Genomic DNA, 72089 nt, shown 5'->3' on the forward strand with positions numbered 1-72089 from the left:
TACTCTAAACCCTCCAATTACTCCTCAGATATAAACTAGGGAATTAGTGTTGGGATGCTTTTTAAAGCCATGACAAAAAGATGAGATCACCAAGGGAATGAGAGTACCTAAAAATAGAGAGAAAGTCCAAGGATGGGGCCCAGGTGACTCCAACATGATCTCTTTCCAGTCCTTCCTTCGGGAAACTGAAAATATCCCCAGAAACAGGGCCCAGGCCATCTCGGGTTCATAATACTCTTGGGGGTCTGAGGAAACCGAGGGGCCACCTCCAGGATTTGTGTCCATATTGCTGGTATTCTGCAAGGCTGTGGGAGATGTCTACTGTCATAGCTGGGGGTTGGGTACTGGAGGAAGTACAATGAAAGGCTTTTAAATTAAGGGATGTAATAATGATGGAATAAACTAAAGATCTCAACCAAAGAGCGTTAAAGCTTCCTGCTAGAGAGCTAGAATTTTGCTCTGAAACTGGAATAAACTACAACGAGTTGCAGAGATGTTGAATTAGGTACTGCCCAGTGAAAAGGAAATTTAAAGATCTGTTTGACCATTAAATTCCTGCCCCATGTTCATGAGAGCATAATGTGACAGCTTTGACCAATGGGAAAGGAAATAAGCCAGTAACCAAAATGAATTGAGTTGCCTAGGACATAAAATAAGCAAATGCAGCTTGGCTGTGTGTAAAATATTTACCTTGCAAATTTGAATATTTTATCCAAAAATCGTCCAAAGCAGCAATTCTCTAGAGTCACTGTGCAAGGATTCTTATCCCAAGATGATGGTGTGATGTGGGGAATAGGATCCAGGCTTTTGAGAAGCTGAAGCTTATACAGTTTGGGGTGGTGAAGCAGGGGACAATTTTAAGAAAAAGAATGCAAAACTAGGTATTGGGTCTTAGAATAGACCTACCCAAGTTGAAGGCCCTAGTTTCATTAGCTTTACAGAAAGTCCACTTCTGACTTTCAAACCAGATGACAGAAATCCTGGGAGCAGTAACTGATCACTTAATCCACTGTGATCGAGTTTTTCATGGAAATGCCAAGAAACATTCAGAATTCACTGGACATCATGGGGAAGATTCTTCTTGATGTCTATTTCCCACTCAAAGTCACCCAAATACAAGGAAACATATATTAAAGTCACATAGATGAAAGAAGGGATAGTAAGTATTCTTGTTACTTGGGACACAGTGGAGGAGGCCCACCTCAACAACCATAACACATCCAACAGTCTGAGCAATCTAGCTGCACACACTGAGGCTGGCACACTGTGCTGTGGTCTGAACCAAAGAACTGGTAATAGTATCAGAAATGATGCCACTGGCTATCCTACATGTAGAGTTGCCAGATACAATGCATGATGCCCATTTATGCATGAATTACAAATAAACAATAAATAATTTTCTACATAAATATGACCCCAACATACTTATACCAGAAAAGCACTTATTTATCTAAAATTCAAATTAACTGGCCATTCTATATTTTCATTTGCCAAATCTCGCAAAACTATCTGCACTGATCTCTGGGATTTTGAACAAGATGGGAATTTGGAGAGCCCTACTAAGCAGCAAATCCAAGGAACGCACTACCAATATTGTATTGGTAAGTCAAACCGTTACTCCCACACTTGTCCCAAGAAGTATCATTACTCATATAATGCTCAGTTGTGTTTTCAGAATTTGTAGGAAGAGAACTGAGGACTTTGCAGAATTTGTGCACATTTGTCGGGTGAACTGAAGGACTAGTAAAGGCTACTCCCATTGAACTGATGGAAAGGATGAAAACATTGCTGTGTAATAGACAGCATTATTGCAAACAAAATATTCCACTGTATCCCCAACCTCCCAGAGGGATAAGACATTTTGTAATTGCTGGAGTATAATAACAAGTCAAAATGCATAAACCAAGTCTAATTGTGAAGAGTAAATCATGAGTACTTGTCCAACTGAATAAAACTCACTCATTTTCTCTTAAGACAGAAATTAGAATTAAATATAAGACCTAAGTCTCAGCTCATGGAGATGCTTATCAATACTATGTCCAAATACTTGGTATGCCTTACAATCATTTTAGTTATAGGTCTCTGAATAACTAATATTTTAGTACTTTAGAGTCTTAAAGTATATATAAACTTGTGTATGTTCTCGTATTCCATCATCATAAAATCTAAAAGAAAATATCATCACCTCATTTAAAAATTACTTATTCATTTGACAAATATTTATTCATTATATGCTCAGAATAGTGAACAAGACAAAGTCCATCCTTATGGAACTTACCTTCTAGTAAGGAAGAAGTAATATTTTTAAAAATAATAACATTTCAGTCTTGCCATGAAGAAAATAAAACAGGGCAAGAGGATTGAGAGATACCAAGCTATTTTAGACAGGGTGGGAAAAACCTTTTCAAGATGGTAGCACTTGAGCTAGCCATAGAGTTTATGTAGTAAGATGGCAGGCCTGTGGAAATGGAGTAAGAAGATCCCCTGAGAAAGAAATGAGTCTAACAAGCTTCTAGTCATGGATGACTGCAGTGGAGTGAGTAAAGTTTGGAAGGAAAGGAGGATCAGATGTGACCAGAGATGGGGGCAGACAGGGGCAAGTTTTCAGGGAGCTATGAAGGTCATGGAGAAGAGGTTGTGTGGTATTCCAATGCAATGGGCAGGAACCGGAGGGTCAGAGTAGGGAAGTAGTATAATCCAATGCACACTTAAAGGATCAATCTGGTATTCATCCAAGAAGAGGGCAAGACAAAAGTAGTAGTTCAGAGGCTAATGGTTTAAGCAAGAGATGTTGGTGCTTTGGATTTAGTAGTAACTGTGAAAGGGAGAGAAGTGTTCACATCTATTTGAAAGTACAGCCAACAAAGGTATCTGGGTGGTTCAGTCAATTAAGTGTCTGACTCTTGATTTTGGCTCAGGTCATGATCTCATGGTGGTGAGATCGAGCTCCACATCAGGCTCCCTGCTCAGTGTGGTGTCTACTTGAGGCTCTCTCTCCCTCTCCCTCTGCCCCTCCCAGCTCGTGTTCTCTCTCTCTCTCTGAAATAAATAAATAAATCTACCAATAGAAAGAAAGAAAGAAAAGAAAGGAAGAAAGGAAGAAAGTAGAGCCAACAGGACTTACTGCTAAATAGGAGGTAAGGTATCAGGAACATGACAGGGATGTCCACTCACACCACTGCTATTTGACATAGTACTAGAAGTCCTAGCCTCAGCAATCAGGCAAAAAAAAAAAAAAAAAAAAAGAAAAAGAAAAAGAAAAAGAAATAAAAGGTATTCAAATTGGCAAAGAAGAAGTCAAACTCTCCCTCTTCACAGGTGACATGATACTGTACATAGAAAACCCAAAAGACTCCCCCCCAAGATTGCTAGAACTCATATACCAATTCGGCAGTGTGACAGGATACAAAATCAATGCCCACAAATCAGTGGCATTTCTATACACTAACAATGAGACAGAAGAAAGAGAAATTAAGAAGTCAATCCCATTTACAACTGCACCCAAAAGCATAAGATACCTGGGAATAAATCTAACCAAAGAGGTAAAGGATCTATACCCTAAAAACTATAGAACGCTTCTGAAAGAAATTGAAGAAGACACAAAGAGATAGAAAAATATTCCATGTTCATGGATTGGCAGAATTAATATTGTGAAAATGTCAATGCTACCCAGGGCAATTTACACATTTAATGCAATCCCTATCAAAATACCATGGATTTTCTTCAGAGAGTTGGAACAAATTATCTTAATTTGTGTGGAATCAGGGATCCCTGGGTGGCTCAGTGGTTTGGCGCCTGCCTTTGGCCCAGGGCGCGATCCTGGAGTCCCAGGATCGAGTCCTGCATCAGGCTCCTGGCATGGAGCCTGCTTCTCCCTCCTCTGTGTCTCTGCCTCTCTCTCTCTCTCTCTCTGTCTATCATAAATAAATAAATAAATCTTTAAAAAAAAGATTTGTGTGGAATCAGAAAAGACCCCAAATAGCCAAGGGAATATTAAAAAAGAAAACCATAGCTGGGGGCATCACAATGCCATATTTCAGGTTGTACTACAAAGCTGTGGTCATCAAGACAGTGTGGTACTGGCACAAAAACAGACACATAGATCAGTGGAACAGAATAGAGAATCCAGAAGTGGACCTCAACTCTATGATCAACTAACATTCGACAAAGCAGAAAAACACTATCCACTGGAAGAAGGACAGTCTCTTCAATAAATGATGCTGGAAAAATTGGACATCCACATGCAGAAGAATGAAACTAGACTATTCTCTTACACCAGACACAAAGATAAATTCAAAATGGATGAAAGATCTAAATGTGAGACAAGAATCCATCAGAATCCTAGAGGAGAACACAGGCAACACCCTTTTTGAACTTGGCCACAGCAACTTCTTGCAAGATACATCAATGAAAGCAAAGGAAACAAAAGCAAAAATGAATTATTGGGACTTCATCAAGATAAAAAGCTTCTACACAGCAAAAGAAACAGTCAACAAGCCTAAAAGACAACCTACAGATGGGAGAAGGTATTTGCAAATGACGTATCAGATAAAGGGCTAGTTTCCAAGATCTATAAAGGACTTCTTAAACTCAACACCAAAGAAACAAACAATCCAATCATGAAATGGTCAAAAGACATGAACAGAAATCTCACAGAGGAAGACATAGACATGGCCAACAAGCACATGAGAAAATGCTCTGCATCACTTGCCATCAGGGAAATACAAATCAAAACCACAATGAGACACCACCTCACACCAGTGAGAATGGGGAAAATTAACAAGGCAGGAAACCACAAATGTTGGAGAGGATGCGGAGATAGGGGAACCCTCTTGCACTGTTGGTGAGAATGTGAACTGGTGCAGCCACTCTGGAAAACTGTGTGGAGGTTCCTCAAAGAGTTAAAAATAGACCTGCCCTACGACCCAGCAATTGCACTGCTGGGGATTTACCCCAAAGATACAGATGCAGTGAAACGCCGGGACACCTGCACCCCGATGTTTATAGCAGCAATGTCCACAATAGCCAAACTGTGGAAGGAGCCTTGGTGTCCATCGGAAGATGAGTGGATAAAGAAGATGTGGTCTATGTATACAATGGAATATTCCTCAGCCTTTAGAAACAACAAATACCCACCATTTGCTTCGACGTGGATGGAACTGGAGGGTATTATGCTGAGTGAAGTAAGTCAATCGGAGAAGGACAAACATTATATGGTCTCATTCATTTGGGGAATATAAAAAATAGTGAAAGGGGATAAAGGGGAAAGGAGAGAAAATGAGTGAAAATATCAGTGAGAGAGACAGACCATGAGAGACTCCTAACTCTGGGAAATGAACAAGGGGTAGTGGAAAGGGAGGTGGGCAGGGGGTTGGGGTGACTGGGTGATGGGCACGGAGGGGGACACTAGACAGGATGAGCACTGGGTGTTATGCTATATATTGGCAAATTGAACTCCAATGAAAATAATAAATAAATAAATAAATAAATAAGAGATAAAGGGTGAGGGAAAATGAGACAGGATAGATAATCCCTAGGATTTCTACCTAAAAGGTTTAATGCTATTACCTGAGATAGAACTGAAGCCCATTAAAATGAAAATATATATAATCCTAAAATCACATTTTATGTAACAGAGCGAAGATTCAAATTTAGATTTTTCTAGTGCTCCAATACTTTTGGACTGGCAAATTAAGTCTACTAATTTGTCTACTTATTTAAAAGCCTACCCTCTTACACTATGAGCTCCTTTGTGACCCAGATCTGGAAATATTTGATACCTAACCATAGCAGTCAAAGGCACATTAGTGATTTTTTGATGGTGAGAACATTTGTAAGAAGATATGACATGTCTATTAGCTCCCATGTCTCCCATCATCCTTGACTAATTCATCAATCTGTTTCTTTTAGAAGGCTTTATGTGCTTCCTATCTCATTGGCTTCAGATTCCGCTATGACAGTACTAATATTATTAGTAGTACAGTACAGAGGCCAGGAAACTTTCTCCTCCTAAAAAAGTTGTATGGGTGCAATTGCAAACATATGTTCATGGAGATAAAAACACATGTTATTGTCCTACAGGCAAAATTGTCTTGATGGAATCACCAAGAGCCTTTATTTATTTGAGAAAATCAAAAATAAGATCTCATCAGCTATCTTATAGCATTCTGTATTTGATTACTAGCTGTAAACTCTAAACTCTGTATTAGTTTCCTGTAAATTTTTTAGAAACCTTCAGTTTCCAATACCAATACAATTCTCAGTAAATCTTGACATGATTTTGATCTTTTTGTAAATCATTAGGAGGCACAAAGTTCCACTTATTTACAAATAATGCTTCTAGACAATATTTAAGCTTGACCTATCAAAGCTTTGATTAACCCAAACACTATTACGTTATTCAACTTGTTTTTCAGTCTCGAGTCTTCAACATCTTTTTCAGAAAAATCAAAGGAAATTTTCCATCACACTTCATGTAATCATCTTAGTTTGTGTGTAATATTAAGACTTGAGGCCCTGGGGCACCTGGGTGGCTCAGGGCATGATCCCAAGGTCCTGGGATCGAGTCCCACATCAGGCTCCCCATAGGGAGCCTGTTTTTCCCTCTGCCTATGTCTCTGCCTCTCTTTCTGTGTCTCTCATGAATAGATAAATAAAATCTTTAAAAAAAAAAAAAAAAAAAAGACTTCAGGCCCTCCTCAAAGTTATCCTGAACTAATTTACAAAAAAAAAAAAAAAAAAATCACTAGTTATCAACTTGCCTATTTCAATGACAAGATATAATTCAAACTGAATTATTCAATCAATTACAGTTTTTCTAAGTACCTTTCAGAGAAAATTCAAAAGTCTAGAAGTAAGGGAGTTAGAACAGGAAACACATTCCCTCTGGCATTTATTCTTGAAACATTGAACTGCGCCCGGAGTATCTACTTAAATCTGAGATATTTGGCATTCCTGATAAATAGAGGGAAATTTTTCTGATAAGGACCATAAAAACAGAGATCTTTCTCACTCCAAATACTGATCAACTTAAAACACCTTCACTCAAATCCCTTTCTGATAAATACCAAGACCTTGCCATGTGACTAAGAAGCTTACTGATAAAGTACTAAAAAAAAAAAAAAAAAAAAAATGCCCACTGAGACATCCCTAAGTGTGCAACTTTTTGGAAAGTTACCTGGGGGTCTGTTGGGCAACATCAAATATGGCAATGTTCCTCATTCTTACGATTTTATGCCCCCCAAATGAGAGGAGAACAATTTTTGCCCTACACACTAAATTTGAAAACTGAATTCCTGCCCTAACCACCAAAGCCATGGCCTCAGAAAAATACCTCCTACTAATTTAGGGGAGGAGAGGTGATAATAGTGAGCAGAGGAGGACTGATGTTTGTATACCACATTAAAATATTCCAAGTGATTGTCGATGTATTTGAGAATAAATGAATTGGAGCTCCCCAGAATTACTAAGAGAAATTGAAGAAGGAAACATTGATCATTCTGAATAGAAATATTTTTGGAGCATATTTAGGGAACTACCACTTCTGAATATGATCGAATAACTGATATCAAATTTGTCCTCCTGCTATAAGCGATTAGGAAACTGAATATGTGAAGCAAGTGTTTTGGGACCTTGAAAAAAAAAGACAGAGAACAGCATTGTGAGTTGTGACAACAGGGAGAGAAATGAAGTACATCCTAGGATCAACATGGCTTTCTGGCTAGAGGCAGCTACTCCCCAGACGGCAACAAAAGGAAGTGGAACCCGAGCAGAGCACAGCCATTTCTCTGAATTTAGGAGACAGAGATCAGAGTTCAAGGAGGCCAAGAAAGCTGAAACATAAGGGATGGAGTACCGGAGAAAAAGAGCTCCAGAAATACGTCTAAGAGTTACCTTGAGTACTTTGTCGAATATCTACTGTTCATGGAGAAGGTGAAACTCTGAGAGGCCAGATTTCTGGGCTCTGTGAAGCAGCAGTTGAGTTGTGAGCAGCTGGAATGGAGAGACTTTGCTGAAGCCCCTGAATATTTACCAGAGCCTCCTGAGGGGACATGCTTTCAGAGGTGAATTAAATTAGCCATAGAGGAAAGCATACTTCAGACTCACCCTAAGAAAGCTTCAAAACAAGCCTCATCAGGACCAGGTTGAACTGCAAATCACTTAACTCTCTGCCAAAACAAGATTCAACTTTCAAAAGGAAGACTAGTAAATCCAGACATTCAACGGGATCCTGTGTACAAGACCCGGCATCCTAATAAAAATTCTTTAAAATGAAAAGAAGCAGGAAGATACGACCCATAACCAGAAGAAAAATAAGTCTGTACAAACAGGTACACGACAACAGAGATCATGGAATTAGCAGACAAGAACTTTAAAACAGCTTTTACAGAAATGCTCAGTTTTAAAGGAAAATGTGAACATAAGATGGAAATGGAACAAACATGTACACGTTCACACACACACACACACAAAGGAAAAGGTGGCTCATTGAAAAAAAATCAATAAAACTGACAAATCTTCAGCAAGACTGCAAAAGAGAGAGAGAGAGAGAGAGAAGATATAAGTTACCAATATCAGGAAGGGAACAAGAGGGTATTACTACAGACACTGAAGACATCAAAAGGATAATGAGGCGAATGAACAATTAAAATGTAATATAGCCATAGGATGAAAGGTTGCCCAGCAACAAAAATTACAACACAATAACACATTACAAGATAGGAGACCATGGATGAATCTCAAAAACATTTGTAGAGTCAAAGAAGCAACACATGCACGAATCCATCCTAGATAATTCTAGTGATAGAACATTCTAGATTAGACATAACTAAGCTATAGTGAGAGAAGATCAGTACCTGCTTAAAGTTAAGGTGGGAACAGGTGGCGACTGACCACAAAGAGACCCAAGGGAAGTTCGGGGTGACAGAAATGTACCGTTATAGGGATTATGGTGGGATTGGTTACATAGAACACAGGTGTCAAAACTCCAACTGGAACATGTTTTCTATGTAAGTTTTGCATCAGTAAGTTTCATGAAAAATAAAATCTGAAACAGTCAGCAAATATATATATATATATATATACCTACTAACATACTGTTGTTGCAAGACCAAGTACATTTTGTAATATTCATATGTCAGAGCACCTAAGGATTAATTTTAAGAGTACGATGTGCCTGATTCTTCACTATGCCATCCTACTTCGTAGAAAATAAAACATAAATTCAGAATCGTTTAAATGAGACCTCGTTGTTTATAAACTTCATATGGCAGAAAGGAAGGGGGAAGGTGCTCACCAGCCAGAGGCTGGGGATTACCAATTCTTTAATTCATGAAAATTACAGGTTTGCTCTCATCCAAGACTTCAAATTAAGACCCTTCCAAGAATTTTTGTACGTGTGGTCAAGAGGGGAGGAGGTTCCTCCCCGAGTCAGGTAGCAAGGGGAGATCTCATGATTCTCCGCAGGGGTGAGAGGAGAGACCAGACTGGTAGTCCCAAGGGAGGAAGTTTGGGAAGAGGCCATTTTAAAAGGGAGATTGATAACGCACACTGCAGGGAGCTCAGAGCATTTGACCATAAAACACCAAGATCTATAAAAAAGAGGCACCCCATTTGACAAGGGATGCAAGACATTGACAACCTCTTTGAGGTTGAGACTTTACCTTTCTTGGTAACTACAGGCATGCAGCACAATCTTATTATGGACGGGCCAATTACCTCCTTTCTTGGTGGGTCTGAGGCCATCAACCCACACATTATGGTCAAAAACATTTTCAGTAACCAATCTTTGTTTTCTTGCAGAGAAAAGGCAGAAAAGAAACATTACAAAAGAAACATGACAAAAAGAAAACATTACAAAATGTTAAACCTGGTCGCCTTTCAATGCCAAAAATATGGATATATTTTCATGGACTTTCTGTATTTCCAGATATTGTTTTCTAAGTATTACTTTTGCAATGGAAAAAAATAGTAAACATGTCATTATGGTCTGCATTTATTGGTAATGAAAAAAAAAAACTTTCAGGGACAACAAATTGTTCTGCTGAAGTCTTCTAGCTTCTATAAATTTCTGTTACTTTTGCAAGAAAATTACTGCATATTCTGGTCTTTTCTATTAATACACAAAATGTGCCTTCCTATACCACAAACAATTTTACCCCTGTTGGTTCTTTTTTCCACTGCATGTGTCCAATACGTCAACATTCCCTCCTACACACCGCAAGCCACAGACCACGCATGGCCACCTGGGGAAAGCAGGAGTCTCCTCTGATTTTGTCCACTTCGGGAAGGAGGTCATTCCATTTCATCTCAGACTAGTTCGGTAGCTAACAGGCTCAAAGCATTAACAAATGAGGTGTTTTTACTCAGGAAGAAAAATCAATTATCCCAAATAAATTCAGGAAACATAATTAAAGAATTGCATACCATTATCAAAATGCCCCCCCTTCCCAGATTAGGATTATTTTTGAAACTGGTGACAATTTAAAATGGTTCTCGATTATCACACAAAGGTGCTGAACGATGAAGGCAAAATTTGCAGCCCTTTGCTGGAAAACAAGGTTTTTCTAGATCTCTTTACATCTACTTAAAGATTAATGAGCTTCGGCCAATGCCAATACGCTGCTGGGCCAGAATTCAAACAACTGTGTTCAGCCCTGGAAGTTAGGTTTGGGGTTTGAAAATATTTTTGTCCTTCCTCTCTCAATAGATCATCATGGAAAACTTGTCAAAGGTATAGCTGGTTTATGGATTTAGGCCATCGTGTGAGTGGTCGTGAGCCGACTCCATGATTTCTATAACCATCTAATTTCTTTAAAAATACTCTCAAGAACATCTTTTAAACTCTGTTGGCAAGCCCGCCACTGATTTCTTTGCTCAATGAAGATAAAGCAGTTGCTTAGGAACCTGGAACTAGGCACGCCCTCTGATCTGGGTAATTTTTCTCATATTAGTGTTGCTGGAGCCATATTACTGAGAGCCAGAATTCAAACACTACTAGATTCTTCTCTCAAGTGCATTCAAAGAAGACCCTATGCAGGGTTTGTGTGTGGGTGTCTTTTTAATGTGTATTTTATGTTATCTCTGACTCTGTGCCAAATAACAAGTTGAGTAAATTAATAGTAGATCCTAAAATCAAATGGAAAGCTGGGCAAACAGGCGAACAGAAAGGAGAAGGAAACTGATATTTATTGAATGTCTACTTGTGAACAAAACATTTGACAAGCATTGTGCTCTTGCAGTTCGTGGTAACCCCTCAAACCAGCAGCATCAGCAGCACCTGGGAGCTTCTTGGAGATTTGGAATCTCAGGCACCATCCAGGCTTGCATTTTAACAGATCTTCAACATCCCTTTATCTTATTCCTTCTAAAATTGTGGGTAAATATGGTATTACCTCTATTTTATATCAGGAGAGTAAAGATCAGAAAGGTTAAGAAATTGACATAAAGTCAGAACATAGTAATAAAAAAAAGCTGGATTGGGGCCCATTTTAAAACTTCTCATATTTCCACTCTACTAGGCAAAGTCCTAAACCGGCCTTAAACTGTAAGACTTGGGTTTCAATCCAGACTCCACCATTAATATCTTTTTGGGCTCATATACGCCAGTTAATCTATCTGGGTGTCACTTTTTTTATTGGTCCTGCTTATTTCATGGAATTGCTACAAAACAAATGAAATTAATATATGTGAAAACACTCCGCAAAGTAAATTGCACTAGCCAACATTAACCTGCTAATGGAATCTTACAAACGACTCTTTCTCACTTCATTTTTGCCAAGGAAGAAAGACCAAGAGAAAAACAGCAGATGCCAAGTATCTCCACATCACATGGTGAGGAATCTGACTGCCTAGGTGGTTTTGAAGCTGGCTAGGTCAGCCCTCATCCATTACCCAACCTCAAGGGTGTAAAAAGTTTGAAAGGAAGAAAAGAGAGGCTTTCTCTGAAAAGCATTTTTATTGGAGAACGGGGCAAGGGTAAGATCATTTTTCCCACATCTCAATCCTACAGAAAGGGGCTCTAAGCAGCCCACACAGAGAGCTTGCTATTTGTCCCCTAAAAAAAAAGACAACTTGATCTGGAAGGAGAGATGTGCCATAAACCTTTCTTTCCCCTACAGGCTTTCCAGACTAAAGCAATACTATGTTTTAGTATTGCCATGATGACTTGAACTGGATAACAAATTTTAATTAAGTGTCTTTGGGCTAAAAGTGACTAGTGGATTTTTTATTATTTAGAAGTATCTGAAATGTTTTCAGGAGAGATTTCAACCAAAAAAAAAAAAAAAAACCAATCCACAGGTTTAATTTAAAGAAGCAATGTGAGGGGCACCTAAGTAGCTTATTGGTTAAGTGTTGGACTCTTGATTTCAGCTCAGGTTGTGATCTCAGAGTCATGAGATCAAGCCCCACATTGGGCTCCACGCTCAGCATGGAGCCTGCTTAAGGTTCTCTCTCTCCCTCTCCTTCTGCCCCTCCCCTTGCTCTCTCTCTCCCCCTCTGTCTCTCTTTTCTCTCTGTAAAATAAATAAAATAAATCCTAAACAAAAATAAGAGAACAATATGAAAAAAGTAATATGATTTGCTGCTTATATCCTATGAGAACTGCTTTTCCAACACCCTAGTTCCTATTATTAGCACCTTAAAAACCACATAAGATCAATAGGAGTAGTGTTTCCAAAGCAGAAATCTATTTTTACAGATAAAGGTAATGGGAGAGAGATGAAACAAGCAAGTAGGCTTTCCCCAAATTATCTTTTATCCTAAATCCAAAACTAAAGGACATTCCTAGTCCTAGCCTACACTCTTACAGCTGCTCATCACACAGAGGTAGGTGAAGCTTTCTACCATGTGGGAGACCTAACTCCATTTTCCTGTAGGAAACCACAGAAGCTTAGAAAAGTAAAAAATGATTCTACTAGCTCTGCATGTGAGATAGGATGGGAAGAGAGCAGTTGCCTGGTCACTCCCTCGCAGGCATGGCTATTGAGAATTGAGGTCCCAATCAGACTCGTGAAGGTAGGGAAAGCTAGGTGCAGAAGTTTAGGCCAACCCAGAAAGCTGAGCAGGAGCTGGACCTGAATATGAGAGCTAGGCCACACACAGTTGATTTGAGACAAAATCACACATGGAAAGCTGAGACACCAAGAGAGCAACATATGTGTTGGGAAAACGAAACTGAAAAGATCCAAAATGACCAACATGTGCAATTTCCGTGTCTGTCAAGATGACTTCAAATTCACACCTCCATCCCAAATGTTTATAAACATTATATATAAAAACATAGTCTTGGGATCCCTGGTTGGTGCAGCGGTTTGGCGCCTGCCTTTGGCCCAGGGCGCGATCCTGGAGACCCCGGATCGAATCCCACGTCGGGCTCCCGGTGCATGGAGCCTGCTTCTCCCTCTGCCTGTGTCTCTGCCTCTCTGTCTCTCTCTGTGTGACTATCATGAATAAATAAATAAAATCTTAAAAAAAAAAAAACCATAGTCTTTCTCTTTCTATCCTCTAACTCCATCTGCCCCAACCCCTACCTCTCTCCTGACCTTCCAAATGTCAAAGAGAGGACATTTAAAAATTGTCATTTTGTTGTCCCCCAGAAAGATCTTTTGCTGCTTCCCATAACCTTTAGATAAAGTCAAGGGTCCTTAGCTGGCACCTGAGTTATCTCGTGACCTGGATCCTGCTTACTTTCCAACACACCTCTCACCAGCTCCCATCCAGCAACCCACAATCCAACCAGATGGAACTTCTTAGTTTCCAAACACATATCTCACACTGCAGAGTTTTCCAAACTTGCTGATGATAAGAATCACCTGCAAGCTTGTTAAAATGCAAATTTCCAGGTCCTACTCCAGACCTACTGATTCGGACATGCCAAGGACAGGATCTGGAAATCTGTGTTTTTAAAAACCTTCCAGGTAAAACTTATCATCTAGAAACTCTAGTGAAAGCTCTGTGAGGGCAAGGACTCTGCCCTTTTTCATAGTGTCATATCCAAAATTCAGAGTAAGTGCTATTCCCTTTGCCTACAATACCTGCCCTCCACTCTACTTTTGACTTGGATAATTCCTGTTTTGTTCACACAACACCAGTACCATTCATGTAACATGATAAGCAGTTGATACATACTGAATAAGCAAAGAAATTAATAAGAAAATGAGTGAGTGCATCAATTGAGTAGAGCAGGAAATCTGGGGGGTAGATGGAAGGTTACAAATGGTGGGCAAAAACAAATGTCCCTGTGCTGGGACCGCATGTAGAAGGCCTGAGCATAGGGATCCTGGATTCAGAAAAAATAAATCCAGGTGCTGGTACCGAGGCTACCAGATAAGTATCTGGTCACTAAAAGGACCAATGTCACAATGCAGAAATCTTATCAATAGCAATGAGGAAGAGCAAAGAAATTTGTCCACTGGAGAGGTAACTAGAAACAGAGACTCAGCCATACTGGGCCTTCGAAACAAGATGGGAACCCAGTAACTGGGTAGATGATTGCTAAAATTTGAGTGAGAGCAGCCACAAGACATTCTTACTAATGAATTACTAAGGGCCCCTTAGAAGACACAATGGGGCTGGTCTGGAACATTGCGGCATATACAAGAGGGTGTTGCAAGCCAGTTCAGAAGCTTAGGAAGAGGTACAGGGTCCGAGAGCCTGTAGCTACTCCCGTCTGCTGCCCTCCTCCCTCCCCAGGGCAAAAGAGATCATTAAATTTACTGAGGTTTTTCTTCCTCCTTATCAACCAAGACAGTACTTTTCTAGGGTTGTAAGTTATAAAAGGAAATAGCAGAGTTGATTTAATTATATGTGGGAGTATGTGAGGACAGAGAGATTTTAAAAATGTCCAGAAAAATCTGGAAGCTGGACAAATAGGGAAATGAAAAAGAAATGGAGAAAACCTCAGACTGTGCTCTTTTGACATCAGACCCACCTGGTGAAGCTGGGCATGTTTATTAGTTTTCCACAGCCACATTTATTTATGTAATAAAAACTCATCCATAAAGTCTTCAATGGTGGCAAGAAGAAAGCCAGGTGTAGTTGAGGTTTTGTGAAGCTCTCAATCTCTCCCTTGTCCTTTGCAGAGGGAAGGGAAGAGGCTCGAAGACTCAGAAAGAGAGAAAGCCATGAAATTTACAAGATGTAACCACTTTTCCATCCGTGTTTAAACCATGTATACTTGAGCAGAAATGTAACCCATGTGATCCTGATTCATTTACACTATAATCATCAAAATATTGTTTTCCAGGAGCAATTTAGTCTCCACAAAGATTTTTTGAATCTTTTCAGAAATATTTTTAATCCATTTTCCCCATAAAAACAGGAAGTTGCATTTGCCAACTGTCAACTGACTCAATCATGAGGAAAATGTTCAGATTCCCTTCAGATTTTCAAGGCTATGAATTTTAGCAGATTTTCATTGGGTCCCACCGGATTTCCAAAGCCCACCAGGAAAGGACAGCGCTTGCCCAGGTGGGTGGATTGATTTCCTACAGGTGTCCTCATCAGAAGTCGACTTCCCCCAGCAGGTAGGGTTCCTGCCCAACCTATATGGCATCTGTGTTCTTTGCTTTTCTATGGTGATCTTGCTCCTTCTTCCTCCTGGCCTTTATTCTTTCCCTTTTCATTTTTATTTCCACAATGAACTATAATTAATATTTAGTTTATGTCAGGTTCTATTCTACTCAATACTGTTATCAATGACTCAGATGAGGACAGCTCAACTGCTTAGAAAGTATGTGATAATATCAAGATAAAAGGACAAACTAATCAACTAGATGATAGAGATGCCTGATTGTAATAAAATCATGAGTTACAAGGAAAAATGAAAGTACTATCTTTAGATATAAAATATCTGCACACAGATAAATAAACTCACAGCAGAGGGTGCATTTAAGGAGTCGGAGTTTAAGAGGAACCTCTCAGCAAACCAAAGTGGTTTTCAGTGGAAAGAAATCTAGATGGGAAAGAATCCAAATAATTCGATGGTATAGGAATTGAACCATTTAGCCTAAAGATAAAAAGACTCTGGGAGTATAAGACCACTCTTGAAACAAATTAGAAGACAGATAAACAACCACCAATACATTTTAATCAGATCCACACAGAAATCAATGAACTAGATGATTCTTAAAATGCTCCTAGATCTGAGATTCTGTGTTTTCCCCCATCAAGGCTCATGCATCTCTTCACCTTCAGGATGTCTCTGCTAGTTTAGAAATGTACAAATACCAATGACTCTTTCAGAAAGTTCCAATATAAAGTTTTCGACTTCAAAAATGTCCCTGGCTTTTTTACTTGCTTTTTGTTTTCTCAGGCTCTCCTGTAAAGAGATGCCCTAGCATAGAGGAGTTACCCTCCCTAAGATTAAAAAACATCACAAAATCCATGCCTGAACTCGAACTATCTCATCAATTCGTAATCAGCTCCCTTTTGCATAGGCACAAAGACTCTCCAAGTCTTTCTGAAAATATCTAAGATCCAATCCATGCTCTCTTTTCAGGATTTTCAATTATTGAACTGAGCACCCAGAAGTAGCAAATATATTTGATAATGGAAGAAAAATAATAGTCATGATTTCTTATTACATTTAAGAAAACAGGAAAAGAGGATAAACTTTTTCTATGTAACTATTCCAGATATTGGGTATTTGGTCACATTTTTTTTCCCCATATAACCATTAATAGTTGTGATGGAAAGAGTTCCAGAACCCAAGACAGGCATTTGAATGATAAGCTAAAGGAGTCTGGTATGAGCATTCTCTATGTGCTCCATCCAACATATTTCATTCAGGAAAACTAAGACAAGCAAATCAATTAATTTTACAAGAAAAAAAGGGGGAAAAAAAGTCGTCCATTTCTCTCTACGTTTACGCTGTGAGAATTGAAGAGACTCCACTTCCAAGAAAACTATTAATTTTTACAGTGTCAGCAGCATGCCTTTTTTGCAAACTGCATTTTTATGATACCATTCTCAGTGTTGGAAATCTTTTATACTCGAGAGGAAAGTCGAAGCTTTCACAAAGTGGAGGAACAGTATCATATTTAAACCGTTTGATCTATTTTTAAAAACGCTATATTTAAGCCTACAGAACAACATCTTTTAAAGTCTTCTAAATAGTCTTTTGTAAGACATCTCATAAGCATTGTAATCTTGCTCTGTCTCTTGTCTTACCCCCTGCCATACTCTGCATGTCCTGGGAATATATGTTGTCCATGAAGCCAGATTGCTGGGTGTCACATGCACAGCCCACATATCAATAGAGATTCCTCATGCCCCAGCATGAATTAATCTGCTGCCTCCTCTTTTGGCAAGAGACAAACAGTCAATGTGATTAAAGGGATAAGAAAGAGTTGCTGCATGAAAAGGTTAAAGGAACCAGAAGGGTTTAGAAGAGAGAGACTTGAGTACAGCAATTCATTGAGATTTCTTTTATAAGCATGATAAATAATTAAATAAATGATTATGCTCATGTCCACAGAGAACCAACAAAAGGAAACATGTTTAAGTTATAGCCAGAGAGCTTGCCATTGGATAAAAGAAGGGCTCTTCAAGGTTTGAGTGATAAAGCACTGAGAAGAGCTCCTTTGGGATGTCATGGAGCCTCTTTCCCTATGGAGATTTCATATGAAAAGCGCAGTCCCTTTGTCTTGGATGGTTCAAACAAAGAACATCTGTGGTTAAATTGCAGAAATGGAGCCTTGTGGCCCAATAACACCAGAAAGAAAGATGAATCCATCCTGTTATAAAGGCCTTTGGGAAAGTATTTCCAGAACTTGCCTTGGTAACCAAGTCTAGTACTAAACAACCTTCCCTGTCAGCGAGTTCCTCTTCATAGGTTCAAAATCCATAAGCTGGGCAGCCTTGGTGGCTCAGCCTTTTGGCACCACCTTCGGCCCGGGACATGATCCTGAGATCCGGGATTGAGTCCCATATCGGGCTCCCCACATGAAGCCTGCTTCTCCCTCTGCCTGTATCTCTCCCTCCCTCTCTATCTGTGTCTCTCATAAATAAATAAAATTTTTAAAAAATCCATAAGCTAAATTCAGATATTTCTCCATGGGATTGAGAACATACAACACAGCCTTGAGCAGTCCTTGATTTCCTTGCTGATAAAGGGCCGGCTTGCACCCTGTTATCATGGAATTCTATCTGGGCTCTTCCCTAATGTGCCCATCATAGAGCCATGAACAGAAGAGCTCTTCAAAGAGCACCCACATAATTCTTCCGACAGTGGACAAAAGAGGCACATGTTCCCCTTGGTGGTCTCAGAAGACATCTGCAGCAAATTCAGTTGAACTCAATAAGTCCATGTTCAATGGTTCTCTTTGCCCAGCTCTAAGCTAAGTGCTAGGTAGGAACACAATAAAAGTATGTCATGATATCTGCCTTGAGTCACTAGAATATTTTAGGTAAAAAGTGAAGCATATTCCTATGAAAGAAATAGAGTGGGATAGCTTTTGTTAAATGATAAGGTGGTAAAGAAACCAGAAATGACAGGGGTATCTGTGGGCTAGAGAAGCTAGGAAAGCCTTCGTGTTGGAGATGCAATAAAGGTTGGAAATCTGAATAGATCTCTTAGCTAATTTTTCCATCAAAGTACTTCCCAGATTGATTTACAGCATTTTCTCCCTGTGAAGCATACTGATACCCACTAAGAGCTGATCACTCTTGCTTTATACAAGACATGTCTTATTTCTAAATGTGAACCTTATATATCAGACAAATTTGTTTTTACTTAGTATTTTTAGTGTTTCAGTTTTAGTGTTTTTACATGGAAATCCAACTGGAAAGTGTGGCTTATATAAAGAAGGCAATATGACCTCTAATCTCTAGGCTCATACTCAGAAAAAATAAATTAGCATGGCCATACTTCGTTTTAAGTTATTCAAATATGTTCACTTGTATATTTTTAAGATAAAAGAAAATGTTAATGCTAAAATATATGTACTATCATTTTTACTGATTCTCTGCTTTAAATGATTTAATTAATCAGTCAACTATTTATCCCACAGCATTGGACAGTAGGGCTTTTCCTGCCAAAACTGGTATAAGAATCACTGGAACAAAAGGAAAAAGAAATGAATTCTAGCTTTTACTCTCCTTTGGAACTTGGTCAAGACCATTCCTTCCCTGGCCCCAGTTTTTAATTCCATAAAAGAACTGAGGTAAAGTAGGTCTCTCATTGGCCCCTTCCAGCCTTAGCATTCCGTGAATCAATGATCCCAGCTTTCATGAGCTCTCTGTGCATTGTAGGCCCATAATAAATATTTGTTAGCCAATAATCATTTGTACTTTTTACTGTCCCAACATAACATATCTCTAAATGTTCCAGAGCTCCAGTACCTCAAAGCTGATCCTCTTTCTGCATGTGACTCCTTTTTCTTAGTAGGAAATGTGGTATCTTAATCTGATCTGCATTGGGTTTGAAACAGAATAGAAAGCAAGGTGTAAAAAAAATAAAAAATAAAAAATAAAAAAAAAGTAAGGTGTGTGAGAAAAAGACACTTCCTACAAATGGAAAAATATGGGAAAGATATATTTGGGAGCATTAACTTTGGGGCAAAAACAAACCCTTGATGATTTTGGCATATCCTCAAAAAAAGACATGAGAAATACAGTAAATTCTCACCACACAAAGATAGGATGTGCCCTTCCCAACAAAGAAGCATTATGACACCCTCATTTGGGAAAAAAAAGAAAAGGACCTGAAAAGGCAAATAAACTGAGAAAGATACTAAATGCGATTTGATATCCTGGATTGGAGCCTGAAAACAAATAGGATATTAGTGGAAAAAGTGGTGAAATCTAAATAAATGCTATAATCTAATTAATAGTAGTATACTCAGGTTAATTTCTTAGTTTTGATAAGTGTATGATGGTGACATAAGGGAAGCTGAGTGTAAGACATGCGATCTCTCTACTATCTTTGCAATTTTCCTATAAATCTAAAATTATTCCAAAATAAGAAAGTTTCTACAAAAAAAGATAAAGAAATGAGAGGCACAAAAAACAACAGAGACCTATAGAGAAAGTTTCGTGGAAAGAGACAAAGAGGTAAAGGGACAGAAAGGGAGACAGAAAGAGAGAAAGAAGAGAAACTGGTAAGCGACAAGTTGATTACAAAGAGGTGCAGCTCAATCTTAGTTTTTATTTATCTCCTTTGTGGTCTCATCATTCTGTGCCTCTAGTGTCCTGCAGCATTAGTCTACAGGGAGTAGCATATGAGTGTTGAATAATTTTCTGCTAAAATCCTCCCTTGCCCACTTACTGCTGACTCAAGTACTACCAGGATGGGAAGAGAATTCTACAATTCATACTCTGTTTGCACAAAAACAGGGTTTAGTAATCAAGGGTAACCCATGGTGTGGGTTGCCCAAACTCTCAACAAGGAAAATTATTTTTCCAGCACAACTGGAAATCTCCCTGGGTCACTCTCACTCCCCAGCTCTAATACTGAGTTTCTCTGAAAGATACCATTTTTGGCTTATAAGCCTGTTACCCTTACGTTTGGAGACTACCACCCTGCAGCCCAGGGGAAAGAATGTTCAGCCCATTCTCCTACTGACAAGGACCGGAACCCTATAACTGCTGTAACTTTTTGCTATCCTTTTACTGGAATGACTCCCTTCCAGGATTACAGTTAGGCCCAAAAGACATTCCTGGGAGTCATCAAAGCCAAATTTTGGGCACAAAATATTTGCCAAAGCTTGCAGAGTGGCATGGCCATCAGCCCAGGAAGGCAGTGACCAAGTAACTCACACGTATGAAAATTATAGGATACATATTTTCCACTGAAGAGGAAAGAGATATTCACAGATGAATTTTTTTAAGGGCTCTTTAGTTACCTTCTCCCTTTATGTCCTGGTGTCTCCTTCCATCAAGGACCAGTAGAGCCAACGTGATAGGAGTATGAAAGAGAGGAAAAGCCTGTCTTGGAAAATACACTCTTAAGTGTTTCCAGAGGAAGTATGGCTTCTTTAGGAATTATTACTCATAAAAAAAAAAGGAATTATTACTCATCTTTATGTTCCGGAATTTTGAACATAATCACATCATATATTCTGTGATATTGGTTTAATTGAATCAAACAGAATCAGATAAATACAGAATTTTAGTGCTAGAGTTTATCCTCTCATCCAATACTTTCATCAGTTGACCACTTAACCATAAAAATACAATGAGAAGGATGAGTACGTTCCAGTCACTGTGGTCAGCAGGGGCATAACACTCTTCTCATGGCCATTACCATCTACAAATGAATAGTGACCATGGACTACAGAGCCTGGGAAAGTGAGCAGAGAACTGGACAGACGGACTGGTCCATGGTGAGAGTGCCAAGCAGCTGTGTCAGTGATTATCGGAGGTAAGGCAGCCATGGGCCAGAAAGATAGGCAATACCACCCTCTTGGAAAACCTCGAGTGAGCCACAGCCAGCAGTACCATTTTATATTCTAAAATATTGATTTAATGTCACTTAGCTCTCAGAACGTTCACTTCAAAGGGACAGCGAAAGCCTACACGGTTCAAATTCTAAATTGAAATATGAATAAAGACTTTTACAACTCTTCTGGTGGCACGTGAGCTGCAAAACAAATGGTCTATTGCTGCCCTCTCTGTGTCTTTGATATAATAGTTTCTTCATTGGAAATGAAAAAGTGATTAATGGAATGGAATGATCATATGTTACCAGGCCCCAGAGAGTCATGAGAAGGGAAGAGGAATGAGAGAGAGAGAAAAAGCAAAACCTCCCTTTTCCCAACACTCTCAGAACTATGCTCTTCCCCAGGGGAAGCTCTGACTGTAAAGGGGGCTTCTGTGGCAGCAGGCATCCAGAGGTGTGCACACCTGCTTCAAGAAGCTCACCAGGGACAGCTTAATGAGTTACTGACCTCCTAAAAGCATCTGGAGTTGAGGGGGCAATCCGCAGGGTTAATCTCATCCCTAAGGGCAAAATAAAAATAAGAGGCGATCACTCAACTACAGAGAGTAGAGACAAGTCCTCTGTTGCCAGTGTGGGTAGAATCCAAGCATTATAGGCTGGAAGCAGATCTGGAAATACAATATAGTCTATTCTTTGTTCTCCTTGAAGACCTTTGAAGGAAAAAATAATGTGTGTTCCTCAAGTTTCACACCTCTCAGAAAATAGCCCTCTGTGTTAGGAACATCGTTGTTCAAAAAGCACCCTTGAGATCCATGCCCAAGAAGCAACACTACCTTATAATGAGGTATTGCTGGCCTTTTGGGTTCTGACCTTTCTTGAATTGTGTCCAAGATCAGTCTGTCTCTAATTGGATCCCATTCAATATTCAGAGCTTATGGTGAGGTTGTGACATGTGTTTAAAAGTCAAAGGAAAAGCAGCCAGCCTAGTAACATTTTATCATTTTCATCATGTATAACTAGGAAGCAACTTCTTTTCAGGATGTGCAGCTATTTAAATCAATATATTCAACTAGAAAAGCTGAAATCATTATTGGACCTAGCTTAGAATCTAAAGAGAAAAATTCCTTCTCGTATCAAATAGCAGAAAGTTTGGTACAATTCAGGGACCAGGAATCTATGATGCAGGATCTTGTCCACTACCTATTTTTGAAACCAAGTTTTATTGGGAAACATGAAAGCCCATTCATTGACTCCATTCATAATACAATGGCAAAATTGAGTAGTAATCACAGAAAATATATAGTCCACAAAACCAAAACTACACAGTATCTGGTCCTTTGTGGAGAAAATTTGCAGAACCTTGGGTGAGCCATAGCTTGCTCTTCGAAATAGCATTACCTTGATTCTGGAACAGAGAAAGATATCCCTTAACAGACAAAACAATCTCTGAATGGTCATGGATGGAAATATATTTCCAGAGGTATGTGCATTATTCTGCCTAATAGAATCAATTCTCAGTATTCTCAGTATTTGCTTTCCCTCTGGTAGAAGCCTATTATGTTGCCATATCAGAGCCAGGGCAAAGTCATGAAGGCACTCAGTGTTGCATACTGTAAATAAAATTTAGCTCTACAATGGCTTTTGTTCAAAGAATATTTAAAAGCACTGTGGCTTGCTTTCATGGGTTTGTGTTTTTCTTCAAAACTAAGTAAAAATCTCATGAAATGATTTTCATTTACTTAGGAATTATCTGAAGATTGTGGAAAGGCCATCATGGTTTTCAATGATTTTTTTTTTTTTTTAATTTCAAGCAGTCCCTCCTGACTTCCTTTTTATTTTCAAAAGGGAACGTAAAAAGAATTAGACTCTAGCCCTCTCAACATAATTCCCTGAAGATTTAAATGATCAAGTTGACTCTCTTTTTGACTCAAGAACATTTTATGTGTCTCTCTATATTATCTGTTCATCTAAAAGAGACTGATGAAAAAAATGAATAAAATTCATGCTATTCCAGTTCAATAGTTTCTTTTCAGTTGTTTTTATTTTGCCTAACCAAGTCACTTGGCCTCAGTTACCCCGGTCATGGGAGCTTTGCTCGTACTGGATACCCTTCACTCTAATCCCCAAAGCCTCATATCCTGTTTTTCACTTTCTCTTGATTTTAGCAGATGTTGCCTATTAATGTGTCTGAGAGCTTGGGATGTTCCAATTATTGACTGAAGAAACAGGCTATTTTCACTCTGTGTGCTTCCCCACAGTTACTATCCATGTGTCACTTGCAAGAGTGTGACCATCAGGGTAAATCAATCACAAGTTAGAATATGTGGAATGACCAGGCCATGAAGATTCAGATTCTGGGGATCAGAAAGCAGAAATGCTAAAGTTGTCCCACCCATTTGTCTATCACAACTTATAAACCCCCCACTTGTCTAAATTGATCCAGGCAAAGCTTCCTTGTTTTTTCAAAATCTGCCACTCCATCTGACCCTCCTTGTTTGGGTGTCAAAACAGTATAAATCAAGAGCTGAGCTCTGAGCTCTGAATGTGTACTGAGTGTAGTCTGGTTGGGTGAATGTAAGTTCACTGGGAAAGCTGGTGGAAGCTGAAGCTAAAAAAGATGGAGTGAACCCTGTTCATCTTGTTAAAGCATTTGGTGCTCATTCTCAAGTCCACAGAGAGCCAGTAAAAATGTTTAACTAGTAAGAACAATCGGGTTCTGGAGCTCCATTCATTGCTCACTGGCCGATTGACTGGAGACATTTTTTTTATTGTTTTTTTTTTTATTGGAGTTCAATTTGCCAACATTTAACATAACACCCAGTGCTCATCCTGCCAAGTGCCCCCCTCAGTGCCCATCACCCAGTCACCCCAACCCCCCGCCCACCTCCCCTTCCACTACCCCTTGTTCATTTCCCAGAGTTAGGTGTCTCTCATGTTTTGTCACCCTCACTGATATTTTCACTCATTTTCTCTCCTTTCTCTTTATTCCCTTTCAATAATTTTTATATTCCCCAAATGAACGAGACCATATAATGTTTGTCCTTCTCCGATTGACTTACTTCACTCAGCATTATACCCTCCAGTTCCATCCACGTCGAAGCAAATGGTGGGTATTTGTCGTTTCTAATGGCTGAGGAATATTCCATTGTATACATAGACCACATCTTCTTTATCCATTCATCTTTTGATGGACACCGAGGCTGATTGGAGACATTTGGTCAGTTTGTTTTCAAGTTTTACCAGCAGCTGAAGAAGGAAAGTAAAAACTACTTTGTGTAGCTCATAACATGGATCAGAGGAGTAAATGAGGTATGCTCGCAAAATGTATATAATGATAAGGTTTTACAATTATCGTATTCATCATAATGGCCCAAGTTATCTAATGAATTCAACTCACTGAAACTAGTTTAGCAGAGTAGACCCAGAATGCCTGGGCTTGAATCCTGGCGCTATTTACTATGTGGCTTACCTAAGCCTCAACTTTCTCTTTCAAAGAAACAAACATTATAATAAGAGGACCTACTTCACAACCTACTAAACAACAAAATATTTAGGGTGAGAATTAAATGTGATAATTCATGTAAAACGTTTATGACAAGGCTTGACACATGATAAGAGATAAGGGTTTTCTTTACCGACATCTTCATTAATAGCTCACAGTAGAAATATTAGGTGGGTGTGAGGAACAGACCTACGTTACCCCACATCACTAAGGGTTGTGTACAGAGTCCTGCAGGGAAGAAATTTTACCCAGTTTATAGGTGTCTTTTCTTAGATTGGTGCACAATGCACCTAGTAGCTGCTCAACAAACATTAGATCCTTCATCCAGTAGGCATTCAACAAACATGTGTTGAGGACCTAATTCATGCCATGCAGTGTGAAATATAACTGAGCAAGACAAACTAGAGTTTGGATTTTACTAGCCAAGCAACACACTGTGCTAAATTCAGGGTGCCGAAGGAGTTCACTGCAGAGCCACTTAATCCAGTCCAGAGAGACTGGAAAGGGCTTTTTAAAGGAAATAATGTCTAAGTCAAGACAGAGCAGGAAAAGGAATTGGCCACAAAAAAGCAACATGGGGCCGGAAGAATATTTCACCAGAGGCAACGAGATGTGGGAAGTCTCAGAGGTAAGAGAGATCATGGCAATCCATAGACTGAAAGAAAATTAACACGGCTGGAGAGTAGAATATTATGGGGAAATGTGGCAGAGGTATTGAGTGTAGGTTATGCATCTGGACATCATCCAAAGGCACCAGAACACAGAGGGTTTCAAACAACAGAGTATGATATAAGCATCTTTGCATTTGAAAAAGAAATTGAAATAAATGAGCCTGTATGCATAGAGAGTGAAGTTGTTAAGCTGAGAGATAGTGACGACTTCTACTTTCAATCCTTACCAATCAGTCATTAAAGGTCAGTGGCAGGTAGGTTTGAGATAACCAAGGAAATGGGGACTGGTGAGGAAATGAAGATTAGCCACAGTTCCTATAAGTGGAGGAGGTCCTCATTCTTAGCTCTGAGTTTCAGTTGTGCTCAGTGATTAAGAACCATAGTGCTCCAACTTCTAACTACTGCACGTGATGAGGATAAAAAAAAAATTACATAAATGTATGTGCTTGCCATCCTGCCTATCTCCCACACCCTCACCTGCCTTTGAAGAAGAATAGATCCTTGCTTTTGTGTTCAGTTTTTATATCCTTCTGTGCTGCAAAGAATGCAGGAAAAAAGCTCCAGCATAAAAATTGAAAGGTACTGAGAGACCAAACTGATTTACCTAATAAATAATTGATCCAGAAAGAGGCAAGAAATATCACTGTGTTTCCCACAAAAGTTTGGGAAAGCTTGACATGGTTGCAGAGAGAGATTTCAGGGTGCAGTGAAGGGTAGGAGATATTAGGAATGAGATAAATGAGGAAAAGCATGTTAACAAGTTTTCCTTTCTTATAAATGATGTAACCGCATAGAAGTACAGTAAGATGTAAATTGTTTTTCAATTATTCTGAATGCAAGACAGGCATTTCTTTGATTGCAACACCATGCTAAAGTGGGGTCACAAGACTCCTAAGTTAGGTAAAGCTTACCTATATAATGAGGAGGCTTCCCCAAAATTTAGAGATCTATTTCCAAAAAAGGTCTGCTTAGAATTATCACTAAGAAGGAAAGATCAAAGGAAAAAAATAGCCAATTTTTTTACACATCCAAATGCATAGGATGTAAGGAATTTTGGCACACAGCGGTTTTTTTTTCCCTTCCAGTTTATGCTCGCTTAATAGTGTTTAATAAGAAAGGTCTTAGGAAAGATGAATGAAAAAGAAGCTCTAAAGAAAAAAGAAATGTAACCCTGGAATACCACTCTGAGCCGCTGTATAGGGAAGGGAAGAGAGTTGGTGGTATAATCATTATCTGCTCAGAACAGAGTAGGGACTTGTGTTCTTTTGCTGCTTAAAACATTTCACAAATGAATCAACCAAAGAGTGGAACCTAAATCAAACAATTTAACAGACAAGAATACGATATCTAAGACCACAGAAATGAGAGAAAAATACGGCTTTAATTGACAAAACTTTAGCTGTGATGTATCAGGGATCCAAAAGTATTTTCACCTTTTGTTATCAGAAAGCAATTATCCCAGGCACACAATTGCTCTGTTTGAGAGCCAGGAGTGTTTGGGAGTTTAAGAAAGCACAGAGCCCAAGGCATTTAAAGGCATAGGGTAAGAACAAGGCTTTTCTTTGCAAAATTATGCCTTTGAATCTAAAGTTTCAATTTACATTGTTTACATTGGAGGATGAAGGCTTGGGATGTTTTGTTATTTTCATTCTAAAAACAATAATGAGCTTGTCTCTGAACAAACATTTTATCTAGTCTGTTGTACAGGAAACAGAAAATTGGGTGTAATTGAGAACGTTGCATACAGCCTTCACACAGCCACCAAATGGCTAAAAGCCTGCATTTTCATTTTAGACCCAGAAAGGGGGAAATTTATGGGAAAAGGGAAATTGCCTGTGTATATTTGGATACTGGATCTTCATTCACCATCCACATTTATGGAAAAGCTGAGATATTCTATTTTTAAACCTTGACATTCAGCTCTAAAGGAAAATCAATTTTGAACGTGCATCATTGGAATAGAGTTTCTTCAATTTGTTCCATACGCTAAGAACTAATTACCAGCTCCGTGCTGTTTGGCAGCCCCTATCAGAATGCCACAGCAAGACACATACACTATTCTACAAATATCAAAACAATAGAGTGTGTGGTCTTACCTAATCAGCAGGATATGCCAATACATGAACACACAGGGAACTCTTTCTCCCCACAGTCCCCAAAGAAGGATGGAAAAATTAGGATCTAATCCCTGCATGATCACAACCCTGGAAACCAAGCGAGCTGTCAGAATGAAGAATGCTGGAGCCATTACCGATGACTTAATCCAGGCATCACCAAAAGGAGATACAGATGGTTATTAATCTGTATGTGCTAAAGACACACAATGCTTTCCCTCCCATCCCCTGCTGCCCACAAAAGAGAATCAGAATCAACAATAGGGTCATAGAGAGTTGTCATTTCAGTCCGCTTTTATTTGTGCAGTTGTGTACACATATATGTAAACTGAGTAAGGTAAGCTGCCCTTCCACAAATTTCCTAGACTATCAATGAGCACTCAAAAGCAGAAGTCCAAATTCCCAGTCCAGTGTTTACGCCTTTAGATTGTGGAGTTTCTTATGGCAACACCTCCAAAAAAGGGCTAGAGCAATATTACACTATCATAAACCCAGTGTTACACCATGATAAGCCCCTATTAGAGTTCTACTACAGTTTAGAAGTGAGTTAAATCATTGCTTTGGTGGTCATTAAGCAATACAGGGGATCCCCTTCATACAAACACAGGTATTACTTTAAGCCCAATAGCAACTATACATGGATCATCTACTTGTCTGTTAGAAGCTGTGAAAGTGTACATCACCTCATAATCAAGCACTTGGCATTACTTTTTCACTTGGCATTTCGTAGACATTCTCAAAATATCACCATCCTGTCATACTGTACTAGGTGTGGATGAAGTAGGACCTGGGAGCATTTTAAGGAACCATTAAGTTCCGGGAACCTCTAGATTAACAGAGATACCACCCAGGAAAAGTTGGATTATTCTAAAGCCAGAGCATATTTATAAGTACCCGCCAAAGCCAAATGTAAATTCTAAGTCAGTGAGCCTAAACACGTTCTATAGTTCATAAATCTCTTAATAATTATCTTCCTGGACCTGGATCCCTCATGCAGTTAGAAAGGGCTTTCCATAATAGATGAGTTATGGAAAGTTACCCCATACAGTTCTCCATTTAGAATAATTTAAGGCTGAATTTTACAGTCTCTGCAAAATTGGGCCAGACTTACCGAAGATCACTAAAACAGGAATATTACTGCTCTATCTGTCATTTGGACCATATTTACATGAAGATACTAGGTGAAGCCTATAGTGGTGCTCTTCTCTCATTAAAAGACATCTTCATTACAGACATAAGAATGTAAGAAATACCACTTTAAGTTGGAGTCAAGATTCTTCCAGGAACACCACCACCATAGCACGTACAACGGGAGACAGGCGTTGTTTCTTCAAGCAATGATTGTGTGAGGATTGTATGCATACAAATTGAATATTTTAATAATTACTCAAAACTATGAAATCTTGATTTGAAATGGAGTCATTCATTAAGAAACTGAAGTTCTGTTCTTCCTGGAACACTTATTCCAAGGCGAGAAATTTTCTGAGGTTGCAAATCAGGGCAGATGAACACTTTTCTGAGAAGTACTGGGGCAAATTGTCTTTATTTATATAATGCCTTTAAATATAATATCCTCCTCTGAATGACTACTCTGTACAAATTCTTCTCCATTCCTGGAAAAATGATGCTAGGTGACAACACAGAATCACACTGGAAAGGACTATTTCCCTTGGATATATAGACACAGTCCTCAGTGATCATCAGTAAGAAAGTATTCATCTATCTTTCTGAAATAGCTCAGAGCTGTGACCGCAGAACTGAACAAATGGCCAGAAATTTTAAGTGTTATCACTATGTCCACCATGACGAGCTAAATATTGGAGTCAAATACTGGGATTAAACAATATCAAACGATAATTCCAAAGAGCCTCTTCAGCTTGTGCAGGATAGAAATTATAATGGATGATTCCAAACCTAAAACAACAAAATGTTCCAGTTGGTGAACCTAGAAATTATTGGCTTATAAAAAAAGATTACAGTTTTGGTCTATTACACTGAAAAGTCTGGGCCTGAGGGAAAAGAAAAGATAAAATGTATTTGTAACATAGGAAATGTAGTGTTTCTGTGACATAGCAAAATAGTTTCAACCTATCCTCAAACAGATGTCACTTTGCTAATAAACATGTCGCAACCAGATTGGCAAAGATAGGATGAGAAATCTCCTAATCTTGCCTGGTTTTATATGTTAAATTGTTCTCCTTCATAGAGAAGAACAGTGGATACAAAACCATGGGAATTCAGTTGGTGTTGGACATTTGCCTTGAGCACATTTTGCAAAGAAAAGCCGCTTGTGTATGGAAAAACAATAATCTAGTCAGGAGCAAGCCCCTGTGTGTTTTGCAATCAAAGGGATAGTTGCGGAGCTCTCACTTGCTTGCCAATGTTACAGGGAGTCTTTGAAAAGTTAAAACAGCAGAGATTATAAAGTCCATATGTTGGCTGACCTGTTTGTTCCTTGTCCTTTTTGGAAGAGCAATGGGAGTTAAAGGTAGGCAGAAGGGCGGGGAATAGGAGGTGGGTCACGGGTATTGGATTTACATTTGGTTGTTTTTCGTACTTCCATTAAATGAGAACTGATGGAATCCCTAGGATAATACTGGAAACATCTTTCTGGCACCTCTAAATAGGAGTCATTTGACTAAGAACTATCCCATGACACACGCATGAAATAGCAATAAGATCCAGGTACCCAAACATGAAGTACAGTAAAACCTTGAATATAAAGATTAATTAGAACTGGTTATAATAGAAATACGGCCATCAACCAGAGCAATATTTTGGGATCCTTCTTCTTCAGAGGGAAGAGGAGAAATCATTCATCCGCACAACTAAAGATCTGAAGGAATCATATATTAGGTGAGACAGAACAATGAAACACCTGTTCTCCAAAGATTGGCTTCACAGGACACAGATTATCCCTGAAGAGACACAGTATCAGATCTCTATTGCTGTATAACAAACCAAGGCCAAACTCAGTGGAGTAAAAAACAATATATTATTTCTCATGATCCTGGGGGTGGATGGGGCTACACTGGGCAGATCCTCTCGGCCTGGTAGATCTAAGGTCACTCATGTGGCTTCATTCATCTGGGCCATTAGCTGTGGCTGGAATGTCCGAATGGGCTCTCATGTTGCACAGCCTCCCGCCATATGGTCTCTCATTCAGTAGACTAGCCTGAGCTTCTTTCCAACATGGTGATTCGCTTCCAAGAGGAAGACTTGCAAGTTGACCAGCCCCACCATGCAAGCGCTTTACCAGTCTGTGCTTGTGCTGTGTTTGCTAACATCCCATAGGCCGAAGTGATTCACGTGGCTAAGCCCATGCTTTGTGGGAAGAGGTTACAGAAAGGCGTGAAGACTAGGAGGCACGATTCATTAGGACCACATATGTATAACAGTCTATAAGACTCATAGGGAATTTGCACCCTATTACGTCATATCACATTATTTATTTTATATTATATCAGTACCACATTATATTTGTGGTACTGCATTGACTGAGAAATTCAAAATCAAAATGTGACTTTATTAGGCTACAATAACTGGTTGGAAAAATCCTTATAACTCCTGGGAATTTTTGGTTTATCAAATATCAGTTTGACCTCATTCCCTCCCACCTCCACTAAGGTAATCTCCTCTTTTTACATCACTGAAGGCTGCATTTTGAAGAAAGGATACCAACCAATGGAGAAGATAAAATATCCAAATTATTTTATCAAGTTTGTATTTTATTAATATGATTTAATTACTGGAATATGTACACTTGCTTCCATTTTCTAACCCATTTATGAAACCCAAAAGTCATTTGGGCCCCCTTGGCTGTTTTACAAACCAAGGCAGTCCCCATCCTGAGTTAGATCCCTACCTGAAACCAGGCCAAATGTTAATGCCTTAGTCAATTTTGGCACCAAAACACTATGTGCCAAAGTCAGACACTTAAGACTAATCATTTCCAACCAGCCTCTCATCTCTTCAGTCAATGAGAAACAACTTTGCCTCCACCTCATCCCTACCCTTTATCTTCTCAGTCTCTTCATTCTTCATTCCTTGGGCTTCCCCACTACTTACTCCCCACCCCCTATTGACTTACCACTGACATCACCCTCTGCTAACCACCTAACACCTCCTTGAGGTTGTAAATATAGCTTTAATAATCTCTTCACTGAATTCTATACCTACCTACCTCTCCGGTGGAGTACAAAAGGCTGAGATTTCCCTGCCTTCTCATTTCTGCTTTGAAATATCACTCTTCTACTCTCATGTAAAAGTTCACGTTTCTGTGAGATTTGAACCATTTGGCAAAGTCACTCTCAAACCCTGCAATGGCCATCTACAACTTGAATTAGAACTGGTTATAATAGAAATATAGACATCATTTCCAAAGTCTATTTCTCCAGTCACATCCTGTCCAGGCCCAAGACTTCAGACTTACAGTTACAACTCTGATGCTAGAAATCACCACCTGTTTATACCAAAGGCGTCTTAACCTCAATAGTTTGAAACCAGCCCCACCATCTTCCCTTATTTTTTTAAAGATTTTATTTTATTTATTTATTCATGAGAGGCATGGCACAGAGAGAGAGAGAGGCAGAGACACAGGCAGAGGGAGAAGCAGGCTCCATGCAGGGAGCCTGGCGTGGGACTCGATCCCGGGTCTCCAGGATCACGCCCTGGGCCAAAGGCAAGCGCTAAACCGCTGGGCCATTGGGGCTGCCCACCATCGTCCCTTAAATTTTTCCTTACTTCATTACTATCTGTATCAGTATCACTCATAATCAGGTAAGTTTAAAAAAAAAAAAAAACTCCCTGATTAAAAAATCAGGTAAGTCATCCTTGATGCTTTCTTCTTCTTTACTCTTTGTGTCCATCAGTCCTTGAATCCTATTGATTTCCAGTTGAAATATTTTTAGAATCTTCCTCCCTCTTTCCATCCATGACAACCTATTTCAGCCTTCAGCATCTTATCCACACTACTGATGCCATATCTTACCCAGCTTACCTGATTCCAATTTTGTTGTCCTTAAGTCCTTCCTTCCTCTGCACAGCCACCAGCATGAGAAATTGACAAATCCAATATTGTCATTACTTAACTTAAAAAACTTTGATGGGTCCCTATTCATTTCTTTTGCAAAGTGTTGAACATTTTCTGTGTGCCAGGCACTGTTCAAGTGCTGGGGGACAAGAGTGAATCAAATAGACCAAGTTTTAGTCTTCTTAGAACCACATTCTGTGGGAAAATACAATAGCAAAGTAATTTTAGGATAGATGTGTAATATTATGCCAGGAAATGATAGGTGCTCTAAAAAAGGAAGAGGAAGAAGAAGAAGGAGAAGGAGAAGGAGGAGAAGGAGAAGAAGAAAGAAGAAGAAGAAGAAGAAAGAAAAGAAGAAGAAGAAGAAGAAGAAGAAGAAGAAGAAGAAGAAGAAGAAAAGGTAAAGGAATAGAAGTTGTCAAGAAGTACCACTGAAGATAGCTTGTTCAGGGATGGACTTTCAGGGAAAGTAGCACAAGAAAGGGAGCCAAGGGGATACACAGGGGAAGAGTTCCCCACCAACTTCAGGATATAGTTTGTAACACCACACACAAGACAGTGTGCACTGACTTCCGCAACCTTTTCCCTCTCTTTACCATCTCTCACCTTCCACCAGCAACATGAAGCTGTCTTCAGTTCTCCATAGCCGCCATCCATTTCTTACTTTTATTCCTTTTCTCACATTTGCCCTCTGCCCAAGATATCCTCCCCATTGGTCTGTCCCTCCACTTCAAACTTTACCAGCTTCAGGCAGTTTTTCCTGATTGTCTCATCTACCTGCAGACACACACACACACACACACACACACGCGCGCGCGCACACCCCCCCTCCCAAACATCTGGAATTTACTTGTTATTGCCCTCATATTGTTTTATGTGATAATAACATTAGACAGTAATTTGCAACATGTGAGTTTAAGAATGCTGTAATTGAAAATATTAGTAAAGTTTTATTTCATGCAACCAAATTGAAATAATGCACATCATCAAATTTTTTAAGTCATTAGGAGTTGTTTCATTTGAGAGGCAGCACTGTGTATTTCTGCCATTAACAAACGGTAATGCCACTTTGACTAGTAAAGAGAAAGGGCTGCCATCTTTGGCCAATTGTATGAGGAAATGTGTCTTGAATTTTGTTTTTTGGTTTTTTGGGTTGTTTTGGATTTTTTGTGTGTCCCTATCAGATTTTTGCAGTGTATTTTTAGTCCCTCCAAGTCGAAGTGCAATTTATCAATTAGGGGTCATTTTTCCCATAGCAGTATTCCCTGGAAACATAAGAAAAATGCCATTTTGTGAGGATGTTAGAGGAACAGAGCTAGGAAGTCAGCTGAAAGGTATAAAAGATATAATTGACCTACAACTAACTACAGGTTCCTATAATATAAAATTTTGTAAATTTTGATAAATGTATATGTATCCATCAAACCATCACCACATCAAGATAATGAATATATTTATCACCCCCAAATGTTTCCTCGTGCTCCTTCTGTACCTTCCCCCACACCATCTCTAGGAAAACACCCACATGCTTTCTGTTAAGATACATTAGTTTGTATTTTCTAAAATTGTGCATATATGAAATAATATACTATATACTTTTTTGGAGGAGGGAGGAAAGACTGGTTTCTTTCACTGAACGTAATTAGTTTCAGATTCCTCCGTGTTTTTGTGTGAACCAATAATTCATCCCTTTTTACTGCTGAACACCATTCCACTGTAAGGCTTTGTCACCATTTATTGATCCATTCACCCATTTGTTGTCCATTTGAGTTGTTTTAGTTGTGGGCTATTAATTTTGTTGCTGTTGTTACAGTTTTTACAGTATAGTCATTTGGAGCAATTTGACTTCATAACTCTCTAATTACTACTGCATTTCATAGCTGGAATACATCTGTAAAGAGAAACTTGCCCTCATCAGCATTTTGGTTACACTAAAATATACTTTGCACTCTAAGGAAAGTGCTTATGTTTGACTGCACTGAGCTTCAGATGAGAATATCTTCTTTCCCACAGGATCCGGTTGGTGATTTGGATTAGGACTCTAGAGCTGAGCTTTAATTCAGCTGAGCAACAGAAGCAAGAGGAGCAGGCTCCGGGACATCTCTGATCTCTGGCTGTGTACTGTAGTCCCTTGAATTCTCATGCCTTAAATTATGAAAGCTCATTTGGAAGGCATCCCTCACAATCTCATTTGATACACTTGTTTCCCCCATAGTCTGTGAGGTCTTTGAGGATACAGATTGGGTCCCACAAAGCTGTATATCTACAGCATCTAACATAGTGCCAGACACATAGTAAGTTCCCCGTAACTGTTTTCTGAAGGAACAGAAATGCTGAGTTAAAATCTATTGCAAGACTGCCAAATCTGGTGTTAAAAGAGCTGAAGCTCTGATTCTCAATAACACATTAGCAACTAGGAGGAAGAGATTGAACTCATCTGGAAAAGGAGACAAATTTTGTGTCCATTCTGCCTCTGGCCCCATTCCTCATTTTACTTCCAAGTCCCTCTGTTGGTAGGTTGCTATTTTGTTTTTGAGCTTATTAAGAATTTTTAAAAGCTAGCTATACTTTGAATTTAGGGATGGACATCTGGAGATTAATTGTGATATTACTACTTGATGGCAGTTTAGATAGATAAATCAATAGATGATAGATCATTATATGATAGAGATGGAATCTAGTCAGACAACTAGAACACATGTCTTCTTCCTTCCTGTCTCCTTGATAAACAGCCTATCCTCACACAGTGACTCATGGTTGACAGGGTGCCCCAAAGTATTATTGTGCAAGGGTCACTTGATGCAGAAAATTAATTGTGTCTAGAATAATTTGCTAACTTCACTGTATTCAGAATAATTTAAAAAACAACAACAATAAAAAGCCAACATGGGCATTGGAGGGAAGCAAAGCAGGATATGAATTAGCATCAGTCCCACCCATTGTAGGTGCCTTTGAGTACGACTTAACCTATCCGTCCTTCATTTTCTTTATCTATAAAATAGTAAAAAAAACTTATGTTCAGATTTTTTGTGGGGATGATAAATGAAATATGTAAAATGCTTCATGTAGAGTTTAGTAAATGATAGCAACTATCTTGACAAAGCACAAAAAGCATGATTCTATACAGGACAGGGTTTGGAAGGCCAAGTCCTATGCTAGAGAAAGCCTAAGTTTTAGAGTCTGACAATTGGGATTCAAACTTTGATAATTTTTTATCTCTTTGTCACCATTGGTAACTTAATCTCACTGAACCTCAGGTTCTTCCTCTGTGAAATGGTAACAATAAGACACCCTATATGTTAGTTGAGAGAAGCAAATGAAATAATGTTTACACAGGACTTGGCATGTAGCAGGAATACCATAAATTTTATCTCTCCCTTTTCCCCATTTTTGGCAATGATGTTTAATACTTTTCACCTATATTCTATATATACAGAAAGCCTCTTAACTCTATAAACATGTGTAATTGTTATTTGCTAGAAGTAAAACTTGCACAATGGGTCCAGTCGGGATTATCATCTGAGAAGTGAGTCATAGCTACCCATGTATTCAATTCTTACATCCATCCAGGGAGCACAGATCTCATTCCTGGGGCCAAACCATACTTTCTTTAAGTAATGATCTCATTCAGAGCTTCCCTCTCATTTCTCTCTGACTACTCTCCTGCAGAGCTCATCTATTTCTATTATCCTGAATGCCTTGGCATTCCACGGAGCCAGCCCTACTTTAGTCATCTGCAGACCTGGAATTTGCTCTTCCCCCAAAATATTTATTTTGTTAAAAGGATTCAACCAAAGGATTCACAAGTTCACCCAAACAGCAGGTGTCTGTTTTTGCCAGGAATGCTCCTTTCATTTTAAGGACATTGTTTCAGGCACCAGGAATATAAATGATGGAAAAGCTGAGGGCAGGTCTGTGTGGTTCCATTGGGTCTAGGTTGCCACTGGACACCGAGAAAAGAGCAAGGAACTGGGTGATTTATTAACCCTCCCCACTCGTAATACTGGCTGTAAAGAAGGCTTTAGCTCAAGAAGACTGGAAGTTTAGAACTATACTCCTTACTCTGTGTGACTGCTGTGGGACTTTTGCATGAAAAATTTAGGATTCAAGTGGCAATTCCAGAGTTAAAAAATAAAAATAAAGAGGGAAGGGGTACCTTGGTGGCTCAGTTGGTTAAGCTTCTGACTCTTGATTTCTGCTCAGGTCATGATCTCAGAATCATGAGATCAAGCCAGCCCCCACTGAGAACTCCCAGCCCAGCTGGGAGTCTGCTTGTCCCTCTCCCTTCTCCTCTCCCTCTGCTCCTCCCCGCATGAGCATGTGCTCTGTCTCTCCCTCTTTAAAGTGAATAAAATAAATCTTTTTAAAAAATGAATAAAGAGGGAAAACCAAGAAGCAATTTTTCAAATGACATTGAAGTAATGGACACAAAAAATTTGCCATTTATTCAAAGTGTAAAGTTCTACAGAGAAGCTGAGCCAGAAATCCAAGAGGACATAGACTACATTGTGAACAGCACCTACTGGTTGCTTAGACTTCTGAGCCGAGATGCAAAATTAAAGGGGATTATTTTTTAAATGCACAGAAAGCTTGGGGGGAAAATTCTCTGAAGGTTTCTTTATACAGCTCTGTTAATTGAACAATCTTTGAATATTTAGTGACCATCTCTTGCTCCTAATCATTTCCTGTATCCTGGCTCCCTAATTAGAAAGGAGTAAGACCTGAAAAACATTGTCACCTCATTTCTTCTTGCATCCTCTACATTACCTCCATGATGATTCCTGGAGTACGTTGTGGAATGGAAGAATAAATGAATGAGCAATTGATAATATTATATTAATATCCTAAAATACAACATGTGTTTGTGTTATAATAATGATGACTGATAACTTCTAATGTTCATATGATATTTTGAAAAGTTAGCACAATTCTCCAGTAAAAATGAGAGCTGAATTACCAATCAGGATGGTGTAAAAGTTATAAGAAAACTTTAGAATAAGACAACCTATTTTTATCTCCTTTACCTTGTTCCAAAGAGGACAGTAGGCAGGTGACTTTCATATTCTCAATCTTTTAAATTGCCAGCTAATACCACATTGCATTTGTAAGAATTTCACAGTTTAGGAAGTCCTTTCCTATCTCTTATTTCATTTAGATGATTGAGCGACTCTAGGAGGAAGATATTATCATGCTTATTTTACTGATCTAAAAAAAAAAATAGATACAGAGAAACAACTGCCCTTCACAAGTCCACAGAATAGGTGAGTTTGGGAACAAGACTCACATCCAGTTTCCTCACCCAGGTTCTCAGCTTCCCCTGATGTCCAGAAGAAGTTAATTCCAGACTTTGGGAGAGGTCATATAGATAGTACGGTCCAGGCAGAGAGAGATATCGCCTTTGAGACATGTGACAAACAGCAGCCTGAGCTGGAAGTGACTAAGAAAACACAGTAAGAGCTTGAGAATCTAGACAAATACCCAAGATTTTCAAGAATCCTCAAAATTCAAGAATAGCATATAATTTTCCTCATAAAAAATTCCCATGGTGATGAACAAAGAACAGTCGAGTCCATTGAGAGGCTGATGCTGGGCAGTAAGCTGAGCTCCCTCACCAGCTACGTGGCTAACAGCAGAGAGACCAGCATTCCTGCTTCACCAAAACCCCGTGCCACAGGTCTCCTAGAGCTCATAATTTCAGACTGTCAGGTCAAAATGTCTCCCTGTTTTATGAACTAACCGAATGACCTTCTCAGATAGCACTGATAATTTCATGGATATATTTACCTATTTACACTTTGGGGAAACCTCGACCAAAAGTTAAGGTGGATTTGCCCAAATGTGTATAGCATCTGAGACAGTAATGCAAATTGTTGTAAAAAATAATCCTTATGGGCTATGCTAGATCTCTTATCTGACACAGCACAGGAGAATATGTATTCAGTACCTAAAAGTTTCTCTTCATAATATGGGATCAGCCACGATGCCCTGAAAGTTGCCAACTCTGCTCTATTTGAGTTGAGAGTTCTATCTCTAACCACATAGTTAAGTGAAGTCAGCTGTCAGGGCCAATACAGACGTCATCTCTCTGAAAATAGGGAAAGACCAATGCTTAGTGCTGGGAAGAACAGGAAAAGATGAAAAAAAAAAAATCTAGTTCATGGAATAAGAACTCAGAAGGTGGGTAGGCCAGGACAAGGGTGTGAGATCAGCTCAGCATAGCAGCCCATATTCATAACTGATATCGCAGCAGAGCAGAGGGAGGGAGGAGCAGACACTAGTGCAAGCATCAGGTCAGCTGCAAGAGAGACCCATGGAAGGGTCCCCTATATCAATTTTAAAGCCTCAGCTCTCTACAAGCATAGAGCCCAACACTAAGGAGGGATTCTCCTTGAGGACAGGAGCCAAACTTCTATGAATAAGAGGGATCTATGAATACCAATTGTTCCTAATGAATTTAAAAACATGAAGAGAATCTACTGCCTAAAGATGCTACCAATGTGACTGAGAAACACTTGATTTCAGAGAGAAAAATATATATTTATTTTTTAGAATTTCTGCTTTCTAAGGAGACTGCACCTAAAGTGGGGATTTCCTAACAAGATGATGGCTGAAGGTAAAGATGGGAGAAACTAAGAGAAGATTCCATGGCTTTATATGGGAAAGCAGTCATGGACATTCTGGGAGCCAAGTAAAGGTGGCTTTGATGAGACTGTCTAGGCTACAGGCTAGGGGCATCACTGAGTGAAAAGAAGCAGCTGATGACTGAGGTACTGGAGGGGGAAAGTTTTTTGATTGAGATTTTTACTTAGTTTTGCTATATGGTATTAACATCTCCTCTCTCATCTGTAACATCTTCAGTAAAATTCACATTATTCTCTAATGCTCCATAGAACTGGACTGACTTTTGGAGATTTGACAAAGTGATAAGCCCAACTGAAACGAGAGAGAAAGGGGCAATGATATAAGCCAATCCTGGGGGACAGAGGCACATTTGGAATATGCAATAAAGCTCTTTTATTCTTTAGTCACAATCATAGGGGATGCTGTTCCCAGAGAGTTCTGAACATTGTATAGTCCGACTGTAAATGATCTGGGAAAAACTGAAATCACTATTTCATAGGTAGCCTCAAAATTGCAGAGGACCAACATAAAAAGGATGATATCACCGTCAAACCTCATTATTTTGATATTAAATGATACAGTCTGAATTTGAGACAAGAATTAGAGCATTTAGTTTTAATAATACTCCAAAGATTGTCAAAAAGACCCATCTCTGTTATTAAGCAGCAATTTGATCTTAAGCCAGCCTTGTGTCAACTCAGGTCCCAACTGTATCCAGATAAAAGGGGAAGGTGAAGGATTAGGGAGCCCTCATGGCCGAGGTGGCACAAGTCTAACCCCATCTCACTTGGACTCCATGACATCAGTCTCACAGATTAAGTCAGATTCCAGTCATTGGTCTCACCCATCAGAAACATGAGCAACCTTAATAAGTCGGATTGTAGGCCCTCGAGGATGTATAACTAGCATATTGAACAGGCTCATCTCAGTGGGAGTTTCAATTCATCACTTTTTTGCTTTATTCACCAATTACTGCATTCAACACTGCTCTGTTGAAGCTCTCGTTCTAGTCCCCAAATGATGCCTTCAGAAATTTTCACAATTTTCCTTGTGATTTAATTTTCAGGATCAATCTAAGTTTCAAACTCAGAGCTTCTCATCCATTATAGCATGTGGTCAAGAAGGCCTGGTCAGCATTTTTAGTTCTCCCTCACTGCTTCTTAGTGTGGGGGAAGTGCCGTCTGGGTTTGGCAACTCTCTTCCTTCTCCCTTACTAAGATTTTACTCCATTGGTGTCGAGGGTTGGAAAGATAAATGGGTAAGAAACACCTGCCTCTTAGTTATCAATAGTGGTCTCCTCTCTGCTGCCATCTTTCTTCTGTTGGGATCTGCCACAAGTATGCCCGTCATTGATCAGCATCGATGCCCTCTGAGTGATCACACATTCAATATTGACTGTTTCATGGAACATGTGTGGATGTTCTTTGGAGCATCTTCAAGACCATCCCTACCGCACAATTCTCTGAAGTGAGATTTTTGGTCCTGGAAAAGCATCCCACAGCCTCTTGATACTAGACCCCTTCAGCTTATGGCCCACCCTCATAAACGGGGAGCTGGTAAGTGACTTCGGTACAACTTTCTCCGAGTCCATGGGTCCCAAAAGATCCCACATCTTTTTTTCCCCTTGTATCTTTGACTTTCCAATCAGTGTCACTTCCTCTCTTTGCCCTGCCGTCACTCTTACATAACTGTCTCTTACATGCTTAGTTATGCACAAGGAGAACTTCAGTACATGTTTCCTAGACGGGTAACCAATCAGGAACAGCCTCCCCTTCTTTAAGGTACCCTTAATCTCTACAAGCGAATCCTTAGTTCCACCATTCACTTGGCTTTGAAAAGGGAAGGGAAGCCATGGCACTTCCAAATATGCCATGGCTCTTGCTGTAACTATTGATTCTTGCAAATTTTCACATATTCCTCTCTATTTCTCAGGCTCTTTGTAGTGAAGCTAACCATGTGGCTAATTGTCACCCACAGAATATGAGTGGAACTGACATGCGTTGCCAGGATGGCCTTGGAAACGCAAGATAGTAGACACACAAGATGGAGGCAGCACCATCCAGAAGTCCTAAATGAGGTTTCTGGCCCCAGCTTTCGGTTTTCCTTTTTAGAAGGTGAAATGCTTAATGTCTGTTTGTCCTCAGCTTTGAACCCTATTTGCAGGAAAGAGGAAAAGTCATCCTACAAACGTTACTACCTTTGGCACCTCATAGGGTCATCTGAACAGAAGACCAAAGATGCCAAAGAAAAGCCCTGTAAGGTTGTAACCAAATGTGTATGTACGTTTCCTAATGACCATGCTCTTCAATTCAACCTCTCTGTTCTCTCTCTAAAAGGTTTGGGTCATTGTAAGAGCTCCAGCCTGGACTGGATCTCACAGTCACAAAGGTTGATATTTAACTCCTTACTAACTGAAATACACAGAGCAAGAAACATTTGGCAATGACTGCAGTGTAGAAGGGTTGCTTGAGCAATAAGCTCCCTTCATGTTTCACCAGTTCAGCATCACATCTGCTGGATCAAAATAAACAAATATTTTTCATTGAACTTAACAAGGAAGTACATGACCTTAACATTCATTTTTATCAAAGAGCTGGAGCCAATGAGATCCCCTGGTGTTTTCAGTCATGTGCCACCTCACTTTCTGTTTCCTCTTTGCTTTACTTCTTACAATCTCATGAAGTACCACTGTAAGAGCCTACAGTGTGTGTGCTCGGAGGAAGGGACATTTGCCGGAGTTTCTCGGAGTGTTTTTCTTTAAGCGAGGTTTCCAAGCACAAAACCATATAAAGGACAAATGCCAACTTATAACAATTTCACCCACAAACTATATTTAAGCACGGCATAGTTCCCAAATAAAATAAGACTACAGAAACAGTTTTACTGCTTAGGGGGAAAAAATGTATGTTTTTAGAACAGTTAACCCACAATAGCACAGCTGACAACTTCAAATAAAGGCCACAATCCTGTGAGCCTGTAACTCAATTTTACATAGGCTGGGTGTAGTGTTTCATGTCATGGATAGAGTTTCTTTACTGCTTTTAATGGTGGATGTTAGAAGCCTTCTTCCTGCAATTAGTATAATGGAGGATATAAGAGTGGAAATAGAAGCCTTTTCCCCTGTTCACCTAGGCAATGAAAAAGTTTAAAATCATAAATAGTCCCAAGGTTAAAAAGAGGTCACATAGATTATCTCCCCCCTCCCCCCGACTCCATAACTGTGCTCATGTTTTGAGAGAATTTCCTGCTTAAAAATTATTCTGGTTAAATGGCATCTTAAGGAGATAGACCTGGTCCCTCATCCACCCACAAAGTGGCCCCAGAGGAAATTCTTAGCTGTGGAGGATATACTCAGCACGGCCTGTGCAGCCTTCTCATCCCAGCAGGAGGCAGTGGACTTTCTAAAGACTGTGATGGTCACCACTGGCCCCTCACTAGCCTCCCTTTTGGTCATGCCCATTTTGCCTCCAGGTTATCACTGCATTTGAGATTCCTTGCTGCCCTGTCTAACCCTAAACTGGGAGCTCCCTGCACGAGGACTATGCTTCAAGCCTTTTTTTTTAATTTAGATTATTTATTTATTTATTTGAGAGAGAGAGTATGGGCGAGTGAGAGACCATGAACAGGTAGGAGAGGGAGAAGCAGACACCCTGCTGAGCAGGGAGCCCAATGTGGGGCTCTATCCTGGGACTCCAGGATCATGACCTAAGCCAAAGGCAGACACTCAACCAACTGAGCCACCCAGGCAGCCCTCCTATGGGCTTTCTTGGTAAGTAACTAGTGTGATACATTATTTAATCTTAAAGTTCTGATGATTTCATAGATGATATGTTTCACGCATTAGCTACCACTGGTGAATTTAATTTCAAGAAAACTGGTAAGATCCTAGTGCCTTGATAAGATTTCCATGTGTTGCCAAGGCCTGGCATTCTCATTCCACATTTTATTTCTTTGTGGATAGATTTGGTATCTGATAATAATTAAATTCTCAGGAAGTTTAGCATACCAAGTTATTATCACTTATAAAAGCATGAATAAAGAATCTTGAAGAAAAAAAAAAGAATCTTGAAGAAAGTAGGTATGGTGGCAACATGGTTTGGAAACAGGACTTCTGAGGAGAAGAGTGCAATGAAAAGTGGGGAAGAGGCAGAGAATTTAAAGTTTAAGGGCACAGAGGAACTTAATCCATTTTCTTTAATGAGTAGTATTTCTGCCCTGGTATTCCAGAGAGCCTCAATTTTCATCTAAAATTAAGTTCATTTTTTAACAGCCTTTTGGAAACATACTTGGGAAGAAGAGGACTTTATAGAGCATATCTTAAAAAACAAATATATTTTTTTTTATTTTTTATATTTTTTAATTTTTTTTTTTTAAGATTTTATTCATTTATTCATGATAGAGAGAGAGAAGCAGAGACACAGGCAGAGGGAGAAGCAGGCTCCATGCAGGGAACCCGACATGGGACTCGATCCCAGGACCCCAGGATCGCGCCCTGGGCTAAAGGCAGGCACCAAACCACTGAGCCACCCAGGGATCCCTTAAAAAACAAATATAGTCTACACTGAGCACCTACCATGTCCTAGAGACTTTACATATTTATTCTCACTTAATTCTCAAACAACTCAATATCAAGAGCTCCCATTTTACAGATGAAGAATCAAAGGCTCAAAGAGACTAAACAACAATGGGAAAAACAGAGATTCCAACCACATCACCCACTGGACCACCTACCACCCACACCACCAGCATCAACATCACCCCCAACAAGCAAGTCCTCCCAAATATAACACTATGCATGTGATCAAAAATATAATTCTGTGTGGTTCTGATCCACCGAAGCACTTTGCCATACTGCTCCTGGTCCTGACTCCTGGTCCTGACTCAGTAATGCCATGAAACTACATACTGCACTGGCCTGGCACAGAACTCTTTCTCAGAAGAGACCCAAATAGAAAGTAGCATTAATATTAATAGAAATAACTATTTTTTTAAAACTCAGAAAGCCAGATCTAAGAGGTAGCCAAATGCTTGCACTAAATCTGACTTGTGGTGCTTAGCACATTCATGCTTAATGACCTAAGCAATTCACAGTCCCTGCTCCCCGTTGGTGCAACCCATTCCCAGCAGCCTACATCAAGCTGGTGGTGAGTATCCAGTCATCAGAGCTGGAAATGGACTCAGCACCTACTATGAGCCAAATTATGACTTCATGCAAGGGCTTTTTTTGGTTTGTTTGTTTCTGTAGCTGTAATGATGAATTAAGGAGGAAAAAATTAATGTCAACTTTGAGTTCAACAACCATCTTTTTTTTTTTTTGTAAATTTATTTTTTATTGGTGTTCAATTTGCCAACATATAGAATAACACCCAGTGCTCATCCTATCAAGTGCCCACCTCAGTGCCCGTCACCCAGTCATCCCCACCTCCCCTTTCCCCCACCCCTAGTTCATCTTTGAGTGCCTCTTATTGCAACGGCCCCTGCGCAAAGCAGGCACTGAAGGGACAGATAGATTTCCACATGTGCTCTCAAGGAACTCATCTGATCATTGGCACGGATATTTAAGGGAAAATAGGCCATCCTGGCCTTCCAGAATGAGACTTTGCCATATTCCACCTCTTGAGTGGAAGAGAAAATGCTTATCCAGATTGAAATAATGTCTTGCTCTTCTCCTGAAGCATAATACACTTTTCTTTATTTGGCAAAATGGACTCCTTTTCCACTCACGCCTGCGGTGTGGGGAGCCCCTACCAGGAGTGGAGAGGTTCCTGTTAGCTGCTGGCTGAGAGAGTTCTTGCTAAATCTCCCCTCACATGCTGCCTCTCCATGTCTTTGCACCCTTCATTTGAATACAACGAGCACGTGTACAATTTTAGGATTAATTGAATATCTACATCCCATACCTCTGCTTTATCAGGGCTTTATCTCAATCATTACATCTGTCCACCTATTCCACTCAAAGTACAATCCTGCCTGTCACTGAGACAGATTAATGTGATACAAATTGACATTTCCCTCCTCATCCCAGTGGGCAACCTGGTCCTCATTAGAGTCAACAAAATTAAAACATCCCTGAAAAAGTGTATTTAAATTTTACTCTGAGAACAAAGGAGGAAATGCAAGTACAATCTGTCAGTTTACCACACAAAATTTTGTTGGGTTTACTTAATGAATAAATTGCTGTTAACTCATAAATAAGCCATTAGCAAAACAAAACTGCCAAACAAAACATTATCTCCTAATCTGCTCATCTCTCTTCAGACCACCATGGAAAAAGTGGATAAACCTGTTGATCAATCCACCACAGAGATGGAAGTAAAACACTGAGGACTTATAATCAGGTTGTTCAGAATCTAGAAGAAAAAGAAATGGCACTTGTGCCTCAATTACCTTAAGATCTTGCACTAAAAGTCTTGCTTTGGAGTTGGTGTTTTGGGTTTACTGTTTCACCTCTCACTTTTTTTAAAAAAAGATTTTATTTATTTATTCATGAGAGACACAGAGTGAGAGAGAAAGGCAGAGACACAGGCAGAGGGAGAAGCAGACCCCACACAGGGGACCTGATGTGGGACTCGATCCCGGAACCCCAGGATCTCGACCTTTGACCAAAGGCAGGTGCTAAACCACTGAGCCACCCAGGCGTCCCTTTCTTTTTTTTTTTTTTTTTAAAGTCACCTCTCACTTCTTATTTTATGAACACACATAACCTCAGTGCTTAGAGACTAGTCCTATTTCCTCATTTTGGAGAAATGAGGAACAGGAGCCCAGGGAGGTTACTGGAAGCCCCTGCGGGTAGGGCTGTGCTGAGAACCAGGTGTCCTCACTTCAGCTCCTTCCAAGACCTGAGTATCTTCTCTGCACTACCAATAAAAGGGAGGAGAGAGGAGGTGAGGAGGCCCCCCCTGCTTCACAGAGGAGGGGGAAGTGCTTCCGTTACCACTACCATGGACGGTACTGAAAAAGTATTATTCCTGCAGTGTGATGACATCAGAGTGGGTCAAGGGTCTTCGAAGGGAAGTCTATGGGTGCTGTTAAATCTGACCAAATCACACAAGACAAAGATAGAGGTGGTGTGGAGAGATGGAGATATGATTGGAGAAGAGGAGGAGACCCCAGGCCAGGCCAAATGCAAAATGACTGACATCCAGAATGGGGCTCTGTGACATCAAGATTCCTTTCCCAAGCGCCCTGAAGGTTTTTCTCTTTTTAAAGATCTTCAGCTGCGGCCATTTGGTTCTCTGGTGCCCTTTGTTTTCTGGCTGGTGATCCTTTTCTTTTTCCTTCCCTACACTTAAGAAAGAAAAGGAAAAGAAGGGGCTGGGATGGGGTAACTGTTCCCAGGCCTACAAGCCACGGCCCTGTGCAGCCAGTCTTAGAGCTCCCCCTGCTGGTCCCAGCAGGGCGCTTTGCCTTAAGCAACCCTACTGGGTCTCACACCCCAACTAGCTAAAGAGCTTAGACCCTATGCTGAGTTCAGCTGATAAACAGGTTACAGCAATATCTCTGCTGACACTGTGCTTCTGTATGCTCAATAGGAAAAACTTGGGAAAAAAAGGCAAAATTGAGTTTATAAAAATTGTTTCCTGCAGGAGTGCCTCCTAATTCAAGCAGAATGTCACTCACCAGTGGGGTTCAATAAACCCTTAATCTTAACCATCCACTTTATCATGAAAATGGCACTGTTTATTCCACTGGTAATATCTTGTGTCGAAATCTGAACAGTATTTCTTCTCTAATGGGAGTGAGACAGAAAACCCTGCCAATCAAACGGGAAAGAGAAGCCCGCATCAGACAGCAGGCCTCTGTTTTCAGGGATAAAAACCCATATTCATTCGCACAGGACCACTGCAACTTTAAAAAACAATATCAAAAGGAAAAAAAGTTAGAATTGCAGAGGAATGTTCTCTGGGTGCTTCTATTTTTTCATCTCTTTTCTCTCCCACTTTCTCCCCGTAAGGAAAAAAATTAAAGCTGGTTTGATTTCTTGTTTGCTTAAAGGCTAATGTATATTTACAGAAGCATCTAAGGCACGGATTGCTTTGAATTTAGTGGTCCTTCGATATACAATAGGGCTACTGTGTTTCAAAGGATTTGGCCACCCATCATGACCCATGACTCAGTCTGTCGTCCATTAATCTAAACACAGGCTCTCTCAGATATATCCAGATGCCCAAAAATCTTTTACATTTTTTGATATGGACTTCTTGTTTCTGTATCTAAGGGGAATTGTTGCTGATATTCCAATGTGTCCCCAAAGGGTTTCTAAGCAAGTTCCCATCCACTTGTCATAAGCACAGAAGAATAGGTTTTCTTCTCCCTAAGCGAGAATCATACCCCTAGGCCAACAAGCCACAACAGTTTTCTTCTCCCTTGCCAAGTATCCATTCTCATATCAGGTAGACACCAATTGTTGCTAAAAGGTGATAACGGTAACAATGGAGCGACCCATGGTGAGGGAGAGTCTTCCCATTACAGTGAAATCTGATAAGGATTTGGTATGACCTTGCAACTCTTTTTTAGAGCAGTTTTGGTATGACCATGCAACTCTTTCTTTAGAGCAGTCTGTAATTAGCAGAAATAAAGTTTCTGCTAATATTGCAATAAGCCAACATTATCAATGGAACTTTACAAGAATGACAATTTTAAAAAGAAAGAAAAAAGAAAGCTGACTCTCAGATGTCTATGCCAAGTAGCCAGTTTCCAGCTATGTTTTGGTTCCTTCCCCTTGCCTTACCAACAGCTCCATGTTACCAGGCAGGTTTCCAAAAAAACTCCCTTCTCTTTCTCCTGTTGGATCAGATGATTCATGGAATCCACCAAAGAGTTACAATAAAAATTTCATTCTACCATGAAGCAATGGGTGTCACATGGAAATGTCTTCCTGCTTGATTTCACTTGTGAAGTCCTCTTGATCTAACATCATGCAAGGAGAAAATCACTCATTCTGCCGGAAATTTACTTATTTATTTGTATTGTAGGATCATTGCCTCCTCTACGATATTCATAATTTTATTTAGGTTAACAAGGAAAAACAAGAGCGTTGTGTTCCCTAAGATTCCTTCTCATTTTATGGAGTAAAAGAAGTTTTGAGGTATGACCCAATTACTCTCCAAACATCCAGGTATCCAAATCTAAAACATCTAAAATATCCAAAATATCTAAAAACCTCAAATGGGTGAAAGCCTACTTTGTTTGGAAGATATCCACAAGAAGAGAGAGAAAGACCTAGGAGCCTTATTTTAAGTCACTACTAAAGCCTAAATATCCCCTACTACCACAGCCTAAGCTGCATTCCTCCTGAAAATGCTCAACACTGGTTATCAGAGCAGAATTAGATCCTTTGTGGAGCCCAGTCATGATGGTTTCCATTTACCAATGCCATGGCTAATTTGCAAAATTAAATTTCTATCAAATTCTCATTTACATCCAAATGATGTCAGAAAACAATCTGACCCAGTTAGTCACTGAAATTCTTTCGCTGTGGCCAGGTGCTCTGGAGAAATTCTGTTCTCTCTGTAACTTCCTCACCCACAACTTTCAGCCAATCATTCAACATTTTAACGGCCTCCAATGACATGGAAAAGTTAATGACCCAAAAATACCACAATGATCCATAACCGTGCATCTATACACATGCTGTTGTTCTTGCTGCATGTTGAGCTTCCACCCATCCTTCAAAACCCATAGTCCATACCATAACCTCTATTATGAAGCCTCTCCTTACTTCTAAACAAAGGCTTATCCTGCTTCCTTAAAGTTGCTTCTGCTTCCAGCATGACAGTCTCCTCCAAGCGTGGGCCATGAACACCCTGCATCAGAATTACCCAGGACTAGTGTTAAAATTTGCAGGATCCCAAACTCCACCCAGACCTGCTAAATAATCAGAAACTCTGGGGTGGACACCCAAGAATATGCATTTACTAAATTCCTTGTCCCCTCTCCTGGTTAGTCTGATGCAAATACAAACATGTATTTTATTGCCCACATAATTCTGAGTAGCAGTTCATATTTATTGAGCTCCTATGTTATGCCAGGCACTGTTCTAAGCACTTTATACATATATTACCTCATTTAATTATCACAATAACTGTAGAAGAAGAAACCATTTTTATCTCCATTTACATGTTAATTAACTTCTCTGAGATAATGTGAAATTAGAAACTCTCCCAAGAGCACATACTAATAAATGGCAGAAAAAAGATTCAGGACCAGGAAATCTTATTCCTGGGTGCCTGTCCCTAAATCACTGGGTTTTACAGTCTCAAAAATAATTGTTTGTCTTCTGCCTCTTTTACTAGGCTGTGAATTCATCTAGAGCAGCAATTGGATCTTTCCATCTTGGTAACAGCAGCACTTCTCATAGTGCCTGATGTACTCAATAAATGTTTATTGAACTGTTTAAAATGTAGAATAAACCAAGGTATCATCTTTTTGTCTATGGGTAATAAGATCAGTGAGGTAAAAAAAATTTTAAAAGCCAAAACACGGAAGAAGAAGAGAAGACGGCAGAAGAGTAGGGTCCCCAAGTCACCTGTCCCCACCAAATTACCTAGATAACCTTCAAACCATGCTGAAAATCTATGAATTCGGCCTGAGATTTAAAAAGAGAACAGCTGGAATGCTACAGTGAGAAGAGTTCACGCTTCTATCAAGGGATAAATTTGTAAACATTTATCTCTAGAATAAATCCCACTTGATTGTGAAAAAAATAAAAATAAAATAAAATAAAAGCCAAAACACTCTCATGGACCACAAAAAAAAAAAATAATAATGAACAGGTAAATATGGCAATGCTTTGGTGAGACATAGTAAAATTATGCCTGGTTTTCATAAAAAATATATAAGTAATGTAACAAATATAAATAAATTAATTTTATACCGGAAACCAAAGTCCTCTCTACAGTGTCACATCATAAACTTCATACTGCAGAAAGCAAGCCTGGGGACAGTGAAGCAGTCCCCAGGAAATTACTAGGAACTTTCCAAACCATATTTTCACATCTCTTCATCTAGATGTAACTTCAAACAATAAGAAAAAAAATACATCAGGTTATGAAGCTGTTTCATTTTGAGGAATGGTATAGAACTCTACTGCTTCCTTATCAAATACCTAGAAACTTCAGCCAAACAGCTTGAAGAAGTAAATTTTTCAAAATCTTTGAAGAAAGATCCAGCTCTACAGGGTGGTAGCACCTTTTAAGTCTGGCTCTGCTCCCAAGAAGGCGTATCACATGCATTCATTCCTTTCACCAACATGGTATATTGACAGGCAGGCCCAAGTGCATTAGAAATGCCACAGATGTTACCGGCCACTTCCCAAGAAGAAAAAAGGCCTGGACTCTGACCTGTTAAAAACTGGCATGTTATTTATACAAGTGATATCAGAACCTACATGCTGTGTCTACACTTAGCCTAAGAACCCAATGAAAACTGAGAATGTCATAAACCATTCAGCCAGAAATCTACGCATTATATACATGGATAACAAATGAGAGGGGGTTTTTCCTATTTTTTTAATCCAGATATTTTGATGCTGTGTATACAAACATACATACACACACAAATGATTCCAGTCTCCATTTCTAACCTGTCGCCTCACCTCTCACGTCTTCCGAGTTTGGGCTATCAGCCAGGGGCACAAGTACCCACCAGCAGGTACACACGCCCCCATACAATGTGGGTCCCAGTGGGAGTTTTAGATGAGCTTCGTGGATCTCACATCTGAGTCAATGCAAAACCCCATCAAAAGAAACCTCCAATCCCCAGAAATAAACTCCCTCCTCGCTTCCAGACGTGCTGAGAAAACATTTTCCTCTCTTTTAAGAAACTGTATACATAATACCCTGCAAGAGCACATGTCATCTCAACTATTCAAGTGTAAAGGGACAGTTTGCTGGTGGTGACTTAGAAGTTCAGAATGGACGAACACTCAGCACAAATATAATATTTAAAGACAAGCTATTTCCAGACACGTGTGTGGCCGCATGTTGCCCAGGGCTGCCCCGCTCTAGACAGCTTGCATTACATGCCTACACCTCCAGAATGTTCCAGCATTTAGGTGACGTGGGGCTCACCAAATTTCAGACAGGGTAAGAAGTGGCCTTGCTTGCACTAGAGCAGCAGGGTCATCAGCATCCTCGTGACTTGTAGTGGTGGAACATTTCCCTCCCTTTCATTTCCAAGAGTTAGTAGTGGTGAAGGATGTAGCTATTGTCAGCTCCTCCAGGACCTACAACAAAAAGCAGAGATCTCATCACCAAAAGTACGATTTTATATGATTTCTGTTTCCTTCTGTGAGTTGCCTACAGATTCTCCTGCCAAGGAATGCAACAGCTTTATAAACAGTGACATGAGGACATAGCTGGACTTTCCAATCTAAGTCAGAAGTGGTTTGGTTTGGACTCGCTAAGGGGAAGCATTCTGTGTTCAGCCTGATTGGTTCTCTCAACTCTCCTTCTAAGGAAGTCTTGTCCTCCAACTGTCAGAACCGCAAAATACAAAACCATTCATCTCTCGCTTTAGAACCTTGCCTGAGCCACTCAACACCCCTGAGGCATGCGTCTCTCCAATCAGGAGCGCTTGCTTCCCAGAGCCAAGTACATTTCTATAAATGCTTCACGTGGGAAGGAACAAAACCAATAAGTCAGAAAGCTGACTCAGAAATGAGCGGAAGTGTTTCCTTTCCTCCTCCCAGCAGATTGGTTGTTCTGTGGTGATGCTCTGGTGTGACCACTATGCAAGGCTTGGCGGCCTGTCAGCACAGGACAAAGTATTTGGCCACCAACATCATGACTTCTACATTTGGGGCAATTGCTTGGAACAAATACAAATGTACCAGTGAACAGACCTAGAGTGTACAAATTATGCTCCACAGCAATAAGTTCAAAGGGACAAATGCTCCAGATGTTCGGGAACCTGTGGCTGGGTCTCATTTACATTTCTCAGCAATGGAAGCCAACTGTAAGGGCCATAGCTTTGGAAGCCTGGGATCTACCACCCGTTAGAGACTGGACAATAGCCAGCGGAATTCAGGGCAGTTGGGCCCTGGATACTGGGCAAATCAAACAATCAATACTTATTGATCACTTATGCCTGGATCAAAAGGCACCACATTTTTTACGTGAAAGAGCCATCACTAATAACCACCTTTGCATTTAGAAAATAGTGCAGCATAAAAGCACTTTTGAATACATTATGTTCTTTCAGTCCAGACAACAGACAGCCTCATTAGTGATTAGCCTCACTCTGTCTTTATTGACAGAGGAAAAAGCCATCTCAGGGGAGGTAGACGCTGTGCCCCGAATCACAAAGCCAGGGAGTTCAAAGCCACACTTAGGCCTAGTCTCTTTCCACTACTGCTCAGCTGTGAACAGTAACCAGAAATTCAGTCCTGGTACCTTCCTCAGAAGAGTCCTATAGCCCCAAGAGTGTCACAAAGTTCCTTGGGAAATCACACAGCCCAGAGGCTACAGGCAGGAGCTGTCCCCGCACTTACCTGCTGGCCCAAAGGCAGCCCAGCCTCTCTGCTGCAGCTCTTCCAGAATCTGCCACCAGGTAGATCCTTCTTGGTTCTTTCTTGATTAGCTCTCCTCCTCAAGAAGATGGGAAGGTGAGTCAAGACTTGTGTTCACAAAAAAAAAAAAAAAAAAAAAGACTTGTGTTCACCACAGAGTGCTTAGTACAAAAGCTCTGGAGTCAGAGACCATCTTGGCAGGGGGCCTCAGTCAGTTAAGCATCTGCCTTCCACTCAGATCATGATCCCAGGGCCCTGGGATGGAGCCTCGCATCTCTTGAGCAGAGAGCCTGCTTCTCCTTCTCTCTCTCTCTCTTTCTCTCTCTCTTTCTCTGTCAAATGAATAAATAAAATCTTAAAAAACAAAAACAAAACGAGAGACCAGCTTGGAAGAACCTACTTCAAAGGGTCATTATAAGAATTAAATAATACTGAAAACAAAGCCTTGTATCAGTAAGCACTCCATGATCGCTATTCATATTTTTATCATCCTTAATTTTATATTTATAAAATGTAAATGAGCATATTTATAAAATATAAATGAGTATGTTTCCTGTATGAAGACAGCCTAACAAGCATTAGTAGAGCACCTGGCACTAGGCTGGGCCCCAGGGACTGGATGAGGCATTGGATACAGTCTCTTCAGTAGAGAAAGGAACTCCACTCTAGGAGGAACTTGACTTATGGAAAGAGGAAGTAGACACTAGCTTGAACTAAGAATTCTTTTAATTATTCAAAATTTGGAAAAGGGAGTTTTTTGCAGGTCAATGCATGCATGCACTACCTGCACCCGGTACCTCCAACCCTCACGGTTCTTGATCCTTTACCTTCCCACACACACACACACACATAATGCCTTGCTTCTAGCCCATTCTCTTGGGCTTTTGCTAAGTAGCTATTTAGCTTGGAGGAGGGACAAAAATCACAGTGAAATATTAGTGATTTAAGTTTACTACTCCTGGAAAATAAATTCGAATTGGATTGGAATACTAGAATCTCTCCCCATGAGGAGCTTCAAATAATGCTGTTTCTAAGGAGTGGCTATCTGGGGTTCACCAGATGGAAATTCATTCACTCACTTATGTAGCCAGCCAATCAGCCAGCCAGCCAGTTATTCAACAAATATGTCAGGTTGTAGGTACCCTGACTGCGCTGGACTTCTTCTAGTCTAGCATGAGTGACAAGCATTATACAAGTGAACTAAAAAAGAAATAATTAACAAATCATGGTAAGAGCCAAAGAATAAAAGGTAAGATGATAAAGGAGGGGGCAGAGGTATATATACAGAGAGATAGCTGGAAAGACTTATTTAAATGAAGTCTACAGATGGATATTTGATTTGAGGCATTAAAGAGCCAACCCAATTACTTTGTAATATAAACAAGTACTGAATCGTTATGTTGTACACCTGAAATTAATACATTATATGCCGATTATACCTCTTTTTAAAAAAAAAAAAAAACTTTTTTTTTAAATAGGAGCCAGCCCTACCAAGAGGGACAGAACTGGGAGTAGGTAAAATGGCAGTGCAAAGCCCAAGGCAGAAAATGACCCAGAGTCTAGGACTCAGACAAGAATAACACTGACAGCTTGGGATGGAAAGCCAGGGAGAGATCATACATCGCCTTGTAGATCCTGGAAGGAGTTTGGTTTTTACTGAAGGACTCCACCAGAAAAGCCTTCCAGATCCCTTACATGTGTTTGATTCTTTAATATATATATTTTTATTTCAAGGAAATGTAAATTCATTTTTAATTTAGGACAAAATCTTTGCTCTCTTAATTCTTGGCCAGCACCTTCTCACTTCTCTGTAATTCCAGATTCTTGCTCCCACCCAGTGTGCTATGCTGGGAGGAGCACAGGCCCCCACTTGCTCTGGTGCTGGCACTGCTTGGAATGTGACCTTGAGCCAACGAGCGGTCATTGCAAACCTTGACTTCTGCATCTATAGAAGAAGTGGAACCAGGTGATCTCAGAGATCCCTTTGGTTCTAAATTAATTGATCAACAAGGAAGGGGGAAAAAATGCCCTTAGAGCTTACCCTTCCTGCTGTAGACAGTTTGGCGTGGGGGTTAAAAGCCTGAACTTGGGTGTTATAAATGTAGATTCTAATCCCGACCCTACATGCTAATGCCTCTACCTTGAGCAGGTGACTTTATCTCCCTAAGCCTCTTTCCTTACCCGTAAAATATGGATAATAGTCATGCCTACTTTGCAGAGTTCTCATGAAGAAGCAGGGGTGTCATTATTACTATGGCATCGCTATGCACAGATCATCCCATTGCAGGATGGCAGGACTTGGACTGGGGAGAAATAATAGGTTTAAGACTCAAGGCAGGTCTTTGGAACTTACTCTCATGAATCAGCATCTATTATGCCAATATTAAGGGTGAACCAACATGAAGTAAGGCTGGATCTGTGCGGAGCCCAGAGGTAAAGTCTGGTCTGGAAACTTGAGGCCGTTGAAAGGTTTTCAGCCGAAAAGGTATTTGCTCACTTGATGTGAAACACATGGTCCAGGGGGAAACCTCAGAAAAACACCAGCCGTCCCCAGTCCCCATCTCACGTGTGTGAGGAATGAGAGGGGCGCTTGGACAAAGCGTTATTCTCCTAGATACAGTCGTGGCCAGCAAAAGGACGAATAAGAAAAAAACAATTAAACTTCTAACATGAGCTAACTCAAATAAGCCCACCAACCTCTTAGTAAAATATACAGGCATTGAGCCAGGCTGTCCTGACAACGTGTTTAAAGAATACCCAACGTGCAGAGGAATTGAATAAATAGACTCGAAGTCGTGCAGTTCTTGGGGAATTTTCAAAAGGGTAAATGCCATTTGTTGGCCTCGTCTTCCTCCTCCTCTTCATAAAAGTCACAGAATCACAGGGTTGGAAGAGAAATCAGAGGTCGTCCTGCCCCAACCTCAGACAAAACGATTCTGAGCAAAATGATCCTTGAGTTCAAATCATAATTTGAACCAAACCGCTTAACCAGATAAGAAGTGATCTGAAGTAGAATTGGGGGCAGGAGCTGAGAAAGTAGTCCCAGTTTGGGCGTCTTTTTATTTCTCTGAGTGCCCACTGATTTACAAGTCAGCTTCACTGTGTAGAATCCTGAGAATGTTCTGCCTCTGTAAGCGTTTCCCAAACACATCTTTTGAGATCCGCACGTAGGCTCCCTGAACTTGGCACCTTCCAGTTATTAGCCATTTGGAAAGCCAGGAGGGAATGGGGATCAGAGGGAAGGACGGAGGGCAGGCAGATTGCCAGACCCAGCTCCCTTGCTGAAGCTATGACAGGGGAACACAATGATGAATTGGCATTGTCAAAAAAAATAGTGAGCGGGAAATGGGGTCCCACTCTCGTACTAATGATTACTTGGTTCAAATGTTCTAGACAAAACATCTCTGATAAGTTGGTTATCAATCTATATATATGTAGTCTATGTGTTATAAAGAAGGAGCGACAGAGGGGGAAGAGGGAATGGGGTGGAGGAGAAGGAGGGTAGAAGCAAAGTGGTAAACCTGCAGAGACACAGGAGAATGTGAATTATTAAATGGTGCAACCATTTATTGGAGGTTAGGCCCTGTGTTTTATGCTTTAAATAGGCTATTGTATTAGTCCTCAAAAATGGGTAGGTTATTATTTTCTTTTCCCAAACAAAAAAAGAAAACTTGATGGTTTGTTAATTACTTCAGAAGGTTTGAGGGACTTCTTTTCTCTGCTCTTTTCGTAATGCGCGAAGATTGCTTTGAAAATGAAAAAACAAGGTGCTCCGGGGTGGCTCAGTCAGTGAAGCATCCAACTCTTGATTTCAGCTCAGGTCATGATCTCAGGGTCGTGAGATCGAGGCCCATGTCGGGCTCTGCACTCAGCACGGAGTCAGCTTCAGATTCTCTCTCCCTCCCACTCTCTCTCTCTCTATCTCTCTCTCTCAAATAAATAAAATCTATAAAGAAAAAAAAGATGAGAAACAAATGTTTACTGCCTTATGATTGGCAGGGGTGTGTGTGTATATGTGTGTGTGTGTGTGTGTGTGTGTGTGTAAAAGCACAGAGCAAGGCAGCGACCACCTAGAAGACCCAGGACTCGGAAAGCAGATACTAAAGACAACACAGAGCAAACCTTACCTGCAAATGGGGGCATACAAGAGACCCTGAGGGTTCAACAAAGGTTGCCAACCGGTCAGAAATCCCTTTATTTACCCCATCCCTTCTGCAAACTGCATTGTGGCTTGCGCCTCTCTCTGACGAGGGTAGTTAAAATCCACATGAAACCTCTCCGTCTTCACCTAGTCCTACGTGGGCTATGTTAACTGAGTCAGCTCCTCACCACCGAGCACTTACTTGAGAGCATTCATTTATAATAGACATAGCATTCAAACATACACAGGTTTCCCTCTTCAAAAAAAAAAAAATTGTCATATATTTTGGAATGTGACAGCGGAGGTATTTAAGAGAACAAGCTTGTAACAACAGAGTAAGCAACAGCACAGTCTTCTCTAATTGGGAGAGAAGTTCCTCATTTTTCCATAACGGCATCTATATTACATGTCCAGATGCCCTGCCAGATTGTTAACTCTACACCCCAAAGCATCTGATTTTGGCAAGCGTAGATCAGGACACACAACTGAAGCCAGAACTGCCGAGGAGCCATGTGAGTAGAGACCAAGTCTCAATTAGCAGGTCAAGAAACAAGCTAATCAATTAGCAGCCTGGCTTTCTCCAACTCACCAAATTAAGATGCCTTTAAAAGCATAACTGATCTTCGTAAATGAACGTTCCTCTCTGGTCCCTCCTCTGCGAGGTTAGACATTATAAGAAAATAATTGTATGAATCATTTATATTTCTGGAAAATGCTGAGCACCTCCAGGTGTGACACAGATGGTGGACAATAAAGGGGGGAGGGAGCAATTTTTCATGAATCAGGCACACACACCCACATACTCGCATAAACAGCAAATCCTACTTACTTCCTGGCAGGAATCCCCACCTCTCCACCAAGGCCATCAGCAATACCAAGGCTCCTATGCCCCACACCCTATAAAATCATCCAAAGGAGGAGAGAAATCTAACACACACAAAAGGTAGCCATAAAGGGCTCTGGAGTCAAACTACCTGGATTCAAATTCCAACGCCACCACTTACGGGTTGTGTGATATTTGGGTAAGCAATGAAGACTCTCTAAGCCACAGCTCCCTCATCCATAAAATGGGTATTATATCAGTTCCTCCCTCTTGGAATTGTTGTGTAGACCGAGTTAAAGCCTGCAGAGTAACTAGCATGGTGCCCAACACTAAGCTTTTGTGGTTGGGACATAATTGTTAATCTGGAATTATTTCCACCAAAGAAGAGAGAGAAGGGAAGGAGGAAGGCGTAGAGGAGGGAAGAGCAGAAGGAGAAAGACTCTAGAAGAGAGGATGAGAGAGTCAGGGAGAGGAAGGGGGAGGGGTAGACAGGAGAGAACTATCCTCTTCATATTTCTGTGATGATGGAAGAAAATCGAGCTGAACATCTTCAAGAGTGTCACAGCCAGGAAAGGGGAGATGTGCTTTCAAAGAGGGAAGAGGAAAGCCATGAAGGAAACAAGGGAAGCTTTGCTCCCAGAGTAGTGATGATGTACCACTTATCACACACAGCATCTCACTTTCCGTAGAAGCACACACTCACACTCACAAGCTCTGGGGTGACCTGCCACATGCCACCTCGTCAGTTGAGCAGCGGAACCGAGATTCAGACTCAGGTCTACTTCGGCCTACAACCCACTGCCTTTCTGTGCCACCACCCAAGAGCATTCACTCGCAGCTGGGGTGGCAAGTTTCACCTGAAAATCATGCGCACTGTCCTGTTCTGAGGATGCCATCCTCCCAGACAATGCCGGCGAACAAATATTTGAGTCGCAATATTAGTACCAATTAGTTGTACAGTCCCTACTTTTTTTTTTTTTTTTTTTTTTGTCTCTACTTTTAAACTCAGGCTCTTACTGGCATATTCAGGAGTTACAGATTTTGGTGGTGGTGGTGGTGGTTGTTTTAACGTCAGACTCTGACCAAAAGGAGGAACTGGGCTTCTCAGGAAACATCCTGATTAAAATTAAGTTTAAAATAAGAGCTGTCTTTCCAAATACCTCAAACGCCCCAGGTTTTAAATTAGCCTGTGCATTCAATGGCCTACAGGCAGAAGTCTGGAATCGTGAGCCCATTTTTGTGGATCTGATGAAGGATGGGAGAAAGACTGCCAGAGAGGTGTGTGCGGCACTTGAGGCTCATCGGTGGGTCTCTTCTCCACCTATCTTGCCCACATTATTGAAGAAGCCTCCAAGCTGCTCTCCTACCCTCTGCCCACCTCTAATCTGTCCTGGCCACAGCACTGAAAGTGATTTTAAGGTGCATCAGATCATGTCACACCCTTGCTCAAAATTCTTTTGTGTTGTCACACTGCCCATAGAATAAAGCTCAAAATGTTCCATGCGGCCTGCAGGCACTGTGTGATCTAGCCCCAACACCATCTTAGGCACATTGGTTAACCAGCTCTTCCAACCCATGACCAAGGGTGTTTATGGCCAATCCTCACCAAATCTTTCCTGCCTCAGAACCTTTGAATACTGTGCTCTTTCTGTCTAGAATGATCTTCCCACCAACAACAACACATACAGCATCGTTCCCTCCACCACTTCCTTCTCATAATTTAGGTCCTCAGAAAAGTCTTTCCAAAGCCCCTGCCTAAAGCACTCCTAGGCCCATCCAAACTCCTATCTAAGCCCCTGCTTCTTCGTCTCCACCCCTGGTTTCCTTAGGGGTACTCATCCCATGTCAGTCTCCAATGGCTCCTATGTGTCTGGCAAAGTCCCTGACACCTGAAGAGCCCTCAGTGAAATGTTGTAGGACAAATGAACTAATGAATGAAGGTGTCTGTGGCATATTATCTTCATTTTGCTTTTCCTAAGTCTCTTATCACACCCTACAATTATATTTTTGGTTTCCTTGCTTACATTTTATTATCTGACTCTCCCACTAAGAAACTGACTCCATGAGAGCAGCTACTTTTCCATGCTTACTAGTTTATCCCTGGTATCTAAAACAGCACCTAGTACATAATAGGCAAACAGTATTTGTTGAATGAATGAATGAATGAATGGATTGTGCATGAATGAACGAGTGATCCCAACCCTAGGATCAAAGGCAGTGCCTAGGTCAAAATAAATACTTAATAAATGGAAAGGTACTCTTGTTTCTTCTCATAATTTAGGAACAATTCAATTTTGGCCTGTATTGTTACTATAATTAATTTTTCATATAGTCAAAGACTTTTATAAATTAGTTCACTTTCAGGAACAGGAAATGTCTTTTGCATCACCAAAGCTTTATAATGGTCATCTATTGCAGGTTCTGAATCGAAAACCCCTCTCCTGGTAGGGGTCACTTTTGGCTTAATGGGCTTCCACCACCTTCCCTTAAGGCCATTGAAAATCAGTCTTGAGAGAGAAGAGCAATGTGCCCTTCAAACAGCTGTTTTCATGACCAAATCCCACTTCAACTCTTTCAAGTATTGCCTATAACACTCACAAAAGAAAACAAATCTGTCTTGACACAACATTTTGACCAAGTTCAATGCGGTTATTCATGTTATTCCAACTTTTTTTGGTAGAAAAGATAAACACGGTCTCTGAAAAAAAAAAAAAAAAAAAAAAAAAAAAAAAACATAATCAAAAAAGCAACCACCCAGGCCCTTCCAAGGCCCAGCCCTGGTTTCCAGATGCTCTCCGTTTTCAGCTTGGTTTAATTAAAGCTCCATATGTCAGCAACCCATCAGCTTCAGGTGTGATTCAGATTGCCCCAAAGCATCAGAAACCCTGCCAAACTACCCAAGCATGAGAGCAAAGTTGAGAAATGTACTCCCTAGAACAAAGCCCATCATTACAAGGGGAAGGCTTGTTGGGAGGAGGAGTAAAGTGATTATCTCCCTCCCTGCTTTGGATTTTGAAACATAACAAAGAGAACTTGGTTCATATTCAGCCCATGTCTTAGATCAGTGACAATGCTCTTGAGGGAGGCACGAGATGTCTGAAGTCTAACTCCTGGTCAGAGCTGGCTACCTCTCAAACTATGGTCATGGTATGCAAAAGATGCTAAGAACTCGAGTGCATCTGCACCCTTACACAGTAGAAAGCTCACAGCACACTTGTTTATTCTTCTTTTTTTTTCCTCTTGGTGTGTCAGATCTGAGCTTTTTATAGTGCCTCTGGGTCTGTAGGGAGACCAAAAAAAAAAAAAAAAAAAAAATGCAATTAGCTAACAGAGTTTTCTGGCTGCGGTAGCCAGAAATTGAAAGATAACTCCCAACATGATCCAGCCATAGATGAAAACCAAACTCCTGGAGGGGGGAAGGGGGAAGTCATTTTGAATCAACAGGGCCCTTGCTCAAGACGTGAAGCCCAGAGTGCACAAGCCTGGCAAAGACAGCAAGAGAAAGTATGAAAAAGCTCCCCCAGTTCCAGGATATGAAATACTGAGCCCCAGGTTACATGAATGGAAAGCTTAACCAAACTTAAGAATTTTACATTATGCAGCTAAAACAAATGTAAAACAAAAGTGGTGCCTATACAAAACTGGATAGATAAATCCGTCTCTGTAATTCTAGGAATCACCAAATATCTTTTCTCCACCACATTTCCAAGAGCTGAACCCAGAAGGATTGGGTACTGCCTGAATACAAAGTAGCTCATTAACATGATTTCATCTATAAACTTCCAGAACAATAGATCTGAGTGGCTCATGCTTTGGACTGAATCAACTGGCTGGTTGTCTTTTGATCGGGAAGGGAAAAGCTGCAAATGATTCATGTGGGTCGAGAGGGGTCTCCTTGCAACAGCTTTTATGGTATCAGTTGCATCTTGAAACATGTTGAGAAAGATCTAAAAAATGAACAAACAAAAACCTGAAGCTCCTGGCCTTGACAGGACAAGTGGCCTTGATGCACAGAATATGGAGCAAGGAGCGGCTAGATAGGATGGCTTATCATTGGCATATGGGATGCAGTTCCTCAGAAAACCCACAAAAGCTACCACGCTAATGGGTGTGGTTGGCCTTTCATTACTCTGCAGCCACTTCTCCTCAGGACCAACAGACCATGCTTGCAATCTCTCTCTTAGCTGCAACAGATTCTTGCATAGTCACTGGCCTCCTTCCCTAAACTTCACGCCACCCTGTGTGAATCACTGAGATCCTCCAAAAGCTTCCTTTTCTTCCCCAGCACAGCTTTATAATCCCTTCCCATCCCACTGGCACAGGTTATTTTAGCAAGGCCCCCACCTTTACTAATCTCCAGGGGAAATGTAGGCACCTGACTCTTAGTTCGTGACCCAAATCAACTACACCTGAACCTCAGACTCAGCTGTGCTCCCAAAGCTGTTCCAGGTTGGGCCTGTGGCTCCCCAGCAGAGAAGCAAAAAAAAAAAAAAAAAAAAAAAAACTTTTCTTGCTACAACCCCAATCTTGGTGAATGCTTATCCACCAATGGGAAAAGAAAGAAAATAATATCTCATCATAAACAATACATTTGCATTTCCTCTCCTTTTCTCTCCACATTTTTTTGTATGGGAGGGAGAAAGAGAAGCAGCCATGATGGGTGGGAAAGGCAGGAATGGTTGAGCCTCCCCTTTCATAGGTTCTGTAGTCAGGGTGGTTTTTCGATGAAAGTATAAGCAGTGTCAGTCCGGAGTACGAAGGGTTTCATTGCTATTGTTTTAGTTCTGGGACATTAGCGTCAAATTCAGAATAACAGAAAAATAGTTCCCACAACATCTTGAACATATCTGGTCCCCATTTCTAGAAAATCAATAGGAACACAATGTTGGTATTAGATCTATATAACTCTATCTTAATGTAGATCTTAGATTTATTCCTTCTTTGTAGAAAGTAACAAAATTAACACATTAACAAACTTCTGGTGATTATCACTCTTTAAAAAGTTATCACTCTTAAAAATTATGTATGTATTAATAAGCATATGTATTGAACATTTTTATGAAAAAATGAAACACTGTGCAAAATACTTCTTGTTTGACAAATTCTTTTCCAGGCAACTATATATTTAGGTTTAACGTATTTTCCACAAACCTAATAATCTGAAAACTAAACCCAATAGAAAAACAAAAAAAAACCCATATATATGGTTAAATTGTAAATTGGCTACCCAACCAGAAGTGATATTTGATAGTGGCAACAATAATAGTTAAGATAAAGTTGGTAACGTCTTGGGATTCCTGGGTGGCTCAGCAGCTGAACGTCTGCCTTTGGCTCAGGGTGTGATCCCGGGATCTGGGATCAAGTCCTACATCGGCTCCTAGCAGTAAGCCTGTTTCTCCCTCTGCCTGTGTCTCTGCCTCTCTCTCTCTCTCTCTCTCTCTTTCTCTCTCTCTCTGTCTCTCCTGAATAAATAAATAAAATCTTAAAAAAAAAGTTGGTAACTTCTACATATTTGAAAAAATATTTCAGACACTACACAACTGACATTCTTCTTTCCATCATCAAATAAAAAAAAAAAAAATCTATGTGATTACTTCCATGGTTGCTATACAGGAAAGTAAATCACATTCAGGAAGAAAAAGAAGACATTTCTGCAAGCAGGCAGTAGAAAATTTGGCAGAATAAGTATTACAGTAAAGTGAACTTTCTTAAATTTAATAAATGCATGGAATGGGTCTACTTCTTAACAAATTAGGAACCATTAAGACTAAAGGTTTTGGGACACCTGGGTGGCTCAGTGGTTGAGCATCTACCTTTGGCTCAGAGCATGATCCGGGATCCTGGAATCTAGTCCCACATCAGCCTCCCCAGAGGCAGCCTGTTTCCCCCTCTGCCTGTGTCTCTGCCTCTGTGTGTATGTGTCTCTCATGAATAAATAATATTTAAAAAAAAAGACTAAAGGTTTAGAGAGTTGTACTAAAAACAATTCTTCATAGATCTGTTGCATTTCTTCATATTTTGCAAACAAGGCTACCCTTCATTCTATCTTTTCAAAAATTTGTATAGTAAATATTCTTGGAATGTAGAGATAATATCTTCCACTGGCACAAAGAGCAGGTTTCCTTACAGTCTTAAAATATAAAGACAGTGTTTCCCTCTGAAGCAACGGGCAGTCATGCTTACTGTCTAGTATAATAAAGTTAATGTCTTCCATTAGAACAAAGAGCAGCATGCTTACTGCCCAAAATAAAAGATTCGAGTTTCCTAAAGTCTGATTTCTCTCTTGCAACCCAACCCATTGATTGAGTGGACAAGTATCATCTCACGCTCTGGCCATCAACCTGTGGGAACTGGAGTTTAGGGAACTGAGGGCAAAATATTGATGCTCTAGATGTTCCTAGTGATATGAATATAGTCAACTTTCTTTTGGGGTGTCTGGTGGCTCAATTGGTTGGTCATCTGCCTTTAGCTCCTGTCATGATGCCAAGGTCCTGGGATCGAATCCCACATTGCGCTCCCTGCTCAGCGAGGAGTCTGTTTCTCCCTCTCCCTCTTTCTGCCACTCCCCCTGCTTGTGCTCTCTATGTCTCTCTCTGTCAAATAAATAAATAATCTAAAAAAAATGATAAACTTTCTTTTGACTTATATGACCACATATAATCATATAGTATTTTTCTTTTGCTGTCTGACCTACTTCACTTTGCACAGTACCCTCTAGGTTTATCCATGTTGTTACATATGGCAATTTTTAACACTCTTCCTTATGGCTGGTAATATTCCAACATGTGTATATACATTCACACACGCATTTTATATATATACATATATATATGACATCTTCTTTATCCATCCCCCTATCAATGGACATTTAGGTTGCTTTCATATCTTAGATGTTGCAAATAATGCTGCAATAAGCACCCAGGTGCATAAATCTTTTTGAAAATTTGTGTCCTTTGAGTAAATACCCAAAAGCGGCACTACTGGGTCATATGGTGTTTCTATTTTCAATTTTTGCAGAACCTCCATGCTGTTTTCCACAGTGGCTGTGCCAATTTGCATTGCCACCAACAGTGCACAAAGGATTCCCTTTTCTCTACACCCTTGCCAACACTTGCTATTTTTTGTCTCTTTGATACTAGCCATTCTGATGGGTGTGAAGTAATATCTCATTGCGTTTTCTATTTGCATATCCTTGATAATTAGTGATGTTGAGCATCTTATCATATGTCTGTTGGCTGTCTTTATGTCTTCTTTGGAAAAATGTCTACCAGGTCCTCTGCCCATTTTTAATTGGATTTTTTTTTTATATTGAGTGGTATGAATTCTTTGCAAACCAGCCAAATCTTGCTTAAGCTCACTTCTTTCTTTGAAAAACTAGCTAAGTCAGTAACAATCAACACCCTCTAGTAACATTCTATTTTCCAGCCTAGAGCTATACACTTTGTCTTCTCTGTGTCTGCTTTCCAAGCTCTCCTAGGATAATGGCTTTCCCAAATGTTTCACCACTGAATAGCATGGGTCTGTATCTTCCCAGATTTGATCGTCAATTTTCCCACCGCGCATTGCCAAGAAACGAAATGCTAAGTCAGTGTCACATATTTAGATTTTGATAATATCATATATCCTTTGGCTCCAATTTCTTTGTTAATTAAGGCAACAGTAGCTTCTGTGACAGATAAACCCCTAAACTTCAGTGCCTTCACAAATTTCTCTTGGCCTCGTCAGCCAACTAGCCAATGATGGAGGAGATAGAATGTTCTCTGTGGACAACGATTTTTTTGTGGACTAAACCTGGATGTTGTATACATCCATCAGTACTACCCAAATTCTCTCAGCCAAAATTCTGTGGTGTGGCCATCTGTAGCCACACGGCATACTGGGATATGTAGTTCTGGCTGTGTTTCTAGAAAGAATAAGAAGTTTTGATAAAGTTGCCATAGTTTATGAATAATTTCATGTTGTGGCCAGTTCTGCTTCTATAACTTCATAATTGCTCAGAATCAGGTGATAAATATTCAGAATATAAGGACCTCCCATAAATCTTAGAAAATATTGGTCTAGTATTTAGTTACAAACTAAGCCCTGTTGGAGGTCAACTTTCTTCTTTTTCATATTGCCAGCAAATAATCATTGAGTCCTTATTTTGTTTCCCAAATGGTGAGCCATCTACCATATCTGCCTTCCTTCATAGGGTAAACCAAGAGAGAGACCTGCCTGTTTTCTCTTCCTCCATTTATTCTCACACCTTTCCTATTCACCAAAGCTAGAGAAAAGTTATTTAAGGTTTACAACTTTATTCACACTGTGGTGTCAATCACTGAAATGACGTAATGTGTAAATTATCTACCCAGTATTTACATTTCAGGCGGTACAGGGTTGGTTTTGTCTTTCTAGAATTTCAGGAGACCACAGTTTTGCTGTCTGAGAGGGCTATGCTGATCCGAAAATCATATTTTGCAAGATAGTCCAGCCTCTTTAAGTATGAATTACACTTCAAGGTTTCAAAGGACAGAAGTAAGTGAACTGATTTCCCTGAAAACCCTGCCCGCCAATCTAGCATGCTAGAATTCTACTCAGCTGTCCTGTTGGAATCAGAACAGTTTAGGTTGAAAAAAAAAAAAAAAAGACTTTAAAAACTCTATTCCTATGATGCATATTTTTTGATACCTACTTACCTGACATGGCAACCCAACAATTTGGCAACCCAAGGAAAGCCAGCAGCAGGGAAAGAAGGCAAAGAAACGCATTAAATGAAGTAACACTACTCTGCCCAACAAAGGACAACACATAGAAATCCAGCAGTGCATTCTGGGGACACTAAGCACTTTTTTTTAAAAGATTTTATTTATTTATTCATGAGAGACACAAAGAGAGAGGTACAGACATAAGCAGAGGGAGAAGCAGGTTCCCTGCAAGGAGCCTGATGCAGTACTCCATCCCAGGACCCCGGGATCAGGACCCGAGCCGAAGGCAGACACTCAACCACTGAGCCACCCATGTGCCTCCTAAGCATTCTGAAGACAGATGGCCTGCAAGCATTTTCAGCACCTATTATGTAGCAGACATTAAAGTAAATGGTAATATGTTAACTCATTTCATTTTTTGCAGTATACAATGTTGATCTAATTTTTGCAGATACAAACAGAAGTTGAATGAGTTCCTAACATCACAGTTAAGAAAGGACAGCACCATTTCAGCTCTGGCCAGTTTAACTCTAGCATTTGTTTTTACCCCTCTCTACCATGCCTTTCATTATCCTATCCAACTTTCTAATAAACTTGGTAAGCTCATAAACCAGCACCTGATCACCCCCGCTGTTACCTATCCTTAGTGTGTAACTGCTGGGGACATATAAGTCAAAGGCCAGAGCTTTCCCAGAGGATCTTTTGCTTTTTGCCAAACTAAGGTTGAAAATTCAACATCTGATTTTCCCATCATGATGAAAAGGACAAAGCAAAACCAATATGCAGTGAGAAAGGGCAAGTAAAGCGTGCTAAGAAATATCAAAAGGACATCTCTTTTGAAATCGTCTTTCTATACCCTTAAAAGAAGAGGTTGCCTAGATATTTTCAGAGATTGGTTCTTACTTGACGGTTGGGAAGAGAAGAGAATAGCAATGATAGAGAACAATTCAACACCTAATTGTATAGGGAAAGTAAAAAGATGCACAAATTTGTTATGTGTGAAGAGTAATCTCCCTCTGTTGTAGAAGACATGGTTCAACCATGTGAGTTAAGGGCAGTAACACTTTCCCTATTTTACTAAAAGTGTTACAGCTGGGATCCCTGGGTGGCGCAGTGGTTTAGCGCCTGCCTTTGGCCCAGGGCGCGATCCTGGAGACCTGGGATCGAATCCCACGTCAGGCTCCCGGTGCATGGAGCCTGCTTCTCCCTCTGCCTGTGTCTCTGCCTCTCTCTCTCTCTCTCTCTCTCTCTCTCTGTGACTATCATAAATAAATAAAAATTAAAAAAATTTTTTAAAAAATAAAAAAAATAAAATAAAGCATTGCAGCCAAGATATTCTAAATGGGTCAATTTCTTGCAGTCCGAATCCAGTGAGAGATAAATGAGATTTAAATCACTGGAAACGTATGCCTGATGCACCTTGCTCTTTAAAAATCCAACATCAAGTTTCAATTATGCAAGACAAATAAGTTCTAGAGACCTGCTCTATATCATCATGTCTACCATTAACAATACTGCATTGTACACTTGAAGATTTGCTAAGAGGGTTGATCTTATGCTAAACATTAACACAATTTTAAAGAAATCTATCGCTGGATGACATCAAGAGGAGTTGTCAAAAACTGGTCAGGACATTTCTTGCCTGGAAATTTGAGAGGTCTTAAGATTGTACTTTTAAGGGACCAATAATAGCAGTCTGCCTGACTGGAAATCTTCCTCTTTATGTGATGATGAAAGGTTATTTTTAAAGAAGTTGGAATTAGATACTAAAGGAATCTGTTAACATCTTTTGTCAAAGCAGAAGAGTTTCTAAGAGGTGAATGCCAATCAATTTCTTTTCATGTCTGTAAAGATAAAATGAAGGGAATAGGCTTAAATTACAGTTTGAAAGCTTTCATATCAACCTAGAAATGGGCCTTCTTGAGGATGATAATGCATTGTTTAGAATACTGAGAAATGTGTTAAAGCCTCCATACTTAGACATCTTCAAGAAGATAAAGTATCAAAAAAAAGAAGAAGAAAAAAAAAAAATATATATATATATATATATATCTGCCCTAGATAAGGATCCCTTGCTAAAAAGTCAGGGAAAAAAACAAGATGTTTTCATGAGGTTCCACCCAGCTCTGCTCCATAAAATTAGTATTTCCCAAAGATCTATGAAAGTAGTTGATTTTGAATGTTTTCACTATAAATTTAGGGTTGAAATTTAAGCTAAAACCAAGCAATTCCAAAGCTTATTTTGATTATCCTTGGAAGTGACAAAATGGTCCTTCTCTGAACATCATTACTTTCAAGATAAACTTTAAAATATAAATCTGCCCATCTTGCCCCTGAAGCAATGTTCACCCATACTTCCCAGCCATGGTGTGCCAAAGATAGCTTATATTGGGTTAGAAAAGCCAATTATGCACATCTCTTCCCAACTCCACATTCCATGACTTCACAATAGTAGCTAGAAATTGGCCATGATGTAAGCATTTATATCATAAAAATTAGCAAACACTGCAAATCAGGGATTTGTTCATTTGTTTTGTTGTTGTTTTGAGAAATCTAGTTCAACATTTACCAGTTCATCACTGTGTCCATCTGTTTAGAAAAAGAAACATCAACTTTCTGCCCAACAGAAATTCAAGCTACGTGATATTTGACAAATTAATCACTCTAAATCTCCCTGCTTACTTATCTTTGAAATGAAAATAATAATTCCTCTTTCATAGGATTTTGGTGTTAATTTGGATAATTTGGTGAAGTATTGTAGCACAGTGCCTACAACAGGAAGCAGTTGGTTGTGGCCAAGATGTGGTATGCTAGTAATAGGCATTATTGTGACATTATCAGTGGCAATCATGATATAGTAGGGATTTTAAAAAAATTTCTTTGGGGCTTGAGTTGTAAAACTGTTATTGTAAATTTGGAGGCCAATTCTAAGTTTCAGAGGTTCAAAATAAAATAAGTAGCACCAAATTAAATAAAAATTCTTTGCTTCCCAAACTATCTGAAATTTTCATACTTCTTAAATAATTGTACCAATTTGCATGGTTTGGGTGTTTTCATTACCAATGAATGAGTACCACCTAAAGACTTCCCAGGAGAGAGGTATAAGACATTTTCTTCTTATCCCACTTCTCTTCAATCTGAGTGGTTTTCAAATTTTCATGAGCATCACAATTATTTGGAGGGCTTATAAAAAGAGAGATTGTTGGAACTTACATGCAGAGTTTATGATTCAGTGAGTCCAAGAATTTGTATTTCTAATAAGAACAAGGATGATGTTGATGCTGTCGGTCCTGGAACCACCTTTTGAGAATTGCTCCTCTTTCTGTATTCTGAAATGAGCCATTATCCGAGAACCAAACTAATACATGATAGTGCCCTTACCTTTAGGATACTTGCTTTCCCACCCATTTCTGTATCAGTTATATAATGCTGCATAACAAACCATCTCAAAATTTAGTAGTTTAAAAAATAAAAATTGATTATTGTTAATGAGTCTATTGTTCAGCTAGATGGTTTTGCTGATTTGGGCTGACTTTGATGATCTCCAACTGGGCTTAATCACAAAGCTGGGGTCAATGGACTGGAAGTTGGCTGGTCAAGGATTGTCTCCTAAGTCCGGTAGTTGACCCATCAGCTATGGTGATAAGGGCAACTGGGCCCTGTGTCGCTCATCATCCAGTAGGATAGCCCAAGCTGGTTCAAATGGTCAAGTTTCCAAGGCAGCACAGAGATACTCACAGTCTCTTGATACCTAGACTTAAAATTGACATGATTTCATTCCCTCTACATTCTATTGCCCAAAGCAAGTTATAAGACAGCACAGATGCCAAGGGAGGGGAACTAGATTCTATCCCTTGATGGAAGCAGCAGCAAATTCACATTGCAAAGGGTGTGGCTGGAGGGAGACATAGAAAATAAGGGACATTTTTGTAATCAACCTCTCCTAATCCCTTCTTTCAAAGAAAACATGAGTTACCACATTTGGTATTCTAAGAAGTGCCCAGATGCATCTAAACACTAAAGGTAAAAACAGCTTGGGTTCTCTAGCTGACACTCCTACTACATAGATTATGGCTCTTTGAGTATGCCTTACCTCTTCCCATATCAGAGGATGAAAAAAACATCTTCCAAAATGTAGTTACCCATAATCACATATTACAGAGGCCAAACTTCTGCTTCCCAGGTGTAGCTGGATCCTATCCACTCCCACATGTGCACATCAACCACTTACCAATTGTTTGGTCTTGGAAGAGGGATGTTACATAATAGGTTTACCACATAATTAAGAAATATTTTTCTTGGATCTCTATATCTCCCTCCTCCACTCTGTCCTTAAATGCATTTTATATTTTAATAACATTTGCCCAGACATTGCACTAAAAGAAATTCAGAAAAAAAGTGTTTCTTAAAAAGACTTTGATCTAACTTCCCAGATGAAATCTTTTCAAAACCATTTAACTCTAATTTAGTATTAAAATGCCACGTATTGTTTCCTTAATAGAAATAATGCCAACACTACCTCAGGAAAAGGTCAAAGAGATGAGAAGACTCAGTGAGCCATGTCATATTTATATTGCGTATGGATATTTTTTCTTCTTTATTCTTCCACTATTGATATTAGCCTTTGAAAATGCTTGAAGTGACTTAAAATTATAGTTCTTTACTGGGAATTATTAGAATATGTATGGAGACCAGAACCCATTTCTAATGCTTTGTGCTCTTCTAGGAAAAGTGTCCGTAAGTTTGGACTGCAAATGGTAATATTGTGAGGGAAAACTCCATAAATAAATCAATTACAAATGTAGCAACTCTGAAAATTTGCTGATGAACAATCCTATAAGATCTACATCCTGGAGTGAATAAATCTATAGGATCTCTTTTCTTTCTCCCCTCTACTTCTTTTTCTTGGATTCCCTATTCTCATACACGTGAATATCAAGGTACACATTTGAAGAAAGAAAAAAAAATCACAAAAGAGCAGCATATCACTTAACACAGGAATCTGTATAAATGGGGAGGACTAGTCTCTCTGATTTTGCTTTGGTGACTTGCAAAGGAATATCTGAGCTCATCGTATGTATAGGGGATAGGAGTTTCCTTGGCTGCAACAACATTGCAAAAGTAAAGCTCTTATTTTCTATTACTGATCTCAAATCTGGATCCTCCATTTCAGCTCAGCAACAGAAAATCTAATTTAGCCCAATATGATCTAACTCAAAACTCAATTTAAACTCAGTTATTTTCTTAAAGGAGTTTTTCCACTGATTTTCTATTCTCTCTCTCTCTCTCTCTCTCTCTCTCTCCTGAAAGCATGGAGAATTTAGGCAGTCAGGTACTAATAATAAAAGTCTGAGAGAAAAGGGCAGAGAGAAGGATATATTTCCATTCTTAATGTGTCTTTGTTCTCATCTTCTTAGATATATGGGCACTTGGCACTATATGAAGAGTAAGGGTTTGAGCAGATTTAGGCAGCATCTTAGATGGTCTAGAGCCCCTCAGCTGGATCCTTGTGCAGCTCCCTGGCCTGAATGATCCCATAGAGTCAGCCCTTTGAGCAGTCTTCTCCATAGACTTTGCATATAGAGTGTGCTCAATTTGCCAAATAACCC

General features: G+C 39.9%; 1 long non-coding RNA gene across 1 annotated transcript; it reads right to left on the reverse strand.

Moving 5' to 3' along the window:
• Positions 1 to 24470: 24470 nt before the first annotated feature.
• Positions 24471 to 53430, reverse strand: LOC119868016. Its single transcript, XR_005385532.1, has 3 exons — positions 52815 to 53430; positions 51394 to 51548; positions 24471 to 24628 (listed from the first exon to the last, which is right to left on the reverse strand). It is a non-coding gene; the product is annotated as an uncharacterized LOC119868016 (long non-coding RNA).
• Between the last annotated feature and the right edge of the window lie 18659 nt (positions 53431 to 72089).

The sequence above is a fragment of the Canis lupus genome, chromosome 38 (genome assembly GCF_011100685.1).
Source record: "Canis lupus familiaris isolate Mischka breed German Shepherd chromosome 38, alternate assembly UU_Cfam_GSD_1.0, whole genome shotgun sequence".
NCBI classification, from domain to species: domain Eukaryota; kingdom Metazoa; phylum Chordata; class Mammalia; order Carnivora; family Canidae; genus Canis; species Canis lupus.